A 60,660-nucleotide genomic window follows, 5' to 3' on the forward strand; every position below is an offset into this window, starting at 1 on the left:
AGAGGGTGCTGCCAGCTGGTCCTGGAGTCTCTGAAGAGGGGTGAGGGGAATGAGGCTCGTTGTGGAAGTGCTGGGAAAATGGCAAATGCAACTACTGGAACCAGCTGTTGCTCTCAGGGTGAAGAGCAGTTGCCAGGGGGCAGCTGGCAGGAAGTCAGCCCACAAGGTGCCTCTCCCCTCCTTGGTCCTCCCATCAGTCTGTCCTATTGGCCAACAGGGAGCAGCTGGCAAAGAAGATGAGTGACCCCAGACCACAAAGCAGAGATTAGAAGGGTGGGCTGGAAGCTGAGAAATCATGGCTAATAACCAGCACCCAGAGCTCTGGAGTTGTTTACTTTTAGAGTATTAGTTTTGAATTTAGTTAGTTTAGGAATTGTTGTGATTTTATTTTAACTTTTCACTGGATGTGGGATCTAGTTAAGTTTTTGGTCCCCTGATATGTTTCTGAAATGGAGTGGGAACTTCTTTCTTAAATACCTGAGGGATTGTCTCCCATGCGACTCAAGAAAATCACTCTAGAATTGAAGAAAACAAAAACAAGCATCACACTTTGTCATAAAGAAGCCCTTGACTTAATGGCCAGAAAAGGGCAGAGACTAAAGGACAGACTATTGGGAAAGGCTCTTCACAATTGTCCAGCACTGTGTTCTTTGCAACTTTTCAGAAAGTTATGTTGTAGAGCTACTCTCTTGTGCCCCTTTCCTAATGACAAAGTATCTTTCTTGGTGGAATGTGTTTCAAATTTGTAGTCTACAATAGTATTTGCACACTAAAATAAAGTTCTTCCCAAACCTATAGAAAATCTTATTTCCTTCTGCTTGCATTATTTTCCAACCTATATTGTTCCATTTTGGCCTTAAGAATATTTGTTTGTTTGTTCATTCTACTCAATACCTATTTCCTGAGCCCCCCTGTCCTCAAGAAGGTGTTGGCATCAGGAGAGACCAGGGAGGTATGAAGATGAGTGTGAAGCTCTCCGTGCAGTTGAGGGAGACAGATGTGGAAACAGATCATCACAACACAGTGTGACAAATCCTGTGGGGCATGGAACCCTGCCGCTGACTTCCTGATGTAGTCAGGGATGGACTGACATCTGAGCTGGGTCTCCTGGAGCAAACATTTTCTCCAGGTGGAAGAGAGCGACATTCTGGTCGTGCACAGGCACGGAGGCACGAAGAAGTGATGCATGGCAGGGAAATGCATTGGCAGAGGCCACAGGGCCACAGGGTTCAGAAAGCCCCTGGTGCTTGGCAGGTAGGACCTCATTTGGTCCTCACAGCCAGTCTGCAAGAGAGTAGAAAGCGACATCAGGAGTCAATGCTCTTCCTGATCTTAGGGTTCCAGCCACAGCTTACGAAGTCCTCTGACTTGTCAATCCTGAAATTCTTCAGCTCATCCCTGGCTTCATCCTTGGTCCATTCACTCCTTCCCACTTACTCTTGGTGGTGAGTTGCTCCCTCCGTTGTCTTTTGATTCCTGCTGCTTATATCTAACCATCTGAGGGGAAGGAGGAGGGTGATGCCAGCTGCAGAGGAGGCAGAGAGGAGCAGAGCAGAGTCTCTGTGGGGTCTCTTAGGGGAGTTCTGCAGACCGGCACAGTGAGAACCGAGCTCTTGTTGGACCAACCGTAGCCTGCGACTGCATTCAGCACCCCTCGAACATGCCTCCCCAAAGTGGGGGACCTGCTTCAGATCCAGCCCAAGCTTGTGAATCAGCCCAAGCATTTAAAGCACACAGAGCCCTTTACGATGTTAACAGCACTGGACACGTCTACCAAGTCAAAAGAAAGTACAGTCCTTCATGATCTATGATGGCATATTTTCATACTTTAAAAAATTTTTTTTATGTTTATTTTTTATTTTTGAAAGAAAGACAGAGTACAAGGAGGGGAGGGGCAGAGACAGAGAGAGACACAGAATCCAAAGCAGGCTCCAGGCTCTAAGCTCTCTGCATAGAGCTCGACATGGGGTCCAAACCCACAGACCATGAGATCATGACCTGAGCCAAAGTCGGTTGCTTAACCGACTAAGCCACCCAGGTGCCCCTGTTTTCACACCTTTTTTATAGAACACATACATACAGTCAGTCTTGAATATGTTTCTCAGCACACTTCTCTGCTTTGGTCTCTCCAGTTGTCTTACTAATCACCATATACGTTTCTCAGTGAGACCATGTAAGTACTGGAGCTGGACAGAAGAAACTTCTGGATTCTGACTGCTCGAATAGTCAGAAAACACATTACTTTGATCCTCTTAGATACTTGACCATTCACTAGCCCACTACAGCAACAGCCCAAAACTCTCCCAATCCTTTGGGCCCCAATCATTTTCTGTATTTACAAAAACAGCCACACTCGCTGTTGCCGGCAGACTGAATGCCCAGACCTCCCAGGCCTCACATGAGGAGCCTCTCCACAAATCTTGCATCACAGGTGGGCGACCAGAGAAGTGCCAGACATCGTTGCTGATGCTGCCCCAGGTGCTCCATGGTAGCCGGCTGTGACTTTCCACCCTGGCTTCTTTGCCTAAGCCCCACACAGCTGCTCTGGTTATCCGTGTCCTCGGAGAGAAACAAGAAAAAAAGTGGCTCTTGTGTGAGTGAAACTTATGTCATCTTTCTATTTGAGTCAATGGAAAAGAATTCAAAACCATCAGATAAAATCTTGTATCCATCTTCCACTAGTTATTTAAGTCATCTGTAGCTTTATAGTGTTGCCTGTTGCCCACTAGAGGGGTGCATTTCAGCATGTTGCTGAGGAGCCAGAAGGCTGTAGCCCTGGAGGAGAGAACCCTGGCTGAAGCAGTTCACTAAAAGCAGCCCTGAGTCTGTGAAATCTGGCTGAAGTCTGAGTCCGAACTAATCACCAGTTGTGTCTTATCAACTTATCAAATAATTAGCCAAGTTAGAGATCCTCTAAACCAGTATTTCCCAGAGTGTATTTTGCAAACTAGGCAGAAGAGTGTAAGAGTTCAACGAGTTAATCCCACAATAAAAAAAACACGTTTTTTAAAAGTAGGTTTCACGCCTAGCACAGATTCTAAATGCGGGGCCTTAACTCATGATCCTGAGATCAAGACCTGAGCTGAGATCAAGAGTCGGCCACCCAGCTGGCCAAGCCACTCAGGTGCCCTGAAAAAAATTTTGTCTAACATATTTAAAAAATACTACATATTCTATTTCTCATTTGGCTGACATGAGTTAGTGAATGAAAGGAACTTAGAACTCTTTCATGAAGGAAGTCTGTATATTTCTGTTAAACTCCTGACTTCCTGGGGCACCTGGCCTGGCTCAGTTGGTAGAACATGTGACTCATGATCTCAGCTTCAGGAGTTCAAGCCCTGCATTGGCCATGGAGCCTACTTAAAAGCAGAAAAGGAGAAACGCTGCATGATTTTCCAAACTTAGTTGACCACAGAATCCTTCTCTGTGGAATATAACTTACAGAATATTTACATCTCATGAAACAGTGTGGTTTGTGTGTGTAGGCTGCTCTGCTCTACACAGTCATTTTGTGTCCCACGTTCCTTCCTTCTGATTTTTCCTTGGGAACCTAGCTGAGAGGCTGTTGCCCAACCACAGCTTTTTTTTTTAATGTTTATTTATTTTGAGAGAGAGAGAGGATGAGAGCAGGGGAGGGACAGCAAAAAAGGGAGAGGAAGAATCCCAAACATAGCCTGACACGGGACCGGAACTCATGAACGATGAGATCATGACCTAAGCTGAGATTGAGTCAGATGCTTAACCAATTGAGTCATCCAGGTGCCCTCCAACTACAGCTTTGACAACTTTGTGTCACTGTCACTTAGCCAGCCTAAAGCAAAGCAAAATCCATGTTGTCTAACTCCTAGGCTAGGATTCTATTACTACACTAGCTTTTGCTTACTCAGATGACATGTTTCAAATGCCTCTACTGTTCCAGGTTTACTATCAGATGAGAATAGAAAATGCAGCTTCACCAGTTCTCTATAAAATATTTGTAAATGCTAATCTGGTAGCATTCTTTATGTATAGATAAACTTTCAAAAATGGCTATTAAAGTAGCAAAAATTAGAGGTTTATATCATAGTATTTTAACTTACCAGAGAACACATACTATGGGAATGAACAAACAGAGGAACAGAGTAGAGTATCTTGAAATGAACCCAAAGACATCTCAGAATTTAAAGCATGAAAAAAGGCATTTCAAATTAGTTCTGAACAAAGACAATGAATTATGTGTGAAAGTGGTGCTGGGACCACTGAATAGCAATATGGAGTTGGGGGTGGGGAGGATAAGCTCTTAAAATTTTTTTAATGTTTTTTATTTATTTTTGAGAGACAGAGAGAGACAGTGTGGACAGGGGAGGGTCAGAGAGGGAGGGAGACACAGAATCTGAAGCAGGTTCCAGGCTCTGAGCTAGCTTTCAGCACACGAACCATGAGATCATGACCTGAGCCGAAGTCAGATGCTTAACTGACTGAGCCACCCAGGCACCCCGAGGATAAGCTCTTAAAATTTTTCATGTTCAATTATGTGACTTAAGGAAATCATGCAAGTCAAAACATTTAAAAATTATTTTGAATAGAGTAAAACTTTTCTAGGCAAAAACGAAAACAAGAATCTACAAAAGAAAACCTTGACAATTCAGACTACATAGGAGGTAAAAACAAACATAGAAAAAAGGAACAATTAATTCAAAACTTAAACACATTTTCAAAAGATAGGTACAAAACTAATTTTCCATAATATATAAAGAGCTTTTATAAATCAATAAAAATAATAGAAAAAATGGGCAAAGGACATAAATATACATAGAAGAAGAAATTCAAGGGGCACCTGGGAGGCTCAGTTGATTAAGCATCTGACTCTTGATTTGGGCTCAGGTCATGATCTCATAGATTGTTCATTTGAGCCCCACGTCAGGCTCTGTGCTGACAGCCAGAGCCTGCCTGGGATTTTCTTTCTCCCTCTCTCTGCCCCTCCTCCCACCAAAATAAATAAATACACTTTTAAAAAGATTCAAAATCCAACAAATATTCATTTTTCATTACCAGACATGTAATTAAATGTCCAACATTTAAAACTCTGGTAATACTCAGTGTTGGAGAAAATACAAGAAAACCAGTACCTTCAGACTGTTGGTAAAAGTATAAATTAGTACAAGCTTTTTAGAAGACAATTTGTAATAGCTTTCAACATTTAAAAATATGTATATGACTTGACCTAGCAATTCCACTTCTAGGAATTCATTTTAATGATATAGTCCTACAAATGAACAAGTTGTTCAGGTGTGTTCATTTTAACAGGAAAACAAGTAGTGAGAGATGGGGAACACCCTAAATGTCTGTGATAGTGTTAAAATTTATCCCTAAATTGGTACTCCTCTCTTCAAAGACCAGAGCCAAATTACCCTCCCTTTGAGTGTGGGCTGTACTAGGGACCGTAATAAATAGAATGTGGTGGAAGTGATGGTAATTGATTTCCAAGACTGGGTGATAAAAAGCATTTTGGCTTCTTCCTCATTCTCTCTTTTGGATTGCTCACTGTGGAAGAAGCAAGCTACCATATTGAGAGGACAGTGAAGCAGCTCTAGAGAGACCCATGTGGCAGGGACTGAAGCCTCCTGCCAACAGTCACAAGCCACCTTGGAATTAGATCCTCCAGCCCCAGTCAAGCCTTTAGATAACTTTAGCTCCAGCTGATGTCTTGACTAAAACTTCATGAAAGACCCAGAGCCAGAAGAACTCAGCTAAGCTGCTCTTGAATTCATTACCAGAGGATTATGAGACAATGGATGTTTTTTTAAACTGCTAAATTTTGGGGCATAGTTTGCAAAGCAAAAAGAGATAACAAATATGTAATAAAGATCTCGTTAATAAGCATTATAATGGCATACAATTAAACTCTGTGCAGTTTCTAAAAATAGTATTTTCTGCTTGAGGTGTAGGAAACTAGAAAGAGCACCATCCTCATACTTATAAGATCAAAAAATCTAGAAAATATGCAAATTCACTTTTCTTGGACCCATGAAAGAGCTCAGTGCATAGAGCAACCCTGTAACCTGAAATCTAAGAAAAGGCACCCACAAAGGGAGACGGGACTTCAGCTCTTGCTTACCTGAGCAGGCACTGCTATATACTAGCAGGGAGAATTTAGTTAATGGGCTTTCCAGAGAAAATGGAAACCCTGCAGGCCACAGATATCGTGGATATTTGCATCCACTTGCAGACTTTTTCCAGTAACCCCACTGGGCACTCACAAAAATGATTAGTAAAAGTCCTAAGCAACCCTCCTGTCACAGACCAGGAGAAGGGAATATCAGTTGTTGTAGAAAAGGCATGAAATTATGCTCAGATCCTATTTCCTTATCTTCCTATAGAACAAAACAGAACCAAGTGCTGAAAGAAGGGCAATAAACAGCCTTAGAAGTCTGGTAAATTCAACTGGAACTGAGGAAAGACAACAGAATAAAAACCAAATCCCTGATCCTGGGGGAGAGACAGGAATAGGTACCAGGTCCAGAACTGCTGGTGGGGGGAGGAGAGAAACTTTGAAGGTCACACACAGCCTCCCACCCCAAGACCTGGGGGCCTAATGCCTGCATGACTGAGACTCAGAACTGAGCACTCACCCTCCAAACATCGGCTCACAAGCAACAGAGGGAGACTGCGGGAAGAGCCCCAGGTGCCTGCTGAGAGAGGCTCCCTGACTGACCCCAGGGAAGACCCACACTGAGGGTGGAGCGGACATGTCCATACCCTTAGCACAGGTAATGCCTGAGGAACTGGAAGTAACTACAGCAACAGCAGACCAGGGATCTGCACAGAGGAATGAAGAATGTGAGAAATCATAATCACGTGAGTAAGTACAAAAGCTTTTTCCCTCTATTATTTATGTCTCTTTAAATGATGATTGATGGTTTAAATTAAAAATAACTATATGTTGAGTTTAGAATAAATGCAGAATTAAAATGTATGACAACAATAAAACTGAGGCCAGGAGGGAAGAAATTGAAGTATACTGTTGTAAGTTTCCTATATAATATGTGAAGTGTTATAGAATCATTTGAAGATAACATTGTGATAATTAAAGATATATACAATAAGCTCTAAAGCAAACACTAAAAAACATTCGAGTTATAACAATCCAACAAATGAGAGAAAATGGAATTTAAAATATGCAACTAATACAAGAGTTGATAGAGAAAGAAGAGAAATGAAACCGGGAACAGGTAGGAAAAATAGAAAACAATGCCCAAGGTGGTATATATAAACATGACCATATCAATAATCATATGGTATTAATACCTCATTGAAAAAGGAGTAATTACCAGGCATCTGGGTTGCTCAGTGGGGTGAGGGTCTAACTCTTGATTTCGGTTCAGATTATGACCCCAGGGTCTTGGGATCATGCCCCACATCAGGCTCCATGCTGAGCTGGAGAGATTCTCTCATTCTCTCTCAAGGAAATAAATAAATAGATAAATAAATAAGTAAATAGTTTTTTTAAAAAAGGAGTCTTGTCAAATGGATATTAAAAAAAAAAACACCGTCCTTGTGGCCTGCTTAAAGAAACCCACTTTCAGTATTGTTAGAGTAATTAAACAAGGAGGCTATTAGACTGAAGTGGCTTTAATGTCTTAGTAGCAGAGACAGGCAAACCAAACCTATGCCTATAATGCCTCAAGGTTAGGAAGCTGAAACCAAAGCACAACCAATCACAAACAGCCAACCAGATTTTCTCAAGTAATGCAACCAATTAGGCTGTAGCCAATCAAATAATTTCTTTGCTTCCACCTCTTCTCTAACCATCTTTGTGCTAGTTCCTGAGAGTGAGCACTCCTAATCACTTCTGCTTTGTCACTGCCCTATTTGAGTAGATTTTTGCTCAAATAAATAAAAATTTTAATATGCCTCAGTTTATCTGTTAGCAGTATAAAGACACAAATAGATTAAAAGTAAAAGAATGGAAAAAGTGTTAGCACTAATCCAAAAAAAAAAAAAAAAAAAAGAATGACCATGTTAATCCAAAACAAAGTGGGTCTCAGAATAAAGAATATGACCAAAATAAAGAAGATCATTAAAAAATGTTAAGGTGGTTAATCCTTCCAGAGGATATAGCAATCCTAAATGTTTACACAACAGTGACAGAGCTTTAGAATACACAAAGCAAAAACAGAATTACAAAGAGAAATAAACAAATTCATAATTTCAGATATTTCAACTCCTCTTTTGCGAGAATTGATAAAATGAAATTAAAAATAAAATCAGGAAGACTATAGAATATTTGAATAACACTATCAACCAACTTAACCTAATTAACATTTACAGAACATTAAATACAACAACAGAAGAATAGACACATTGCTCCTAAGTGTACACAGAACATTTAAGAAGGCAGACCAGGGGCACCTGGGTGGCTCAGTCGGTTAAGCCTCCAACTTTGGCTCAGGTCAGATCTCATGTTCGTGGGTTCGAGCCCCGCATCAGGCTATGTGCTGACAGCTAGCTCAGAGCCTGGAGCCTGCTTCTGGTTCTGTGTCTCCTTCTCTCTCTGACCTTCCCCCTCTCATACTCTGTCTCTCTCTGTATCAAAAATAAATAAAACATTAAAAAAAATATTTTTTAAAAAAGAAAAAAAAAAAAGAAGGCAGACCACCCTTATGGGCTGAATTGTGTGTTCCCTCCCCCACCCGTGTTGTGTTGGCCTTAGCCTAGAAATGCCTGCGGCACTCACCTGGACTGCATTGCTCATAGAGAGGCCCCACAGATGTTTCTCCCTACAGGGGCTGATATTGGGGCTGGACAGGCCCCTGTGGTTCTTACTATGACTCCAGGATGCACTTCAGTAAGAAACCATCAGGAACTTTGAGGATTTATTACAAGTTGTGAAAGGTACAAGGGATACCTGAGAGCCACAAAGTGAGATCATGGATAGAGAGAGAGAGAGCTCTGCTTAGATTAGGGTCCGAGGCTGGAATGTCTAGATTCACTCTTATTTGCTAATTTTCCAATAGCTTCTGTTACACCTAGCTGTGGCATCTCTTCTCTAGTTAAAGCCAGGAATGCTGAAAAACAGTTCCAAGACTCTGACCCTCTGATCTGCTCTGGAGATTGGTTCCAGACATTCTCCAGGAAATGTTGACTGGATTAACAGTTGAGCCTTCTCCCCCAGAAGCCACAGAGCTTTTACCATGGTCAGGCTAACTAACCATGAACAAGTTCTTCAAAATGTTCAGTGGCCCCCATGACCTCTTGGCTGGAGGCTGAACTCCTCAGTCCAGCTTTTTGGTCTTTCCAAAATGACACTAACTTGATGATCCAGCCATATTCCCCACTGTTCCCAGTACCCTCCAGTCAGGCTCATAACCACTCAGGAGGTTTTGCTTCTGGTGTGCCAGGAAAAAGGGCACAGACTTCAGGGCTAGACAGGCATGATGCAAATCTTAACCTATTGTATGATGCTGGGTGTTTCAGTTTCCACATCAGTGCCAGACATAGTAGAGGGTCCTTATATAGAAATAAATAATAAGAATATAATACTTATTATTATATCATTTGTGCTATTAATAATAATAATATAAGTGTTTTATTATTGGTATTCTCCAATAATCCACATCCTCTATGACTTTTAAGTCTCTCCAAGGTCCAACAACTGCCAGGTCATCTCTTGTAGGGAGCTGCTGAGTTCAGCCGCCTCAGGCAAGGATATGTCACTCTCTATGGGGTCCGGCCAAAAAAATAAGATTAATATCTAGAGGCCAGGAGAGCGCATTTCCTGATCCAGGCATTGGAGACGGCCAGACTGGGCCAGACGGGAGAAACCAAATTGAACAAAAGATCAACCGCATTCGGGCTTATGCAGTGTCAAGCACCCCTGCCCAGTGTTGCAGACCACAAGTCTGGGCTCTCCTTTTGATGCTGTGCTTGGAGTTTCAGTTTCATTTTCTCCTTTTTCTAATAACCATTTGACTCCTTTACCTGGCAACCAACCTGGGTCAGTTTCCCCACCCCAAACCCTATAAAGGTGTGGAATTTTTCTTAATAAATTGGGCTTGATCAGAAATCGCTTGTCTTGCCTCACTCTCTGTGTGCCCCTTCCTGCCCTACTCTCTCTCCCTCCCTCAGGAACAGACCTGATTTACCGCCCCGCCAGCCGGGGCAGGACCAGACAATCTCTGACTATTCTTTTCCTCATCTAGTGTAGCTCTAACCAGCAAACAATTGATCAGTCACTCTGGTTATTAGTGTATATTAATAAATATTATTTCTCAACTAGGCAATAAGCAACTTGAAAGTTCATATTATATTCTAGTCTGGAACACCTCTTCAGCAGTAGTACTAGTACAACATAGTGCTTAAAATCCTAGACTCTCAAGCCAAACTGGATTCACAACTCAACTTCTTCATTTATTACCTAAGTGACTTTGGTTAACCTCTCAGTGCTCAGTTTCCCCATCTGTGAAATGGGACAACAATGATAATTGTGCCCATATAGGGTGGCTGTAGGGCTTAAATGGAGTAAGAAGAGTGTCTGGCATATAGTATCTGCTTAATTGTTGTCTGTTGAATAAATTGACTGAAAGTCCAAAATATTAGTCCAAAGTTGCTAAAATTAGATCAACTGATACACATTAATCTTCACCTTCCACCATAAAAAATTCAATTTGGAAACACCTGATTTTCTTTGGTAAACTTGCTTGATTAGAGTGTTTAGAGCAACATAGTAAGATCAAATCATTGTAGCCAAAGTTGTTTTTCAGGAAATTATTTGAGACTAAGCTGAAAGCCCTAAGCCTAGTATTCAAGAGGGTATCCTAATATACTTCCTAAATGTGTATTCCTCACTGGGACTCACAGCCTTAGGATATTGTTTAGTCTAATTAGAAGAGGAAGGAGCTAGGACATGGGAAGGTTGCCTTTCCAAGATACTGAGTATTTCTTATGTCCCAGGTAAACCACCTGAGAATAGGCAATATCATGCCTGTTGTACAGCAGAAGAAACTGAGGCTCAAAGGCATTACCCAAGGTCATACCATTGGAGGTCAGATTCAAACGCAGCTCTCCCTGACTCTGAAAGTTGTACTTAGGGCACAGACTTATGGTCCCTAAAAGGTGAGGTGGCCAAGGGCATAGAGCAGAGTTACCTCAGACTTTTCATGAATGCACACAGAGGCAGTGCTCTAGCCACCGAGTTTGAAGACTCCTGCTCACCTTCATGACTGAGAGGTTGGTTTTCTCCTGGCCGAGGAGAGTCTTTGGGTTTACAGAAATGTACTTAAGATCTTAGAGAAAAATGGAAACCCAACTTACGAGAAAAGGAAGCTGGCACTGCCACAGGTCCTCCACCTCTTGTGGAGAAATGGTTTCAGATGCCCTTCACCTTGGCTGGAGTAGGGGAGAGGGCATGGTCCCCACCCCTCACAAACACTAAAGGCAGAGATGAAAGTGGCTGCTTTCACACAAGGGCCACTTCTGGTTTTCCTCCCCACTCAGCGTACCACTTGGTAGGGAGTTTCAGCTACTACTTCTCATAATGAAAGTGACGTTGGTTTCTCTGCCACAAATGAATGAGGGGCAAAGAGAGGTGTCTTCTTTGTTCCTGGAGCCTGCTCTGGAATTATCCTCGTACTATTCAGAGACTGAGAAGTGCGGAGTGTGGTGGCAGTGCGCAACAGAGCCAGCCCTCGGTGAGGCCGCAGCTCCTCTCTGGCTCCCAGTCATGCCCTGGCAGCTCTCTGCAGCAGTAGTGCTCTTCATGGCCCTGGCTGGTGAGTGACACCCATGGCTGTCCGCGGTGACCTGCTATCTCTGGTCCTATTAAATCCAAATGCATGCTAGTGCCACTGAAAGGTAAGACAGGATAGACTGGAGATAGCTGAATGGCTTTAGCAACTGTAGGTGTTTGGCATGGAATATCTCCTCAATGCATACAGCACGCTTTCATTTTTTTCCCCAAAAGCTTTCACACTTTTGGCTTGTTGTCAGTGAGTCTGGTAGAGTATGTATCAACTCCAGAAGACAGTGACACTCTACCTGGTTCCCAGATGGGTTCTGGGCACCTTATGAAGGGAAAGTTTGTAGTAATCAGAGTTAAGAGGTGGAGAATTGATCAGGGGCTTAGAGATGGGGCTCTTGCCATACTGTCCAGGAAAAGCACATTATGCTTTGCTTTTCCAGTTTATCTTAAACGGAAGTGCTGTGTTTATATATAAACAGTGAAGTGTGAAGGTGAATGAGATGTGGTCTGACAAATTATGCCATTTCAGAGAGTTGTAAGCCAAGGAGTCAAGAATTTTTTTTAAGTATTATTATAATTCAGATCAGAGAAGCTGTCTGGGAAACTGAGCTTTTTTTTTTTTTAAGTTTGTTTATTTATTCTGAGACAGAGAGAGTGAGTGGGGGGAGGGGTGGGGTGGGGCAGAAAGAGGGGAGAGAGAGTCCCAAGGAGGCTCAGTGCTGTCAGCATGGAGCCCTACTCTGAGCTCCATCTCACATCGTGTGACCTGAGCCAAAACCAAGAGTTGGATGCTTAACTGACTGAGCCACTCAGCACCCCCTGGGAAACTGAGCTCTTAATGATTCTTTTGTGTGCCCATCCTCTGCTATTATGAAGAGCTTTTTCTCCCTTGAACATTGAGTCTTCTTGTGTACTATTATCTAGGTGATGGTTAATCCACAATTTCTTCTAGAAGCACTGAGTTGAACACGTGAGGAAACCAACTCTGTCCATATGGCCCTGCTAACATGCTTACAGTGGGGTGCAGAGGCACTTGACTACAACATGAACTGTCAGAGAAGTTGGATGAAGAGTCAGGCCAGTGTCCTAATCCAGGCTGTTTTACTTCTGCCAGGTTTTCAGAAGTAGACTTTCACATTCTTCTGGAGGCAAAAGGCAAAATCTAAGCTAATAAAAAAGCAAAAGATCTCAGTCTAGCAGTAACCTTCCTTAACCTGTGTGTGAGCACCAGTTCAGACAGTGCTAGAAGGCTCGCAGGGGCATAAATGCAATGAGAGCTCAATAAATTCATGGGCATACACTGCCCTTTCCTCTCTGAGCTACAAATTCTCTAGGGTGAACTGAGTGAGTGAAGTATGTGGAGGGGCCACATGAGGCCAGATGAGGGTGCTGAGGCAGGTTAGGGAATTGCTCATGGTCACTCTGTTAGCAAGGGGCAGGCTGAGATTTGCATCCAAGAAGCCTGGTGTCAGGGTCCATGTTCTGTGCCCCTGCATCACACGGCCCTGTATGCATAGGTCAGCACATACTTGTTCAACTGGACACGAGCAAAAACCTTTGGACATTTTGGTAGGAGAGACCTAGCTCCAAGGTAAACTGGCTCTATGATCTTTATCCAGTCACTTTGCTTCCCTGGCAACAAATACTTCCCTCATAAAATGAGGGGATTTAAGTTTGTATCAGTTGCATTTAGATTCAGCTGTTCATGGTAGGCAAAAAAAAAAAAAAGCAAAATAAACAAGATAATGTTTCTCCTTCATGTGAAGACAAGTCCAAAAGAATTCACACCAGGTGTAGTGAGGGGCTCATTATTATGGCCCACCCTCCTACGTGTGATGTTCACCTGCAAGGTCTTTTCATGGTTCTGAGTGTCTGCTGCACCTCCAACCATCACATACAAGTTGCAGGCTGGTTTGAAAAGGAAAACAGAAAGGCAATAGCGAGGTCTCGAAGGTGACTGAGGTCCCTTTGAGCAGCCCTCCTGGAACCCCCACATAACCCTACCACTTCTATTGCTTTGGCTTAAATGCAGTCACACATTCCCACCCAGCAAAAAAAAAAAAAAAAAAAAAAAAATTTTGGAGGCAGGGTTCTCTATTCCAGGCATCAAGAACTCAGCTTGAATTTTCAGTTCTGTTACTAAGGAAAAGGGGGAGACTGGATTTGGGAGTAGTTAGCCAGCAGTCTATGCCACAGGACTGGAGCCCCTTCTTTATGAGGGTTCCTTTTGACTCTCAGGTCCCACAGGAGAGTAACAGAGAGAAGGTTTACATCTTTTGGCTACAGACTGAAGGTTAAATTGTGCTGGAAACAGTCATCCTGCTGCACCCAGCTGGGGCTGCTTCTGCTGCCTGGGGAGGTGCCAGAGAAAGTATCTGGGGACTAAATTCAGTTCCCTGCCCCTGAATATGGCCACAGGGCTCCATTTACTTCCCAACTGTGTTCCCAACTGCAGACAAAGGATAGCTTCCAAGATCTGCCAAGCCTGTTCCCTCCTGGCCCCTTACCTCACTTCCCTCCTTCTTATGTCCCCATGATACTTATCCCCTTGCTATTCTCCAGATATACCAGGCTCTGAAGACCCCGTGCCTTTCTTTGCATGTACTTTTCATCCTGTCTGGGATACCACTTACTTTCTTGTCTGACTAAAGAATTTTCCTGGTGTTGGATTCCCCACCACCCCCCATAGCACCCAGGACCTCCTTCTATAATAACTCTTCTAACATCATGGAGTGTGGTTCATTTATGTGTCTGCCTCACAAAGCTTTGAACTCCTGAGAACAAAGACTCCATGCCTGGCATGGAGCTTGGCTCCGGAGAAACTCCTCAGATCTGTTGAATTGGGTGTGGCTGGGAAACCAAACAAATGCTATCTGGGAAGGACCAGCCATCTGGAAAGTACCTAGAGAAAAAGCCCTTGCATGGTCACTGACTTTACCAGGGTTGGGCTGATGAGTCATCTCTCAGCTCCTGTGGGTTGTAGGGGATTCCAAACCTTCTCACACCTCCTCATGCACCTCATCATCTAGAGAAGTCCAGGTCTCAGTCCTGGGGTGCTTGTTGGCTGAGTCTCCTGAATCCTGGAGAGAAGATGCTGGGAGATTGGGGGTGTGGGCTTGACAAATCAGCCTATGAACTCCATAGCTGTGTTCTTTTGAGTAGAGGAAGAGTTGGGACAGATTCTGAGCTATGTCTTGCCCTCACTTCTGCCCACTGCCCTCTTCATGGGTCTCAGACAGACTGTTGAACTAAACTAAACCTTTACAGGGTCAAAGGTCCTGTTTAAGAACTGTGACCCAATTTTGACAAAGATTGGTCACATATGTGTGGTCATATACATAGATTTTACAAAACAGTATATTTGGCATAATATAATTTCTATTAAGTACCTAACAAACGTTTGAACTTTCTAGAATATTTTTTTTTAATGCACAGCATCCTACTCCTGTCAGTTATCCATCTAATTCTTGCCCATCTCTTATACTCCACAGTTCTACAGGGAGATGGAGGCGCGGGGGGAGAGGGGAGAAGCCACAGAGGGTAAGGAGAAGACTATTAGAACAACATGTCCCAGTTCTATCTGGGAACACAGTCTGGTTCAATCTGTAACACATTCTGACACTTTTGGTCCAGCCACCCGCCGGCCCAGCCTTCTGCCCACCACAAAGCCACACACCATACCAAGACATCATGGACTGCCATCACCTCCAGCCACCCCACAAATACTTCCTGTACACCAATCTCATCTTGATGGGTGCCATAAGTTATCTTGTCCTGTTTGGGATGCTGTGCATTCATGAATGACCAATGTGCTTTTCCCCCTTGTTTGAGTTCACTCATCACTACTGAGAGAGGACTTTTAATTACACTATGAGAAAGGCTCCCCCTTTTAAAGGGTGTGCTACTCAGTGCTAAAGATTTGCTTTAGCTCATAAGCATAAGCTGTGCACAGTGAGATTTTATCAAGGATCTACTGATCTCCCTAAGAGAACAAAAGGCAAATGGTTTCTAGTCTCCCAGAATTCTCTGAATCAATCTTTGCTTAACACTACAAGATATTCCTGGAAAGTACATCTGGAGTGAATTCTCTTTCTCCATAGTCATAGTATAAACTTATTGGGGTTTCTGTTGTGGTCATGACTGAGGAACCAGCAACTCAAGCTTAGCTCAGATAAACTGTGAAAGTAAATCTTCCACAACTGTCAACCTTCTTAACAGCCTGGAAAGGGAAAGTCTTGCTCCAAATTCTACAATGTAGGCATAAAAAATGAAGGTTGCAAAGTAAAGCTACAGCCCATAAAATCCACAACTCTCACGTATCATACATTTCAAATTATCTAAATGAACATTTTAGATACAAAAAAATCATTTAATAATAGTCTCACATAATGTCATTAATGAGCCTTTCTAGAAGGTCGTTCAAGGCAATCTTAAGTGTTACTTTTGTCTTTCTCATTTTTCACGCCAGCTGTATAGAAATATTTCATAAGTGGGCTTGAAGTTAGAACTTTTCTTCTGGAAAATTACCACTATTTTAGCATCTGAGCCTTTGAAAAACCTCACCACGGACCACCATTATGAGGGTTTGGTGAATTGGGATCACTGGAGAAATACCCTACTATTCTTCTCTTCTCTGTTTTTGTCTCTTTGCTCACCATTCTTCCTAGTGATGCACACCACATCCACACATCCCAAATCCAAGGGCAGGCTTTGGTTCAGACAGGAGCTCAAGTCTCACTTCCAGAATTTACTAGTTGTAAGATTATGGTCAAGTTGATGGGATTTTTCTAAACCTGAGTTTCATCCTCTGAAAAACAGATAAAGATAGAACCCATCAGAGGGTTTTTTGAGAGGAGTTGGTGAAAGATAACCCTTGATCTAAGGCCTGCCGTATCGTTAGTACCCAGTAACTTGGAAATTTTATTGCTATTATTATAAGAGAAGTGTCCACTTAGAAATGTAGTGAATGAAAACGGGAGATAGTAGAGGAGTTTATGGATGATTCTGATTAGACATGAGACACCAGCATAGAGTGATCCCCTTTCCAAGTCACTGGCCAGCACTGGGGAGCTCCAGCTCCAGCGAGTGTAAATACAGTGAGCAAATACAATGAAACCAGTGTGGAAGACACAAAGCCGCCTCTCAGTGAGCCTGATCATAAACTCTCAAGGAATGTCATCTGCATTTTTTTCCAGTTTTCTGATTTGCTGTGTGTGTGGGAGGAGCCAAGGATAGAACTATTAGGGTTGAAAAGAGCCAGAGGCCTTCTACCCTCCAGAGATGTCCAAAGAGACACTTATGATAAGTACTGAGTGCTGTATGTAAGTGATGAATCACTGAATTCTACTCCTGAAACCAATATTGCACTGTATGCTAACTAACTAAAATTTAAATTAAAAATACATATATAAAAAATAAAAAACAAAAGAGAGATGGTCCAGGAGAGAACCTGTGACAGTAACACACACTCCAGGTATGCTTAATGGTCTAGGAAGACTTCACTTAAACCAACTCGTTTGAGCCTTACAATAATCCTAGAAAGTCTACAATGCTATTCAGTCCTATTATCCTCATTTACCCATCCAGTCATCTACTCATCCAGTTCATATGAACACTTCCCATGCATAGGCACTGGTGGTGAAAAAAATACACCATTCCCACGTTGAAGTTACTTTTAATCTTGTGGGAGAGATGAACAGTCAATAAATAAACCAATAAATAAAATATAATCAGGGCAATCATAGTGCTGTTACACGCTGTCTGGCCAGGCTTACTATTAAATATGTCAGTACCATCCCCTTACATAATTACAAGTTGTGATTAGTGCAGTGCAGGCAATGAGTATAACATGGTGATGTGAAATTGTGGAGTGGGGAGCTAATTTAAGGATGACAGAGAAGACTCTCTGAAGAGCTGGCATTTAAACCAAACTATAAAGGATAGCCCACCAAATGTGTCAGAGCAATTAGGGCTTAATTAGGGCTTAATTTTCTTTCCTAGCTGAGGAAGGCTGAGCCATTCAAGAGGTTAAGCAAACATCAGGAACCAGACACAAACTGATCTGTATTTACAAAAACTGGCAGCAAGGGATGCTGGAGTTAAGTGCCCAAGTCTTGATTTCAGCTCAGGTCATGATCTTAACAGTTTGTGACTTTGAGCCTTGTGTGACGCCTCTCCACTGGTAGTATGAAACCTGCTGAGCCTGCTTGGGATTCTCTTTCCCCCCCACTCCCTCTCTCTGTTCCTCCATCCCCCAAAATAAATATACTTAAAAACCGGCAGCAAAATAAAATTGGAAAGGAAATGAATCTCCTACCATTGGAGATAATCATGCATACATTGGATGAACACATGACAAATATTCATAGGTACATCATATTAGGGTTTGGACTTTCAAACCTGGGGTTGTATGATTGTATGCAAAGTATAAAACTCTGTATAAGGGTTTATTACCACCCTTCATGCTGTCCAGCTCTATCAGGGCATCACAGCAGCACCCCACCCAGAAGCACTGTCTGCGACGAACTCTCTGGATTCACACTGAAAGATGGGGAATGAAGGAGCATCAGCACTTAGATATCTAGCTAAGCATGATCACTCTGTGGTGTTAGTACCGCACCTCATACAAAGGAGTTGGATGCAGAAGAATATGTGTGTGATCACGATTCTATAAAAAACATGGGTGCAAGTCGACCTTTGAAATTGTGGCTTCATGGTAGAATCTTTGGTGGTCTTCACTTCACTGTTATATCCTTGTAAATTTCCCCCAAATCTAAATATATGTGTGTTCCTTTTTAAAAGTAAATTGAGCATGTTTGGAAAAAATAAAATAAATCATATTTATCTTTAAAAGAATTCAGGGGCGCCTGAGTGGCTCAGTTGCTTAAGCATCCGACTTCGGCTCAGGTCATGATCTCACAGTTTGTGGGTTCGAGCCCCACATCGGGCTCTGTGCAGACATCTCAAAGCCTGAAGCTTGCTTCAGATTCTTGTTTCCCTCTCTCTCTGCCCCTCCCTCGTGTGCGCGTGCTAGCTCTCTCAAAAAATAAACATTAAAAAACTAAAAATAAATAAATAATAAACTTAAAGAAAGAAAATGACAAAATTTGAAGTAGAACTACCATGTGATCTAGCAGTCACATTTCTGAGTATATGTATATGAAGGCAACAAAGTCAGAGTCTCAAAGAGAAATGTAAATAAATAAATGCATGTTAATTTGTAGTGAAGCAACACTAAAATGGGGGTACAGGAGAGACTCACTAATGTGAGCTATGAGTGTGGTAACACTTTTGTTTCCTAATCTGCAGTGATTTTGCATTATGGCAGCCAAACAAGAGCAAAAGTGTTTCCAGAAACTGCGGAATATCAACCTACAACCGCAGCAACAGTGCAAGCCATAGCAAAACCTTTCCTGCAACCAACTCACCAAGTACCTCCCAAAACTTCAGCAGCAAGATCAACGGATGGTCATGTCACCTCTCAAAGAGCTGCCACAACCCCCAGCTCTGAGCCCCCAGTCACAATAAAAACTCTAGGAACAACTTCCTTGGTAACTATAAACAGTACCCCATCTACCAGCCCCAGGATTCACACCCTAGTCACAACCCTGGTCACACCCAGTAACTCAGACACAACTGCTCCAGGCACCGAGGCTTCCATTGGCTCCAGGGCACCGCCAGGTTCACTGCCACCCACCATCACCCCACCAGCCCACACAACAGGAAACTGCCCCACAGCTAGGAAAAGCACCCAACCCAGTAACCAGACCAACCTTCCAGCGACGTTGTCCCCCTCACCACCCACGCACACCCCACCTGCACACAATACCACCCAGACGGCCTCACCTGCCACCATGGCTCCTGGGCCCACTCTGGCACCTCAGCCTTCATCACCCAAGACCGGAATTTATCAAGTTCTAAATGGAAGCAGGCTCTGTATCAAAGCAGAGATGGGGATAGAGCTAACGGTTCAAGACACAGAGTCGGTAAGTCGGGGCCATAGAACTATCTTCAAAAAGTTTGAGTGCAGTGTGTCTTGCTAAGAATAAACATTCCCCTGCATCTTGTGTCATATTTTAATGAAACAAAGAGTTGCAAACTCCTCTTTCTCCAAGGTGCCCCATGAAAAGGTGAATCTGTTTGGGGGTGCCTGGATGGCTCAGTCGGTTGAGCGACTGACTCTTGATTTCCACCTGGGTTGTAATCTCACAGTTCGTGAATTCAAGCCTTGAGTTGGGCTCTGGGCTGGCTCTGCCCTCCCCCCACAAGCCCTCTCTCTTTCTCAAAATAAATGAATAAACTTTATATTTAAAAAATGGTGAATCTGTCTTAGGATACATATAAAACCAGAAAATGATAGTGACTAGATAGAGGAAGGCACGCACCCAAATTGTAACTGTGCACACCTCTTAGTTTTAGCCAATGTGGGCAGAGTGTTAGGGTGAGTTCAGTGTTGAGCCCAACCTGGCCTTATCCCTCCTGATAACTGCAAACTTCAGCAACTTTCCTGTGAAGTAAGAGATTTGGATTAGTCTCCATGGTTCTAGCCAGCTGTGACATTAGTATAAAAAAATCCATATTAAAAACAAGATTAGAAGGGGTGGGGGTAGGGCTGGGATTATTTGCTTTACTAAAGGCATCACCATAAAAGTAATACTTTCTTTTTTTGCACAGGCTTTATAAAACTTCCACATTCAGGTTTTCATTTGAAACTCAATACATTAGACAGCAAATGCTTTCCTGTAGTACCTTTTAACATGTTTTACTTAACAAAAATTAAATTGGGTGCAGTATATCAGGATAAGATTGGCTATAAATTATCTATCAAGGAACTGTTTCTGTGGGAGAACTCCTTTAAAAACTCTTTTGAATATAAATCAGTTTGGAAATGATAGGAGTTTTCTGGGGACTTTGAAACTTTCAAGGGAATGTTTCAGACTCACTTACTAGCCTTTGCTTCTGGTTCCCTAGCTATAGTTTTCTTCTACATCTCCTTGATCTGATCTGTTTCATTTGGCTTAGGTTTTTTCACCTCAGAGATACTTCAACATCGATCCCAACACAACACAAGCCTCTGGGAACTGTGGCTCTCCAAAATCCAACCTCCTCTTGAATTTCCAAGGCGGATTTGTGAATCTCACATTTACCAAGGTGAGAGCTGAGTTCCTTCACACCAACTGGCTCTAGCATTGCTTTCCCTTTCCTTCACCCTGGGGCTCAGTGGCGCAACCACACACTTCACTTTAAGTTCCAAAAGAAGTAGATCTCAGGACCTTTTGAGATATTCCCTGATAAGAATGAGGGGCAGGGAGATGGAGAAGAGGGAAGTGTCAACATCTTATGTTTGCCTCCTTCCCCCTTCAGCCTCCTCTGTGCAGCCCAAGAAGGGCTTCAGTGCCTCTTAGGGGAGGCATGGCTTTGGGGAATCCAGCCACAGGTGCCCTTTGCAAACCACCCAAAGGAGGAAGCTGTACAGATCAACAGACCCGTAGAAATTCCCAGTGGGCACACAGAAATGGGATTATTCTAAAACCACGATCAAATGCACCATGGGTTCTTTCCAACTGCAGCAGGCAAGATTTAGGGACTAACCCAGCACTGGGTTTCCCAGACCATATTATGAAAAAAGTAGACAACAGAGTGGAGTAGAAATACTATGGAAGTGAGGTCAGAGAGTTTTGGGTGCAAATTTGACACTGTCACTTGCTCGCCTTTGTGACATCAGGCAGGCAACCTAACTTGTCTGAACTTTAATATTTGAAAAATGAGGGAAAGAAATTAAAGATCACCTTTATAAAGAGCATTGCCCAATACTTGGAAAGTAGATGTTCAATAGCGAGTAGCTATGATTACAGTGACTGAAGTTAGAAAATGTCTTGGGGACATAATGCTGGTCATTACGCTCTCAAAGGAGAGACTTGCCCCTGCTTCTCCCAAAGTGTCATTCAAACAGGCCAAGTAAGAGCCGGGGAGGAGGGGCTGAGAGGACGCTGGCAGCTGAGACTTGCCGTGGGCCTCCCGCTTACCTGTCAATGTGACCCCTGAAATTAGAGGGGTCTTGGGTAGGAGATCTTGGGGACGAATGAGTGTAGACTTTGACCTGAAACAAGTCAAGATTGGCTCTCGGCCACATGATCTTGGACTAGTTGGGGCATGTTTTATCATCTATAAAATGGAAAAAACTACACCTCCTTAGTGGGACCCTTGGGAGAATCAGAAATGGTAATGTGTAAACTGTCTAGCACAGTGCTTGGTACATAACAAAGTTTGATAAGTGACTGTTGTTGATGTTAAGTTAGTGTCAAAGGCTTTGTCCTCCATTATCCTCCTTGTGCATACTTTTCTCCTTAAGGTAGCCATGCACATGAGAAGCCAGGGGTTTCCTTTCAGTACCGAATGGGGAAAACATTCTCTCACACCAGAAGAACATTCAGGGCAGAATGCGTGCTCTGCTCCTGGACAACTGAGGTTAAACCTTCAGAGGGGTCAGGAATGCTTTTAAAGTCCCCTCGGCAAAAAGGCAGAGGGCACAAGCCAAGCATTTATGCTTTAGCTCAAGGCTTGATTCCACCCAGATTACCATGTGTGTGAGTGACTGTCTGAGGGAAGGCATTAGAAGACTCCAGTGTTTGTCTGTAGCACCCAGCGGCCACTGCCTTGAGTCGGCCTGCGAGCAGGGGTTCTTTGGCACCTTGCAATGTCTCTTTTGCTCCTTTCCTCTGTCTCCTGATGCCCTCTATGCCTGCCTTTCTAATGCCGTGGGGCTGAACTCTGAGCAAACTCCACCCAAGTGTTGAACCCCCCCTTTCTGGAAATCTCTGTGCCTCCAGCGGTGTAGACAGGAAATGAGTATGGAGATAGAGCTGGGAGGACCAGCAGCACCTTCTGCCCTCCACCCACCTCTGGAAGGAGCAAGGAAAGCCACTATCCAAGGCCCCAAGTTTGCAATAGCTGCTTTGCCAGAGTCCCACCAACCAAATTCACTTTATTCATTTTATTCTCCAACACCCTTTCCTCAAGAAGACCTTAGCTCTACAACAAGAGGAAGGCAAAGGGGCCTGTGTAGAAAGTAAAGTTCCCACCAGCCTTAGTCCTTCAGGAGAATTTCTGCATTTTAAAAGAGAACTTGTTTAAGCCGCTTGCAGCCACAAATTCAAAGATCACAGGTGCTAAACATAGAACTTAACTAGAGAAGTAGGCAAGTAACCTTTTTTGTGTGTGAAAACAGGCAGTCTTTATTTCTTATGTTCTCACTTTTGACGAAGACTTCATTTACCCATGAAGTCTGCATAAGGAAAACATCGGAGTCAGGCGATGACACAGACAAGCCCTGGGAGGGAGGCCACAGGACGGAGGGGTAGAGAGTGCCCTCCGCTCCCGAGAGGCAGCCACTCGTCAGCTCTGCCTGGTGGTGCCAGTGACTGGGCTGGCATCTCTCCCTGGGGACTGTCACTGTCTTTCATGGTGGACAGTCGGGCCTGCATTCTGAGTGGCTGCTGTCCTGCTATACCAGTTGTTGAATAGTTTACATACCATTTCCCTCAGCATAATAAGAAACCAGTGTTGTCAGGTCTTCTGATTGTTCAAGACAAGGCAGAAATCCAGACACTTTCATTTTTAGTGTTGGCAGCACACTTTTTGAAAGCTTGAACACCGCTGGCCAAACAGAACACAGTTGTAAGCCAAATTTGGCCTGTGGATGATCTGTCCTAACATGTGGACTGTGTGAAATGCATTTAGGCAGGGAGACCATCTAGATTCTTCCACAAGAAAAACGGCCTCACCAGTGCTGTCGACCAGTCAAACATTGCTAGCCTCTAGACCAGTGCTTCTCAACAGCAACAGTATTAACATTTGGGGCCAGAGAAGTCTGTGGTGGGGGCTGTCCTGTGCCTTGCTGGGATACTGAACAGTCTTCCGGACTCTACCTACGGAATACCAGTAGCAACACCCAGCCCCATTTGTGATAATCCCAAATATCTCTAGACATTGCTAAATGTCCCCTGGGGGAAAAACCACCCTGGTCGAGAACCACTGCTCTAGAGAAAAAGAGAGCCTTGGAAAATAGTTTATGTTCATTATAACATAATAAATGTTATAAATGAGAACCAAGTTGTAGAATGGCAAATGGATGCTGGTGAGCAAGGCTGAATTAAGATTTTATTAATAGGAATTTACTGAGCACCTACTTTGTCCTGAGCACTGAGTCAGACATTATAGGAAAAAATAAAAGAAATACAGTCTATAGTTGCAGCTTTCAAAACATGTATGATAATTCATAAGTTTTTAAATTGAAGTACTGCCAATGACAGAAATGTAAAGAAAAATCTGCTTCCTGAACTGTCCCTTGATGGTGTTCAGTTGAGACTTAAAGCATCCAAGTCATTTCTATGTGACCATGAAGAAGCTGCTCGCTCTCTTTCCGAGCCTGTTCCTCCTCTGGAAGGTGGGGCTGACCAGTCCCTGTTTGGCTGGACTGCTGTGAAGGGGAGCGAGGCTAACATACGTGCCAGTGCTGAGAGTGGCATCTGGCTTCGAGTGGGGTAGGAGAGGTAGGTTTCCTTTCTCATTTCTCTCATTTCGTTTTTTAAAGAAATGAAAACCTTTCCATGTCAGTGTCTCATTTGATTAAGGTGACAAAGCCGAAAGTTGTTCAGACCCTTCAGGTGCAAGATAAATATACCTCCCTCCCCCCACTCCCCACAACTTCCTTCCTGTTAGGATAGTTTGTTTTAGAATATCTTTCAGTAACTTTGTGTAGAGTTTATGTTTCTGTGCTCAACACTGCCCCCTTCTCATCCTCCTGGTCGGCAGCGCAGCGCAAGGCTTCCAACCCTGACTTGGAAGCAGGGCATGAGAGAAATCAGTGGTCCGGGTGGTGGGGAGGCACACTGGTCAGGCAGTGTTTGGCCAGCCAAGGTCTGGAAAGCCAATGCTGCCCACCAACCTGGTGTTTATCCAGGAGCCCTATTAACTTACAGACTCCTGGGAACTGTTATCAGGGTTCAAATGCTAACACCCTCAAAGTGCACTATTTAGAACTTCCCAAGCATGCTGTACTATTTCATGCCCCGCTTTCCCTTATGCTTTTCCCTCTGCCTGGAATGCCCCTTCCATCCCTCAGGCCCTTTTGCACTCATGCTTTAAGATGGCTCAGTTATCTTCACCCTATGAAGTTTCCCCAGCCCCCAGCCCCCACCTCCATCCCATGCAAAACTGGGAGACTTTCTTCTTTTGGTTTCCTGACCCTCCATTGGTTGTTCCCTGACCTCCATTAATGCACTTACTGCGCATTTTGCTGTCTTGAAGGCATGTCTATGATTATTCACAGTACCCAGCCCTGACTTTGTACACATAGTATATCTTTAGCAAATGTTTGATGAGGAAATAAATCAATAAAGGAGTGAATCTAAATTTCCCAGAGACTCTGGGCCAAGCTGCCAAAAAGTAGATCAGCAGCATCAAAGAAATGGCCTCTTTGGCTTCCTTTTGCTATATACAGAGCAAAGGTTTTTTGATGTAGTCACAACAATGCTGAGCAAAAAAGTCCTGATCGATGTTGAAGACAAAATCCACATCTTGAATATCTGTAACTATGAAACTCCCACAATGCATTTTGCTGACCTTAAGGAGAGGATCCAGGGCCTCAAGGTCATTTGTATGTTGCCTTCCTGAGCAAGCTGATTGGCTGGCTTGCTCTGGACCTGGTCCTTTGCTAAGGAGGATGTTGAGGTCCCTTGAGGAATCAGGACCTCTCTGATGAGAGATTGCAGAGCTCTTAGACACTGGCAGTGAGGAGCCACTGCGTCAACATCCCATTTGTTGAATGGTGAAATGGGACTTTTGTAAGTGATCCATTCAAATGGACACACTGTAAGTGCTGAAGTACCCTGCTTAGCTGTTAGGAGTCCTTAGCCTCCTTTTGTCAATGCTGATGGGTACACAAAAGATTTTCACTTTGTTTTCAAGAATCTAACATGGTAGATATTTGTCACTCTACAGCCTGAACCCCAAATGCAAAACAACAACAGCAACAACAACAAAACCATCTGGCAGAGTCACTTTCTGGCCATCAAAAGAGAAAGTATATACTATAAAGTGTATGATGTTAGCATGTAATTTCCCCTGGAATTTGGGTTAAGTATGACATCTGCCTGAAGCCCCCAAGCCCTCCAGCCCCCCCTCTGTACCCACCTGACTTCCATCCCCCAGAGCTGAGGTTTCAGCTGTTTCTTTAATCAGTAGGACTGTTGAAGCTCAGCTCACTTGCTTGTTCTCTCTATCTATGGTAGATCTGAGCTCTAGGAAGTAGTCAAAAAATGATCATTGGAGCTCAATGAGAGAAGTTTACTAAGAAGGGGGAATTGAGTTTATTATTACTGTTTTGGATAACACTGGTTAAAATTTTTAAAAATGTTTATTTGGTAGGGGGGAGGAAGTGGGGGAGGGGGAGAGAGGGAGAGAGAATTCCAAGAAGGCTCTGCACTGCCAATGCAGAGCCTGACAGGGGGCTCGATCTCATGGATCATGAGATCACGACCTGAGCTGAAATCAAGAGTCGGACACTTAAGCGACTGAGCCACCTAGGTGCTCCTACACTGGTTAAAATTTGAGTGAACACTTCGTGATAAGTTTTTTACATGGATCCCTTCATTTAATCACATCAAACAGGTAAGTCCTGTTATAATTTTCCCCATCCTGCTGAATAAGGAAAAAATAAATAAATAAATTTGGAGGATGTTCACAAAGATTTGACAACTAAACTGGGCTACATGGGAACAAAAAATATTTTTTAATTAGTATTTTAAAATGATTAGCAAAACTCTGTTCTCGCAAATAGGAGGTTAACTACTCTCTTTGTAACATTTCATAACCAATTGATTAGTTCTGCAACCTTGTTTTTCATTGATGGTAGGCACCAGCAGTTGATATGCTATGGCTCCCAGACCAAATTCAGGCTGCCACCAAAACATTTATAGTCTCCAACCTAAGAATAGCTGTTACATTTTTAAATGGCCTGGGCAGGGGGAAGAGAATATTGCATGGCACATGAAAATCATGAAATTACAATTTCAGTGTCCATAATGAAGTTTTTTGGAACATGGCCACACTCACTTCTGTATGCGTTGTCTATGGCTGCTTCTGGGTTACAGTGGTGGGATTTAGTGTCAGTTACACAGAACCATGAAGCCTAAAATATTTACTGACTGGCTCTTTGCATTATAAAAAACAAACAAACTTGCCAGCCCCTTATATAAAATAAATTTTAGGGGTACCTGAGTGGCTCAGTCGGTTAAGCACTAGACTTCAGCTCAGATCATGATCTCATGGTTCATGGGTTCAAGCCCCACATCAGGCTCTGTGCTGACAGCTCAGAACCTGAAGCCTGCATCAGATTCTGTGTCTCCCTCTCTCTCTACCCCTCCCCCACTAGCACTCTGTCTCTGTCTCCAAAATAAATAAACATTAAAAAAATTTTTAAATAAAATAAAATAAACTTCAGGGCATCTGGGTAGCTCAGTCAGTTAAGCATCCTACTTCAGCTTAGGTCCATGGGTTCAAGCCCCATGTTGGGCTCTGTGCTGACAGCTCAGAGTCTGGAGGCTGCTTCAGATTCTGTGTCTTCCTCTCTCATTGCCCCTTCCTGACTCGTGCTCTTTCTCTCAAAAATAAATAAACATTAAAAAAAAAACTTTAACAAACTTCAGCCCCACTGCCATTCAAATTATGCTAAATTCTGAACTTCTGAGTCTAAAAATAAGTGCTTAGCTCTAGTTTAAATAAAAGACAGTTTGGGGGCACATGGCTGGCTCGGTAGTGTACATGACTCTTGATCTTGAGGTCATGAGTTCGAGCCATGCGTTGGATGTAGAGATTACTTAAAAAAAGAGAGACAATTTTATTTCCCTTAAGAACTTCCTGTGGCACCACAACTGTACAGAAAAGTGGGCACAATTTTCTAGGTAAGACTCATTTGGTATCAGTAGCATAAATTATATAAAACTAGGAATCTCAAAGATACTAAACATCCTCTGCCCATTTGTTTACATGAGTTCACCTAACAAATGCTTTTCCTTTATCATAACAATAGACATTAGCTCAGGCCTAGGAAACATTTGGCTAATTTTGACTCAGTCAGAATGGAAATGGATACCAGCTCCAGACTGTCCTGTAACACCATTAAGGTGAACTTAACAGTGAGTGTGAGTACTCTGCCATGTGCTTTGGAAGGCCACGTTTGGCATTAGCCCTCTGGAGCCCTGGTTCCTGGGGAGCAGGAATGGTCCTTACTATCAGGGCTGGCTTCATGAGCATGTGACCTGTGCAGTCGGCTGGGCCCATGCTTGGCTTAAAATTTGCTGTCACCCCCTGAAATTCTTAAATCATTTTTGAACAAGAGATCCTACATTTCCATTTTGTACTAGGCCCAACAAATTGTGTAGCCCAGTAGATGGCTAAGTATGGACACCTGCATTTTACGGAATGTAAAAAAAAAATTCTCGTACAACAAATTTTTTTGTCTAAACCCACATATCTCACAGAGGAAAATGTAGAGCAGGATCCTGAAGACCAGATTCTGTTTTGTCTTGCCTACAAAGAATGTGAACTCAGGGTAGAGATGCTTAACTCCTCTGAGTCTCTTTGTTCTCAGCTGCCAAATGGATTGATAATATTTATTCTATCTCAGGAGGAGGGGAGTGTTGTGAGGCTCAAAGGAGGCAATGTAGGTGAAAGCATGCACTTAGTAAACTGTGAAGCTCTTATAGAAATACAGAGCTCTTCCTAATGCGAGACTAGATCAGGGAGATGCCACAGGATGGGAACATTCCAGGATGACTCCTATGGACCTCAGAGCTGGCCTCACCACTGCTCTCTTGCAGTTCCTTAAAGCAACCTCACACTGCAGCCCAAGCAATTTTAATAAACAAAGTCGTGCTCATGTCATTTTTCTGCTTAATTTCCTTCAAAGGATCCCCTCTGCTCTTAGCATAGGGAAGGAAGAGTCTTATAACTGTGACTTTGAGCCCTGAAGTACAGGTCTTTTTTATGCTAAAAAGGACCCCAGATAAAGAATAACCTGAATAAGTGGTTTGCGAAAGTGATCCAAGAAGGGCATGAGTCACAGATGTTTCTCTCTAAAACAAATGGATGGTCCAAGCATGTTGTTTACCTTGCCTTTGAGACCTAAGACTGAGCATGTAGGAACGTAGAAGGAAGGAGCCAGGTCTTCTTCTGGAACCTAGAACAGTGCCTGGTCTGGAGTGGATATAAGAGGAGCTAAACACTAGACTTGGTGACAAGAAGCTTGGGTTCATATCTTCCCCTGGCACCCTTTAGGGCTGTGACCTTGAGCAAATCAGTGAGCCTGTATTTCTTCTCATAGTTGTGAGGATTAAATACGGCATAGCATGGAAGTGTCTGCTCCAGTGCCTGGCGTAAGGTAAGAAGCCATACGTGGTAGGTGCTGTTTGATGAATTACAGGATCTAGAGTTGAGTGTATCAATAGCAGCTAGCTTACCTTACTAAAACAGTTTGTATTTCTGGAACCCTTATATTGTATAGGAAATCACCATTTAATCTACAAATTATACACAAATGGACTATAATGTAGTGAAGATTATTATTATTACTAAATTTCTTTAATAGCTAGACTTGGAACTTCTAAAGGTAATTCCATTTCAGATTCTGATTTTGGTTGCTCACTCTTACTTATGGATAGTTTTCTAATGAATGTTTACAAATAATAACTAAACCACCTACTTTACATCCCCCCCATTAAAAAAATTAAAAATAAAAAAACTGAAAACCTCCTTTTTCAACTTACCCTTTCATATCTCAATTCAATTCCCTTTAATGTTTCACACTGTTAGTCTCTCAGGAGGTTATAGGGCTGTTTTGTAATGGTTCATTTTGTTTTTCCAAAAGAACAATTCCTAAATACAATGTGGGACACTGACTTACATTTCTGAACACAATCACTTGGGGTCTTTTTCTAGAGAACATCCACTGTTCTCAGAGGAAATCCTTTTTTTTCCCCAGAGTCCCTCATAGTGGCCCTATCTAGCCATTTTGGAGACATGAACCCCTTAATCTATTTAAAGCAGTTGATACCCTCCCCAGGAAAATGTATGTAAAGTTTTGCACACCCAAATAGTTTATAAGCCCCATGAAGTCTACCAATGGTGGCCTTAAAGATGAGTGGTCTTAGTTTGAATCTCCTTACCCTAAGATATTAATTACTAGCCAAAGCTTAATGTATACCCTTCAACTTCTCCATCTTCCCGATGTATATGCATTCTAACAGGAAGAAACTTGGTCCAACTAAAGGGACTCTGGGCTGGTGGAATTTGAATTTTAGGCTATACAACAAGTATGCAGTACAGAAATTTGGGGCCAGGGATAAGTCATTACTTATTACTTATTTATTTATTTTGTGGTATATTTACTTTTTTTGAAGTTTTCAAACATAATTATGGCTCCATACCAACACACCCCCCAAGTCCCCATATCAAGAATTTAATAGTTAAAATAAACAAAGTTTGTAAACCAGGATCACAAACATAGAAACAAGTTGCCCAAAGGTTAACACACTGCTGTTTTACAGGATGAAAACTCATATTATATCAGTGAAGTGAGAGCGTATTTGACAGTCTCAAATCCAGGTAAGCAGTCAGAGAAGGCTATTCCACCAGCTCTAGTGCTGTGCTGCTGGCTAGCTCACTTTTCAGTCCATTGAATTTACTAATCTTTGATGCTGCTTTGGTGAAACAGACTGACAAGTAACGGGAGAACGTACGACATCTTTGTTTGCTTCAGTTTGCTCATTTCCTCATGAAGGAGGCTGGACTATATTATGTCAGATATCATTAAAGCAGAGATCATTAAAGCAACAATAAAGAGTTTAGTGACTTTTGGAAAGATTTGCTATTGGTAGTGCAGTTTACTCTATAAATCATGAATTCATTTTACAAAAATATAGTTAGTGCCAAGTAGGTGCCAAGCCCTCTAATAGACAGTAGAAATCCACATTATCCAAATATACAGTCCCTGCTGTCATGGAGCTTACATTCTAGAAGTGAGGAAAGGACCATAAACAGATACATTAAATTATAATAGCCAGTTAAGTAGCATTAAGTTCTATGAGCAAACACAAGCAGGTCCTGGTGGAGAGGACTGGATAGATATTTTAAGTGGGGCCTTTGGGAAGCCCTCTGAAGAGGAAGTTCTCTCTCAAGAGGTGAGATCTGAGTAGAGAGATATCCCCATTGGGAGAATCTGGGCCTGGGGAAGCTTTTTTCAGGTGGCAGGAACAACAGATACACAGTCCTAAGGAATGAAGTTGCTCATGTGTTCAAGGGCCAGCAAGAGAATGAGCAAAGCAGCAGAGAAGATCCAAGGGGCATCAGGTCAGAGCATGTAGGGTTTGTGAGTAAGGTAAAGCAAGGACCTTGAATCTTAGCCTAAAGTGTGAAAGGATGTCATTGGAGAGTTTGGTATAGGGAAATGGCATATCAGATTTACATTTATAAAGATTCAGTTCAGACTGCCCACAGTGGGGCCATTTGAGAGAACTCCTACAATGTTCATGTTTAAGAAAGGTAATGTTCCCAGTTGAGTTGGGGGAATTTCTCAGAGGGCTCAAATGTTTCTCTGGAAAGGCCAGACTTAGATAACAAAGCACTGTTGAGTACCTCTTATGTGCCAGGTACTGTACAAAGAGTTTTCATGTCTGTTTTCTCCTTTTTAAACTTCTATCTTTTGAATGGCTTAAACTTATCTTATTAAGGAACCTATACTAAAGAAACTTGCCAGGAAATTAAAATATGAAGAAATGTTTATCTAAAATATTAGATATATGATACTGATATTGTTCAAGAGGATGTTGCCAATAATTATTGGTTAAAGGTAAGAAGATGTCAAGTTGACAACTCATTTTCATATATAATAACTCATGTAGACAAGTACATGTGTAATGAAGGCCATTTAGCTGAATATGGGCCACTGAATGCTGGAACTCATTGGATATATGCCAAGATTCTGATGTATCTATATCTATATTTCATTGTGTTTTCAGAGAAAATTTATCAAGGAATGAAAAGTGCCATGAAGATGTTTGAGACCATGGTTGGGCATTCCTTCAAGTGTGTGAGTGAGCAGAGCGTCCAGCTGTCAACCCACCTTCTACTAAAAACAATGAATGTTCAGTTTCAAGCTTTTGATTTCGAAGACGACCACTTTGGAAATGGTAAGTTAAATCTTCATCATGTCACAAACATAAACTTCAGAGACCCAGGGATAGTGTCAAGTTGTTTGTTTGTGTGTGAAATTATCAAAGGGACAAGAATCACATGAACTTCCTAGAACAGTATGATTCCACAAGACTTTTAGGGCCAACTTCCCCTCCTGCCATTCCTCTGAGTCAACCAACCTCAAAATCAGATGTCTTTCCCCACCCACCTCCTCCCACAGCAGGATATGTTCTCCGTGTATGACGAAAACATGTATTCTGTCTCCTCCAAACACACACACACACACACACACGCATGCACTTACTCACTGAATCAAAAAGTCAGAAAATACCACCTTCCCCTTTACAAGCTAGTAAACTCAGGTATATTGGGAAACTTTAAAGATCCTGAGTATTAGTAATATCTAAAATTCAAGATTTCAGAATAGATTCTTTCCCCCTTGCAGAGGGAAAAGAGAAAGATGCAATAATTCAAGATAGAAATATACACTGTTGGTCACGCTCTTTTCAATTATGAGCTCAATTCTGACTCAAGCTTCTTGTAGCTGGTCTTAGTTTCCATGCAACTTCTGCTTTGAGTTTTAACCATCACAGAGGGACGCAGGTCCTAGGAGGAAGGCCAGGAACAGACCAGGCTGACTTTCTGAAGTAGCTCTGTTTTCTCCGCTGGGAAAATGGGTTACAGGGATTTCTACATATGTGCAGGAATTGAATTGCAGTTTCCAAAACATTCCTCTCATAATAACTAATGACATTTTGACTACTTCTCAATTTTCATAAATAGATTTAGCTGGAAGATTAGCTGTAACTTAAATTTCTGTAATGTGAATCCAACTTCTCTTTGAGTTCCATTATAAAGTTGAAGATGTGCCTACAATCTTCAACTGATATACTTTCTGGGAAGCACTGAGCTGAGGAAGGAATAAAGTGTGGGTTGCCTTGGATCCCCTGATTTCTGTAGGGTTTATCTGAGTCTTAAAATCTCTGCCTCCATTTTGGACCTTTACCACAGCACCAAGATAAAAAATATTAAAATTTCTTAGTAGGTTGGCTCCACTCTGTCATCTTATCTCAAAACTTCCAATTTGGGGAAACTTAAGAATTCATGATGAAGATTTCAAAACCTCTGTAATTAATTATGTGATCTTAAAAAATGAGGTACCCACTTGCTCTTCCTCCCGCTCAGAACCTCTGTGAAGCAGGCAGTGAGCAAGTGTGTGAAACCTGGTAGTGGCAGAGGTGAGAAATAAAACCTTTCAGCAACGTACACCCGGCCTCCATTGGCAGTGCCCAAAGGGAAACGTAGAAAAACCTCTCTTTTCTTTTTTCCCCCCTCCCTCTGTCACCCTCTCATCCAATTCTCAACCTCCCACATTCTTAACCCATTTTAGGGAGCCAAAATCCCAGAGCCTGAAAATGGTTTCTCCAGCCCCAGACTCTTCAGCAGCCCTTGTAAGAAGCCAGATTTGACTAGAAAATTTTGGCCATGCAATTTGGCACAGGTTCCTGTTTGCAGAGTTGGGAAACATGACCCCAGAACTTACCCTAGCTTACAGTTCTGATCCTTACTCTCTAGACTAAACCAGTGTTTCCCAAAGTTGGATCTGCCCCCCAGCTGCATCAGAATCCCCTGGACCTCACCTCCAACCCATCAAATCATAATTTCCTGGGTGTGAGGACTAGGTTATCTGCAGTTTAATATAGTCCGTTAGTGATCACAAGCACTGCGCATTTCAGATCATTGCAGTGACCCTCTCTCCTCGTTTTCACCTATCTGTGTGTGTGAGGCAGCAGGTGGGAAGCCTACCAGCTCCGTCTCTGCCAGGGTTTCCGTCTCTGCCAGGCTGAGGCGGGCAGGGGCAGTTATTACTTTCCAGCATGTGGCCAGCCTGTAACACCTGTTACTCTGACTTCAATTGCAGCGGATGAATGCTTCAGTGACAGAAACAGGAGAGAAATCCCTGTGGCCGTGGGCCTGAGTATCACAGGACTGCTTGTCATTTTGCTAACAGCATACCTGGTGGCCAGAAAGAGGCCCAGTAGAGGATATGAACGCATGTAAAACCTCACCTTCTTCAAATTGTGCAAGGCTAAGGCCTGGGTTCACATTCATCCTGAAGTGAAGGGATCAGTTCTTCTGGTAGCCTATCCCACCCTCCTAATATGATTAGGAAACCCGGCTTTCCACCAGGGCTCATCTGAAGGCTAATTAAAATGTAGCCACCAATTTTTCCTGTTGGCATAAGGAGGCTGTGCCATATGGGCCTGAATTCCATCTTCCACACCTGGTAACAGAGGGCTGGCTTTGAGAATTAGGGATAAGAAGGAGGGATATGCTTGGGAGAGGGAGAGAGCAAATACCCAAAGGGAGAATTATAGGAAGGACATTTTCAAACTGCACTGATTTTTCTTACACATTTTGAAGTGTCTCAATATAAAGTTAAAATGTATACATTACTTCTTAAAAAAAATAATCCATTTCAAAATAGATTCTAAAGTCATTTTAAACTCCTGGATTTTGCCCAATTCCTGATTTACTTGAATTACAGGATGGTGTTAATAGACTTATTTTTAAAAAGATAGTCTATGCTATTATATTATTAGTAAAAAAAAAACTAGATAACTTCCCAACATTTCAGTTTTTTTTAAATGTGTATTTTTGAGAGAGAGCGTGCAAACAGAGAAGATATGAGGAGGGCGGGTGGTGGCAGAGTATCCAAAGCTGGCTCTGGACCGATAGCACAGAGCCTGAGGCAGGGCTCAAACTCATGAACCTTGAGATCATGACCTGAGCCAAAGCAGATGCTCAACTGATTGAGCCACTGAAATGCCCCCCAACATTTCCTCTTTTAAAAATGTAAAGCACATATCAAAAATCTTGCCAAACAAAAGAGGCTCCAAATTCTTCACCTTCATTTGTTGTCTGCCTTCTTAACACTTTTTTTTTCTCTGCTTTGTCTTTGTTTTCTTTGATTCTAGTCTATACTTGTAAATTTGTTAATTTGGGCCATAGTCTGGAGGGGATACAGGGTAAGCATCAAAAACAATCAGGAATGGCAAGCAGAACAGGTAGATCTACCCCCAGATTATCACCCACATTCCTATAAGCAAACCTTTACCAAAAAAATCATAAACCAAGAGGTTTATGACTGGAAGTGATTGATATGGGGAAGAAAAATTCTACCAAATATGGCTTAGAATGTTATTCGTGGCTTTCTATCACATTGTTTAAATAGGAGAATTGAGGTTTTTATTTCAGAGAAAAGGGGGAGTATTGGGCTTCTGGATGTTTTCAACTGCTTTTACTAACAGTTTTGTTTTTCTGTATTTGCCAGAGGTGTTATTCATTGTTTTGAACAGGAATTATATGAAAGTTGGCAACAGCTGTATAACCCTGCTTACCTAGGGCATGTACTGGCTTTCCCTGGAAGAATTTTAGCTTTCTCCACTTTCTCAGAAGTGAGGGTGGGGAGGGCACACAGAGGTTCAAGAGAGCTTCAAGAGCCCCTGAGGACGTTTTCAGTGTAAGGACATTTCTGTTTCCTTCTTGTAACAATTGATGTTGATGAAAATCTAGGATGCGAGGACCTGGTGTTTCCCAGGGTAACTCTGGTTACCAGCAAGGGCTTGCCTTTGGAGAAATACCATCACCCTCCATCCCCCCGCAGGTCCCTCCAGCAGGCATCAAGTACCCCGCTCCCCTACTCTAAACGTTCCACACCGCAAAGCACAAGCTGCCTATTCACCATGCTCCTCGCCATCCTGTAGAATGACTAAAGGAAGGTTCCTCTTCTCGTGGGTGGACATTTCTCCCACAGCACAGGGAAATAAGTGGAATTAAAATCAAGGAGAGGGGGATAAGACAGTTCACTGAAGTTTAACTTTCCCCTCTACCATCTTCGGTGAGTTCTTTGGAGTGGCTGCTGCTTAGAGTCCTGTTATCTACCCCCTCAGACACACACCCCGCCAATTATCTTTTAAATTACCCTGAATTAACATTTTAGTAAGCAAAAAAAATAAAAATAATAAAAAAAAGAGAGCGCGCGCGCGCGAGAGAGAGAGCGAGAGCGAGAGCGAGAGCGAGAGCGAGAGCGAGAGCGAGAGCGAGACCGAGAACAAAGCTGTTCTTTGAAAGACCGGTAATTGAAGCCCGGATGCGTTCCTGCCGCTCAGTTCTGCACTTTCCGCGGTGACTTCCGGGGAGGGTCTCGCGTTGCGCCTGTCGGGAAGCGGCCCCTCCGCCCCTGGATTCCTCTGGTGCAGCCTCCTAGTCCGCTCTTACCGCGGCAGCTCGAGGGTCACAGGCTTCCTGCAGAGCCGGGCTTGTGGCATTCTGGCGTCCCGGCAGGAGGGCTGCTGTGGCACTCAGGAAAACCCTGCGGGGGTGAGGGTTGTGGAGGGCGGCAGGTGTTTGACCTTTGCCTTTAGTGAGTGCGCCTGTTGCTTGCCTGTCCGGCGAGTTTCAACTCCATTTTCTCTTCTGCTGAGGATACAGCGTCCTGAATTTACCCCTCCCTCTGCAACCCACCTAGAGATAATAGAAACCTTCACTAATGCGGACCTGGTGAGATAACCTATCCATTGTTCATACTGATGTATTTCCCTCTCATGAGTATTGTTTTGCTAACTAGAAGCATACAGAGTAACAATTTGGAATCCTTTGTTACGTATGCATCATAAGTATTTCTCTCTGCTATTAAATTTGCAAAGTATTATTATTATGGCTGCTATCATGAATATGCTATCAACATGATATAATAATTTACTTAATTGTGTTGTTTAGAATTTTTATTGTTTTTAGTTTTTCACAAATATGTGATTAAAGAATTACATAGGAATTTCAAAACAGACAAGACATTGATTAACACATGTGTATAAATGTGTGCCTGAATTTTGGTTTTGTCCCATAGATTACACTGATTAAAATGGTTATGATTTAGTCTGTAGTACTGATTCTTAATTTTTAAGAAAAAATAGAAACAAAAGATATATGTAGATGGTTTAAAACTTGAATACTTAAACAAGATTTAAGTTAAATTCTGTAACACTTAAATTTTAAGTTTTACAAACTATATAAAATGAAAAGGTAGAGTTAACATGGTAACTGGAATTTCCCCCCACAGAATTTTCCTTCCTAATTATCTAGTAGATGGGTGGGAGGGGAAAGGGTGTTTAAAAGTCACCAGCAGAAGTTGAGATATAATCTAATGCAATAAACTTTTAAAACTGGTGAACAAAAAAGAAACAAGACTCAGAGGAAGAGTTGAGAGGACAGCAGAGCTGGGCTTTGGGCATCTACTTCCCCAACACACACACCAAGAAGCCATATATGAAAGGAAAAGACTCCTGTGAGCACTTACTATCATTCCTAAAACTGAAGAGAAAAAGACTGGTCATTTTATCTCTTCTTATCTAGGAGCAGTGAAAATGGCTCCTGGGAAAAGGAGGCAGAGTAAACACAGAGACTGATAGAAGTGAATTGGGGAGCCAACCCCAAATCCCAGGGTACCCCCAGACTGTAGCTAATTTCCAAGGTACAGAAGAGAGAATCCAAATAGGAATTCTCAATGGGAAACATTAACTGATCTCACAATTGGAAGAAGTGTACTTATTTACTCAAATGATATTAAAGGAAAATCAGTGTCATGGATGACATGCCCAAGCATGAAAAAGATAAAACAAGGTACATGACCACTATGCAAAATTATTGCAGCAGAAGAATAATATAATATTACATTAAAATAATGCTCCAGAATTTTAGTTTTGCAAGATGAAAAATGTTCTGGAAATGGATAGTAGTGATGGTTGCACAAATTGTGAATGTACTTAATGTCACTGAAGTGTACACTTGAAAACATTGAAGGGGCACCTGGATGGCTCAGTTGGTTAAGCATCCCACTTCGGTTAAGGTCATGATCTCACAGTTAGTGGGTTCAAGATCTGCTTTGGGCTCTGTGCTGACAGCTCAGAGCCTGGAGCCTGCTTTGGATAATGTGTTTCCCTCTCTCTCTGACCTCCCCGACACATGTGTGCCCTCTCTCTCTCTCTCTCTCTCTCTCTCTCTCAAAAATAAATAAAATATTTTTAAAAGCAGTTAAAATGGTAATTTTATGTTATGTATATTTTACCACAATTAAAGGAAGGAGTGTTAGAAAGGAATATAGTTGATAAAATACAAAGAAAACATAACTCAAGAAACAGAGAAATTCCTGACAATTGGTTTTTGCTGTGAATCACTTAATGAGAGTATGAGAGTATGATAGGGCAGCTGCTGGGTATGGGAGATAATTCAGATCATCTAAAATAAGGATAATTGGTGCCTCTGAAGTAGAGAGTTCAAAAATAGAAAGATGACAAATTTGATGGTTTCAGAGATTTTGCTTAACATGAAAATTATTGAAGTTGCAGATTGAAAGAGCACAGTGTATCCCAGGAAAAAATTGACACAGAAAGCTTAACATTGGGGCACCTGGGTGGCTCAGTCACCTCTTGATTTCTGCTCAGGTCATGGTCTCACAGTTGGGATTGAGACCTGCATTGGGCTCTGTGCTGACGGTGAGGAGCCTGCTTGGGATTTCCTCTTTCCCTGTCTCTGCTCCTTCCCCACTTGTGTGTGCATTCACATAGAGCACGCATGTGCACGCGTGCCCCTGCTCTCTCTCTCTCAAAATAAATGAACATTTTTTTTAAAAAAAGCTTAACATTAAGATACATCCAAACTGAGCTATAGAACTTTAAAGATAAAGAATTCTTTAGACACGCTAATTCTCCCTCCCCCTTAAAATAGCAAATCACCAAAGCCAGCAAGCAATGTCTACAAAATCCTAAGGGAAAGAGTGACCCCAAAATATTATTTACCAAGATAATAGGCAGGTATCCTCAGACGTGAAGTAATTCAAGGGAGATAACACCAAGGAGCTCTTCTTAAAGATAGTGCTTGACAATGAAATTTGGTAAGATCAGAGAGAAGCCATGTTACAAATAAGGAAATGAGCAAATATCTCTCAGGAATAAAGAAACCACAATTAGAGGGAAAAATCATTTTATCTATTTAGTTAAATGGAAAAGGCATTTAACAACTATGGGTCTGAAAATGTATCATACAGATACACTTCTATGTGAAATCGTATATATATGTATATATACATGGTTTTTCATTACAACATTATTTGTAAGAGTAAAAGTTTGAAAATGAGTGAAGTGTCCATCAGTCTACGACAGGTACATCCCACACAGAATATAGTTATAAAAAAGAATAAGAACATACATTTTATGTATGTATAGGAAACTTACCCAAAATATACTATTAAATGAAAAAAGCATAATGCATAATAGTGAGAAATGAAGGAAATAAAAATATTTTCATTTTTGCTTATACCTGAAACATTGGAAATGTATATAGAAAGTCAGTAGTTAAGACAGGGGTATCAAAAAAGATGGGAGAAGGGTGAAAATGGAACTTCTCAACGTATAGCATTTTGTATTATTTTGAGGGAATCAGGAATGTGTTATATATTTGAAATAAATTTTTTTAAACTATAGGAATGATAGTTATCAAATAGAATTGAAGTGGTATAAACCAGAACAATTATTTAAAAAATAATGTATCTATTCAGGAGCACCTCAGTGGCTCAGTCGGTGTTAAGCGTCCGGCTTCAGCTCAGGTCATGATCTCACAGTTTGTGGGTTCGAGCCCCGCGTCGGGCTCTGTGCTGACACCTCAGAGCCTGGAGCCTGCTTCATATTCTGTGTCTCCCACTCTCTTTGCCCCTCCCCCATTTGTGTTCTCTCTCTGTCTCTCTGCCTCTCTCTCTCAAAAATAAATAAACATTTAAAACTTTGTAAAAAGAATAATATATTCAAAATTTGAGTTGGGAATAAGAGAGAGAGAAGGGAATCTGCTAGTGCTAATCTTTCAAAACACTATCGATAATGTCTAGATTGGAAACACACAGTTTAGAAAATGCATAATGTCTCTCATTTGTTTCATAACCTCTTAATGCACTTCATAAGCCTTTAGTGTGGTTTATAGTCTCTTTTTTGAATCTTAAAGAGACCTTTTCTGAAACAATACTTCCTGTGACAAAGATACATTTATTTGAAGTTCGGTAGTTTTCCCAGTTTTGTTTTAGCTTTTCTATGAAATCAAGTTAAATTAAAATAAGCAATTTTGGTAAAATAGCATTTGTATGATTCTAATTTAATAAAAGTATGTGTATATATTTTTCTACCCATATGTCCTTATAGTTGTAAAGAAAGATGCCTGAAATTATATTTGTTTATGTTTTAGCAAGGATAATTTCTGCGTGGGTGATTTTCAGGTGATTGGTTTCATAAGGGGTGCAGGGGAGGCTGGCGGAAAATGTACCACAACATGATATTATGATATTGATTATTTTGAGTCAAAGCTACTTGGGAAACAGCCCAGTGCAAGGATACTCAGACCCTCCTTGGTCACCCTGAAAACAGGAAATTGCATATAAAAGGTATCTCCTGGGACACCTGTGTGGCTCAGGTCATGATCTCGCGGTCTGTGAGTTCAAGCCCCTGTCAGGCTCCGTGCTGACAGCTCAGAGCCTGGAGCCTGCTTCGGATTCTGTGTCTCCCTCTCTGTCTGACCCTCACCCGCTCATGCTCTGTCTCTCTCTGTCTCTCAAAAATGAATAAATGTTAAAAAAAAAAAAAGAGAGAAAAGAAAGAAAACTTAAAAAAAAAAAGGCATTCTCCCTGTACTAAGGAGTAAAAAACACATCCTTATCAGCAGAGAGAGAAATGTTAAAGCCAAGAAAGCTGTAGAAACAAACCTGTAACTTTGCATTAATCTGCTATCTTAGCCCAGACTCTACTTAGAATTCCTTACTAATTAAAGCTCCCAAATATCTGTTCTCCTTATCCTGTCAATTCCTCACAAATGTAATATCTCTTTGTTTAAAACTACCTGCGTTGGTCATTTCTCTGGGTATCAATTTCATTATTGGCCCTCTGTGCACATGTAATAAAACTTAGGTTTTCTATTAATCTGTAATTCTTAAACCAGCTGGAAGAATCTTGGAGGAAAGAAAAAATTTCTTCCTCTAGTACAGTTTCTACTTTTTTATTTGTGCTTTTCTCATTATTTGTAATGAGAAGAATGTCATTTTTTGAAAATTGAATGACGTTTTGTCAGGTGTACACGCAAGCACACACATACTCCTCTGTGTACAGAAGCAACTGCCTTCTAAGGTTTGCAGTGATTCACTGAAATGGAAGAACTGTGGTGATTAGATATTGTTTCCTTTGTGTACTTTTCTGCATATTATTATTATTACTACAATTATTATTGTATTTTACTTTAGAGAGGTACAGCACATGTGTGTGCATGTGAACTGGGAAGGGGCAGAGGGAGAGGGAATCTCAAGCAGCCTCCACAGTCAGCATGGAGTCTGATAGGGGCTCAGTCCCATGACCTTGGGGTCATGATGTAAGCAGAAATCTAGAGTTGGTCACTCACCCGAGTCACCCAGGCGCCCCACTTGTCTGCATTTTAACAACATTTAAGCTATGTGATACTAAGTTGTAAAGTTGTGTGCAAAGTGAAGGTTGCCGTGTACTCCCATCCCAGCCCTACCCCAGCATCTTCTCTATCTTTTCATTTCCGGCACACGTGCAGTTTTGTTTGGGTTCATGCAATGCTCCATGATCTTAGGGAACTTCTCTGTCAGCACACTGAGATCCACCACATTCTTTTCAGTGGTCACACTATCTTCTATTGTAAAGATATACCATTTAAATTTTTTGATGGATATATAGATTGTCCATTTTGCTCTCATAAAATGAAATTATTGTAACATATCTTTGTGTACTTACATGAATAGATCTTTATAATACCCTATGGTAGAATTATTTTAACATATGTGTTTCACATTTTGGTCAATAGGTAGGTGCTTTGCATTTTGTTTTAACATTTTTGTATCTTTTCCCACATCATTTTAATCAAATTAACTTCTTAATTTGGCAACATTCTTGTTTATCTGAGAAATACATATTGATTAATATATCTGTAAATAAAATTGTGTACTCCAAAAGGGCTTATCATGAAAAGCAACATTTCCCTGTCCTTCCTTTAAGAGACAAAGTACTTTTAACTGATTTAAATAATTTCTTATGGTAGCTATCTCAATAATTCCTTTTTAAAATATTTTTAACATTTATTCATTTTTTGAGAGACATAGACAGCATGAGCAGGGGAGGGACAGAGAGATAGGGAGATGCAGAATCTGAAGCAGGCTCCAGGCTCTGAGGTGCCAGCACAGAGCCTGACGCAGGGCTCAAACTCACGAACTATGAGATCATGACCTGAGCCTAAGTTGGATGTTTAACTGACTGAGCCACCCAGGCTCCCCTCTCAATAATTCTTTTAAAAAATGTTAAAAAGCTTTCCTATATCTCGGTTTATTAGCTTTAAACTTCTTGTTATGGCAGATAAGGATTTCATACTCAACATCCCTTTTATGGTTATATCACTGTGTTTTGTTAAATCAATAAAATATATATTATATAATTACGTAAATATTGTCCACTGCCAGATGACATCGTGTAGCACAGTGCCTGCCTGTACAGACTCTAGAGACTCTATCGCTCCCTCTGCCCTGGTCCCTCCTGATCCTTTGTTCTTGCTCTTCTTCCATCCCCTTCTCCCCTTAGCCATCTATAGGCCATTACTTTTATTGGTTTATCATGCATTTACCCCTCCAGGTTTTCTTTAAGTAAATGCAAGCAAATATATCTTCATTTCTTCTTTACCTACACAAAGCATTGTAGTGCTCTATGCATTTTTCCGTGTGTTGCTTTTTTCCCCTTAACATATGCTGGAGCTTTTTCTTCTTCTTTACTTTTTTTTTAAATTTGAGTACAGTTGACACACAGTGTTACATTAGTTTCAGGTGGACAACATAGTGATTCAACTTCTCTGTAGGTTACGTTATGTTCACCACAAGTGTAGCTACACCTGTCACCATGCACCGCTATTATATCATTGACTGCATTCCCTGTGCTGTTCTTTTCATCCCTGTGATTTATTCGTTCCATAACTGGGAGCCTGTGTCTCCTACTCCTCTTCACTCCTTTTACCCAGTCCCCCACTCCCCTTCCCTCTGGCAACCATCAGTTTGTTTTCTGTATGTGTAGGCCTGAATCTGCTTTTTGTTTGTTTATTCATGTGTTTTGGTTTTTTAGATTCCATGTATGAGTTAAAATGATATGGTATTTGTCTTTCTCAATCTGACTTATTTTACTGAGCATAATACTCTCTAGGTCCATCCAGGTTGTTGCAAATAGCAAGATCTCATCCTTTTTATGACTGCATAATATTTCGGTTGTGTGTGTGCATGCATATACATGTACATATACATATGTCACATCTTCTTTATCCATTCATCTATTGCCTCTTCTCTATCCTTGAATAAGATACAGTTCTCTACTTATTTGTATTCAGTCAAATTCCCTTTTATGATCAGGGCTCTCCATCTTTCTATAGTTGAGACTGACTACATTTTAAACAAACTGAATAAATACTCTCTAATGAAATAACAAAAAAAGTTTTTATTTTCAAAGTTTATTCATTTATTTTGAGACAGAGAGAATGTGCGTTTGTGAAAAAGCAGGGGAGGGGCAGAAAGAGAGAGGAAGAGAGAGAAACCTAAGAAGTCTCTGCACTGACAGCTTGAACCCATAGACCATGAGATTATGACCTGAGCCGAAACCAAGAGTCAGACACCTAACTGACTGAACCACCCAGATGCCCCTAAAGAAAAAAGTTTTGACAAATTTGCAAATGTTAATTTTTAAGCTCTCATAAGTAATTAGAACTTTAAGTGTAGCAAAATTTTTTTTACAAAGCAGGTAAACATCACATGTTTTCAAGAGATCATGTATAATCTAAAACTCTCTTTTATGTACACACATTCTACTTTGCAGAGAACACACCTGGAAGAAAACAGGTCTAGTGATTATTAAATATCTATTAATTGCTGGGGGTGCCTGGGTGGCTCAGTCGGTTAGGGTCGTACTCTTGATCCCAACTCAGTTCCTGATCTCGAGATTCTGAGTTCGAGCCCTGCATTAGGCATGGAGCCTTAAAAAGAATTTATTAATTGCTGCGAAGATAAGGTTATCTTGTTTAACCAAGAATCTTTTACATTATTTGCTTCATAAATGAGGAAATTGCAAGTTTCAATAACTCATCCAAGTTTACACAGTTAATGGTGGAATTGAAAGTCAAGCCCGGTTGCATATCAACTATAATATTTAAAAAAAATGCCAAGCTTGGATTTGACTCCAAAGTTCATATCCTTCCCACTATAGTCTGCTTTCTGGTCTGTCCTCACCAAACCTGACCTGCTATATTGTATTTTTTTTCTTTCTCTCTCTTAGTTGACGAGTGTTCATCTGACTACACAGTTGTGCTTCCTGTGATTGGGGCCATTGTGCTTGGTCTCTGCGCTGTGGGTTTGATTGTCTATGGAATCCGCCTAAGACGGGAATCATCTGGATACCAGAGAATCTAATTGGTGCCCAGAGGAAAAGAAAATAATGGAGTTTAGAGAATTCTTTCTTCATTTCCAGGATGTTGGGGGCTTCCCTTAGAGTGAGTCCTTCCAACAATGTAAACCACCATCTTTCACAAAAACCAAGTCGTTTCTGATTTAAATTCAAGCAGCAAATCAATTTCTACATATTTTTTGTTTATTTTATGAAAGTTCTAGTGAGCTGCTTGAGTATTTTCCAATTTCCTTCAAAATATTTTAACCATTCAAATCAACATTTGAGATATGTTAAATTAACATAATGCATATAAAGTGGTATATGCTCCCAAATCATAAACTAAAATGTCAGTTGTAACTAATGCTACCTGTGCACATTGGGATTTTATTTTATCCTTCGTCTTTCCCAATTAAAAAAATGCCTCTGCTTTGTCTATAAAATGGACTTCCAGCACTTTGCCTATTCATGTTTTATATGATATATATGTGTGTGTCTGATGATCTGCTTACCTCCTTTTCCACTTTAATTTTTTTAATCATCTAAAAACCCACTATATCACAGTTTGTCTACATTTGATGTGATGCCAACAAGACAAACAAATCAGCTGATACTTTTCATCTTGCTGACTACTCCTGCAGAATCACTAGGTGGCTACAAACAACAGAATTAAATAATAAGCAAGAAACATTACCCTTAATATTTGAACAAATTTATGCCAGACACTTGGCTAAGTTTAGATACATCCCATTTAATTCCCCCAAGTTATAGATGAGTAAATTCAGAATTAAGGGAATTCATCACCTCAGTGTCACCCAGCTAACAAATGGCAGAGCCAGAATTTGACTGCCGTTTGGTCTAGTGCCAAGGTCTCTGGACTTCGCTACATCAACTTGGCTACAAGAACAGTGACACTGAATGCTGACCGAAGCCTCACACCAGCACATGCTCTTTTTTTCACAGAGAAAAGGAATTTCTCCAGAATCATAAGAGATAAAGGGACACGGAAGGGACTTGATGGATAATGAAATAGCAGATCTTTAATAAAGTAGACTGAGGGGCTCTGTAAAACATCAATTTCTCTTTTTTATGGGGCTGTGCAGCTGTGGATCTAAAGATAAAGGAATGGAGTAAACATCTCAAGTCATTTTTTATTTCTTTGAAAATAGAGAAATCTTCTAACCTCTAACCAACTTTTCTTTCTTGAATGTAGATCTCCCCCTTGTGGTAACTTGCTTCTTCTGCTCTGTTAGAACCACATTTTCTATTCTAGTACCCTTTATTCTGTAGAGCAGCCTGCCAAGAATTGTAATCACTGCTTGTTTTTAAAACTAAAAAAGGGAACTAAGCATACTAAAAAAAATACTACATACCCGTAGGATTCTTTGGAAAAAGAATAATTCAGGTCACCCCAGAGTACCTATTGGCTCTCCTGACTTGTTCCCTTACGAGTCAGTTGGCTTGGCAAGGTCCTCAGTTTAGTCTTAATGGAACATTGAATTGTATTAAAAGGTTTTGTAATAAAAATTGTTTTGGAGGTTAATTTATATCATTCATTTCTGATAATTCAATTTTTATGCTATAAAAACTTTTGTTTACTATCATCTTTCTAAAAGATGTTAAGTCATCTTTCTATAATTCATTTTGTTCTATTCTCTACTACCACTTTATTACTAGGTAGGAAGACCTATTGGAAAGGATATGAATTTTTGAGAAGTGAACCATATTAGGTTATAGGTTAAATCTCTCAACGCTTAGACCAGACTAACAGACCGGATTACCGGTTTACTTAAATGCTGCCACAAATTTATCTATCCATTTATTCACTCATTCAGCCAACACCGATTAAGGACTTACTAAATACTAGATACTCTCGTGGGGATTGAGATAAATAAGTCCTGTATTGGGCGTGTTAGTCCTGTGAATCTATGTAACAAGTTAACCCAAAACTTAGCAGCTTAAAACAACAAACATTTATTATCTCACAGTTTCTGAGGGGCAGAAATCTGAGAGCAGCTTAGCTGGGTGGTTCTGGCTTGGGGTGTCTTACCAGGTGGCATTTAAACTATTGACCAGAGCTTCGTCATCCGAAAGTTCAACTGGGGCTGAAGTATCTGCTTCCAAGTTCACACCAGGTGGCATAGCTATAGGAATGCTCCCATCATGACAGCTGACTTTCCCCAGGGGAGTGATTCAAGAGAGAGACATTGACCACCTGTTTCCAAAAGTTACATACCGTCATCTGTGCTGCATTCTATTGGTCACACCAACCATCCCTGGTACAATGCGGGAGTAAAGATCAGGAGAGGTGGAAATCAATGGGGACCATCTTGGATGCTGGCTACTCCAGGTCCATTTTCAAGGTTCAATTACTGGTTTACTTTTCGGGGGGCGGGGGTTCAGGTAAATAAATTGCAGTATATACACTAATAAAAGTGGCTTAATAGTAAGCTATACAAAGGGTAAGGAGGGCATGGCCTTTTCCAGCCACTACCAGCTCCACCCCACTCTCTTCTTAGGAGAGCAGCCTCTAAGTCTCTGGTACTAATAGTCTACAGACCACCTGCTGCTCAAGCAGATTTGTCTTTTCACAAAGGCTGTTAGTTGGCCCATTGCTCTACAGTATTAACTGATAGCTTTGCCTCAGGGATGTGTTAACGCTCTGTCATAATATAATTCAAAGAGACCTGGACCACACAGCTATCCCACAGGACATCACACTGAACCATTACTTTGAGGACATTATGCTAATTAGACAAGCACAGAGCGATTGTTATGGTGGAAGTCTTGATAAGAAATATGTATTCCAGGAAGCAGGAGACAAACCCTATGAGGACTCAGGGACTGACTAGTTCATTGAAAATTTTAGGGACCCAGGAGGTCAGGGCCATGCCACATATCCCCTTCAAAATAAAATACAGATGTTTTGCATGTTGCATCCTTTATACAGAGGAGAAACCATAGAACCAGGTAGGCCTTTTTAGGTTCTGGAGGCAACATTCCACAGCTTGGAAAAGTTGTCTGCTCATTTACCAGGTGACATAGAAAGCTATCAGTTTTGAGTGGGGCCAGAGCAGGAGAGAGCAGTACAGCAACTCCAGGCTGTAATGCAATCATCTCTACTACTTGAGCTCTACAATTAGGCTGACCTCAGGGTGTTGGAGATACCAGTGGTGAAAAAGGTACAGTATGGAATTTTTGGCAAACTCCAGTGGGAGAATCATAACACAGGCCCTGGATGTTCTGGAGTAAGGCCGAGGCCATGCTATTTACTGCAGAGAAACAGATGCCCTTGAAGAGGCAGCTCTTGGCATGTTACTGGGTCCTGGAACACTTGACTTTGGGACACCAAGTTACTCTATATCCAGAATAACCCATTTTGAGTTGGATTCTGTCATGCCCATTAACCAATAAAGTCAAATGGATCTAGTGGGTCTAGCAGTAGTCAATTATAAAATGGGTAATAGGACAGAGATCAGTAAACTACAGCTCATGGTTTGGCCATCCATTTTTGTAAATAAAGTTTTGTGGAGTATAGCCATCCATGCCCATTTGTTTATGTATTGCCTTTGGCTACTTTACAACAGCAGAGTTGAATAGTTGTAATAGAAACTGGTCCACAAAACCTATGCGGGCCTGGATCTCTCAAACTGGGAGATCATGACCTGAGCTGAAACCAAGAGTGGAGGCTTAACTACTGAACTACCCTGATGCCCCTCATTGTGGCTTTGACTTGCATTTCCCTGGTGATTAGCAGTGTTGAGCACCTTTTCACATAGGTATTGGTTATTTTTGTATGTCTTCTTTGGAAAAGTTTCTATTCCAATCCTTTGATCATTTTTAAGTTAGATTATTTGCTTTTTTGCTATTGAATTGAATGAATTATTTGTATGTTGTAGATACACAATCTATCTATTCTACAAGTAATATATAAATAACTTCCACAAATAAATAAGAAAAGAGAACTATAATGCAATAGAAAGTTGTCAAGGAATATGAGAAGACCAATGAAACAGAATAGGAAGCCCAGAAATAAACCCATGCAGATATATGATCAACTAGTCCTCTACTATTCTACAAGAATCTATCTATTCCTGTCGTAGATACACTATCCTATTAAATTATGACCCTCCTGGGAGCTTCCCAGGTATAATCTAAAATTAGCCCCCATAAAAGGAGGGCAGGAAAAGACCAAAAGAAGGGGCAGGTCACTTTAGGTTGGTAAGGTGGCAGTTTTAATAAGCAAGGAGAACTTACATATGAAGCTTGTCTTGGACAGGAGCAGGACAATTGGATCCCCACACCTGCCTGCTAGATCTTAAAAGTTTATAAAGAGGCCCTAATTGAACTCAGTCACATATACCCTCCAGTCATTTTCAGTACCTCATCCCCATCTCAAGGCTGTGTCCGTAGGCAGCTTCTGCAAGCAGAACCCACATTCTAAGGATAGGGGAGGGAGTGAGGAACCTCTGAGTCCAGCTCAAGGGTTGTCAGTCACATATTTTTTGATGACGTTCCCAACAAAACCTCTTATCAGATACAGGGTTTGCAATTATTGTATCCCATCCATAAGTTGCCTTTTCATTTGTTGACTGGCTGTGCTGAAGCTTTTTAGATTGATGTAGTCCCAACTTGTATACCTTTGCTTTTGTTGCCTTTGCTTTTGGTGTCATATCTAAAAAAATCTTTGCCAAGACCAATGCCAAGGAGCTTTTTCCCTATGTTTTCTTTTAGTGGTATAAGACAGAGGTCCAATTTCATTGTTTTGCATGTGGATATCCCGTTTTCTCAGCACCATTTACTACATAGAAACCATCCTGTCCCCATTATGTGTATCTGGCACTCTTGTCAAAGACTAGTTGATCATATATATGCATGGGTTTATTTCTGGGCTTTCTATTCTGTTTCATTGGTCTTCTCATATTCTTTGATAATTTTCTATCGCATTACAGTTCTCTTTTCTTATTTATTTGTGGGAGTTATTTATATATTGAGAAAAGTAGCCCTTCATCTGTGATAAGAGTTAAAAAATTATTCCCAGTTTACTGTTGGTTTTTTTTCTATGTATGTTTTGCTGTGCATATTTTCAAAAAATTATATAGTTGAATTTATTAATTCTTTTTCTGTTATAGTTTGAGTATTGTGTAATGCTTAGAAAAACCTTCACTCTTTTAAAGTCTCCCATAGTGTCTTCTAGTTCTTTTATGCTTCCATCTTTCACATTTAATGCAAGTGTGCATTTTCCTCCCTTTACTTCGGATTATTTAGCTATGTTATTAATTTCTAACCTCTGGATTTATCTTAGTTCATTAATTTCTTCTTTTATAATTACTAATTTCCTATGTTTATTTTCATATTTTAACCCTTAAATTGGACAGTTAATTTACTTCCACTATGAATTTGCTTATGAGCCAGCTTTAACTATGTCCAAAGAAGCATCTGTATGTAGTGTTTTTAGTGTTTTGATTTTCTAGATATTCTGCAATTTCGGTTTGACTTCTTTTCCCAAGCCAACTAAAGCACTTTTGTGAAAGCTCAAGTAGTTTTAACTTTTTAATTTTAGTTTTATTTTTCCCCCTTTTTTGAGAACACTAGAAAGTTATGTATCTTGCTCCTTACTACATTTGAGTTTTCCCTCAGGCCTCCTCTTTCTCCACTTTCTCGTGCCTTTAATAGTAAAGATCAAGAGGAACGTTCTCCTTAGAGCCTGACGAGAACGAGGGAACCCTGCCGGCCAGTAGTAGAAACAGCAATCCAGGACCCAGGAGTCCTAAAGTGAATGAGAGGCAACCCCTTGTTAAGTAGACGCTGCGCCAAGGGGCGGAAGCAGGGACCACACCTCCGCGGCTTGTGGCCGATTGGCCAATCGTCGCCTCCGAAGTCCTGCTCTGTTCTTTGATTGGTTTTGACGGAGAAGCCCACCACGCTAGACAGGCCTAGTGCTCGACTGGGACCTGGACGGTGGCCCGTGAAGGACAATAGGCTTGCTGAGCGGAGGAAAGGTTTTGCTGGGAGTGGGAAGCAGCTGCTGTACCCAGGAGTCGGAGAGCGACGGGTTGTGGGGCCATGGCGGCAGCCTCTGCGGTGTCCTTGCTGCTTTTGGCGGCAGAGAAGAACCGGTGGCTGCGAGTCCCGAGCCTGCTGCTGCCGCCGAGGTAACGTGAGGTGGAGCAGCGTGGATCAGCGTCCGGGGCCCGGGGTTAGGGGTGGTGTAAACGGATTCCTGCACGCCGAGAGAGGGGCGTAGGGACCAGCGGTCGAGCGGGAGGAGGGGAGAGCATTAGGAAAACCCTAGCCCTTTTCAGGGTGTTCTGCTTTCAGTCTTGGCATCGGGAGAGTCATGGCATCACACCCAGCCTTTCCTTTTCTTCACCTTTCCCCCCGTGTCCACTCGGCATCCTCTGTTTGCCTCTATTTTTTCCTTCTCGAGGGGTGGGGGAGGGGTAGAGCTGGGCCTGCCACATCCCTGCTCCCCTCGCTACTGGGGCAAAAGAGACGCTTATACAGCTGCTAACAGTTAACATTATGCTTTCACTGCATTCCCCGAGTGGGGAATGTTGATAATCCCGGTTCTGGTGAAGCTCAGAGGGAGGGGTCGACGACTTGCCCAAGTTTACACAAGTAGTAAGAAATGGAGCCAGGACGCCCTCAAGCCGTTTTCTGTTCAGCAATCTCCAGTCAGGTGTCCAGTTCAGAGACTCCGGGAGTTCCTTCTCGTTGTTGAACTGGATCAAGTTGACAAAAGTAAACGTACCTTCCAGAGGTCTGAGAGGTGGTTTTGTTAAAGCTCTCGGAGGCAAGTTTGAACAAAGTATCAGACTCTAAATAACCTGGCTCCAGATCAGTTTCAAATTTTGAACTGTAAGCTTGAATGACAGTAAATTTGGCAGTGAAGACACCCTCAGATCTCCTGGTAGCAGGCTTCTTTATCTTGCTTTGTTTCTTCACCCCCCTCTTCACCTCCTCCTCCATTCTGGAAAGACAGCATAGCTTAGTGCTGAAGGGCACAGACTGTGCTGTCAGAAGCCATGATTTTCAGCTTTGCTACTCACTAGCTGGGTGCCCAACCTTGGGTAGATTATTTAATGTCTCTGTGGTTGAATTTCCTGATTTAGGAGGAGGAGGTGATTATAACTATTCCTAGAGGAGATAATATTAGTACCTAGCATTGTGTGAATTAAATGAATTAGTGCATGGAAAGAGACTCAAACAGAATCTGGTGCATATGAATCAATCCATAAATACAGTCTTTGGTTCAAGTTTTTTGTTTGCTTTTATTTTCCACCGATTCCTGGAGAGGTATTTAGATTTGAGTTACTTAATTGTTGGACTAGCCCCAGAGGAAAATAAGACAGTTGGTGAAAGTAATGTTAATGCTCTGCTCTTTCTCTTGATTTTTCTTTTCTTAGGTTTCCAGGGCTCTTCAGGATATTGCACAGGCCCATTTTCTCTCTCTTCCCTCTCCCTCTCAAATCTTCCCTCCTGTGTGTAAACTGTTGTCAGGTAGCTGTCATCCTGGAGAATATTAAAGTTGTTAATGGCATTAAGGAATTACAAATCTTATCATTATAAAGGGTGTTTACATGTCTTCTATGTCATGATTCTCTAGTACCTCAGAGAAGTCTAATGGTGGAATTTTAGAAATGAGAGTATGCTGGTATAGAATTTATGTTGAATCTCATGGAAGCAACTTCTTAATTTTGTTTTTTTAAAACATCATTTTAAGCTATAGCTTAGTCAATGGTGAAAAATGGAATAGACCTTTCAAAATATCATTGAGTATTATGTTAAGTGGTATGTATGTATGTGATTGTCTGTTTTCACTAGAAAATGGCAGAAGAAAACTTTAGTTCAGCAATGACCTTGAAACTTAATAAGAATCTTAAGCTGGAGTTACCAAGAAGCAGCCATTTTATAGATAAATCTGTCCAGGACAGATCTTATAAAAAAAACTTATCTGAAGAATGTGATGAGATGATGCTGTGAACTAGAAGATACCTTTTAAAGATAAGGGAAAACAATCTTTCTCCTTGAAGATTAAGAGAGTGAGGTCAGTAGAATTGGAAAGAAGTGGGAAAGCAATAGCCTCCTGAGAAGGCAGTCTTGTGGGACTCAAGAGCCAAAGCTGTGGGTCTTCCTCCAGCCCTTCATGGATGTCAGTGGCTGAGTTTGCATCAGAGGACAATGACCATCTGACCTCTGTCATACTCCCACCTCCTGCGCCCCTGCCCCAGTGAAATGCTAGTCCTGTTCAGTTCCCTAGCTATCTGCATAGTATATACATTCTGCACATACGTAGTTGCTTAATATCTAATGTACATTGTGCTTTTTATCACCTGCTGTGTACATGATCTAAAATGATTAGTTCTTTATAGCCATAGTTTGACCAAATCATCCAGGTATGGGTGGAAAAGACTAAGGTTGAATTCCTTCAGCAATTTGTTATTTTCTCAGTGTATTCTTTTTAGCTGACACCTGGTAGGCATTATACTTTTTTGTTCCCAAAGTAAATGTGGCCTGTTTTCTGTTACCTCTTGGTTAAAGTTTTGTTACTTGCTCTATCGGTAAGTATAATAGAACTTAAAAACTGTTTTAGACCTTAATAAACTTCTACCTGGTTAAGATACCTCAAACAAGTCATTTAGCCTCCCTGGTTCTCCACTTCTTATTAATACAAGGACTCAGCTTAAATTGTCTGCTTTGCAAATTGAGAAGTGTCTTCAAGAGCACCTCTTGGCATCTCCTGTCCTGTGTGAGGACACTGCCGTCTGAGTTGTAAAGTGAAAATTGGGTCCTGAGGAGAGCGAAAAAAAATCTTAGATGTTACCATAGTTACTATACCCTCCAAGGCTCAATCCCCCCCCCCCTACAAAATCTTAGTATTTATGTTTTTGCATTAGGGGGCCATAATGAAAAAAGACTGGAGAAACACTGATGTAAAATGACTTGCCTGGTGTCCGCAGTGGCTGCTCAGTGGTAGGTCCCCTGGCCCCACAGCCAGCAGTCTTTCTGCTGCCCTTGATCAGCTCCTTCTCTTGACTTCTCTCGGCTTAATTGTTCAAACCCCTCTTATCAGGGGTTGAATAAGATTGGTATTTTTCAAACTGTTATTTGACCAGCATATTTTATTTAATAAAATGGAATAGAACAGAAAGTAACAAAACGCAGAGAGAATCTTCTGTCATGAAACTTAAGTTTTGTGTGTGTACCAACTTGTGAAGTCAAATATAATTTTTACTTCGAGTTGAGTCGAAAGAGTTTGAAAAAGCTGAAATGTATGATCTTGAAGTACCTTGGCTTTCTAATTGTGACTCTGGCCTTATGCCAGCCTTTGGAGCAAGCAGGTTAGGTGATCCACTCAAGGACATACAGTGCCAGAGGGAACAACCAAAACTGTAACTTCCGGTGTCTAGAGTAATTTCTTTCCCTCCAAGAAAGTCTTATTAAGTCACTTTGTAGGCTTCAGGGTTAACTAAAGTCATATCTAGACTCATTTTGAATTAATAAATCATATAATGACTGAAGGGCACCTGGGTGGTTCAGTTGATTAAGCTCCAGCTTCATCTCAGGTCATGATTTCATGACTGGTGAGTTCAAGCCCCATGTTGGACTCTGTGCTGTCAACTCAGAGCCTGGAGCCTGCTTTGGATTCGATGTCTCCCTCTCTCTCTGCCCTTCCTCCATGCACTCTGACACACACATTCTCTCTCTCTCAAAAATAAACATTAAAAAAAAAAAACTTTAGGGGCACCTGGGTGGCTCAGTCAGTTGAACGTCTGTCTTCAGCACAGGTCATGATCTTACAGTTCGTGGATTCAAGCCCCATGTCAGGCTTGGGCTGACAGCTAGCTCAGAGCCTGGAGCCTGTCTTCCAATTCTGTGTTCCTCTTTCTCTGACCCTCCGCTGCTCACTCTCTCTCTCTCTCTCTCAAAAATAAGGAAAACATTAAAAAATTTTTTTTAAACTTTAAAAAATTTAGATTCTTTTGAAACAACAATGACTGATTTTGAATATCCTGTTTAATTATAATTCCATTTGGATTCATTTGCTAGGAGATGGACTTGGAAGCAGAGATCCATGAAGTATTCAACAACCACAGGTATAGTATTGGTTTGCTTTGGTTTTGCTATATGTGCTAGGATATGTTTAATGCTTTAATTTGTATATATAGAATTAGTGCTCATATATTTTCAAAATCTGGGATTTTCATGATCATTTTCTTAGTAAGTATTGAGCCATGGTTTCACCTCTTCTAAGTCAGATCTCCCCTGTTAAGTCTACAATATATACAGAGATAATTGGAAACATTTACATTTATGTTGTTCCTTCTGTCTGTTTGTTCCCGTTTAGTGCAGTGAATTGGAAATGCGTAACTATGATGGTCTAAATCAGTGCTTTAAAACCATTCTGATAAGTGGCAGACATTTTTTCAAATACAATTTTACATGGAATTCCCAACTATAAAACATATAAACGTATAATCATGGTTGATTGGGTGCAACTTCTTCCCCACGACACACACATGCATACTTCATCCCAGCAGCTCCTGTGACCTGTCACAACTCAGGCTCCAAAGATCCCCATAGAAAAATATGTTTTAAGTTATAGAAAACCTTATTTGTTTTAGAAAAATAACTATTATAAACTGCCAAGGAACATTTATTTCATGTATGATGATGGGAGTGCATTTTACACATTAATATGATGACGTGTCCTGTGGCAGTGACACCAGTGTCCTGGTGCGGGCCTCACTGTGAGTGCAAGAGAACCGCACATCCCTGTGTGTGCGTCCGGAGGGACCGGGAGTACAGGTTCTGGGGTGAACCTGACCTGGGTTCAAATCCCGGATCCACCGCTTCTTTTAGCCAGTATAATTTCAGGACAAAATGAGTATAATTTCAGGACAGTAGTATCTCTTTTCATTGGAATTTCTTTATCTTTAAAATTGATATAATAATAATAGTGTTTATTTCATAGGATTATTGTGAGGAATTAAATCCAGATTGAGTCTTTAGCACAGGACCCGAGGCATAAAAAGTACTTATTAAAGATTAATTATTATTAACTATGAAGGGGTTTTTGGGGGCTATTGTAATTTGACCTTTGGCATATCAAAACATCTTTTCATTTTAAAATAGAAAACGCTGAATAACATAAGAGTTTATGTTAAGAGGATCTTGGATCTCAGGGGCACTTGGGTAGCTTAGTCGGTTAAGCGTCTGGCTCCTGATTTTGGCTCAGGTCATGATGTCACAGTTTGTGAATTTGAGCTCTGCACTGGGCTCTGTGCTGACAGCATGGAGCCTGCTTGGAATTCTCTCTCTGTCTCTCTCTCTCTCTCTGTCTCTCTCTCAAAATAAATAGACATTTTTTTTTAGAAAAGGGTATCTTGAATTCCAGTGAAAAGAAATGCACGAATATTAATGGAAATGGTTATTCGAGACTGTTATGCTAATTTTACCAAAACAGATGTTTATCAGCCGGTTAATATAATGGAGTCTTTATTTTGCTTTCTCATTCCTTGTTCTCCAATAACATTTGTATATAATTTTCATGGTGTTTTAAACAGGACAAAACATTGCCAAGGTCCTCATTGCAAACAGAGGAGAAATTGCTTGCAGGGTGATACGAACAGCCAAAAAAATGGGAATACAGTCCGTGGCTGTTTACAGTGAGGCCGACAAGAATTCCATGCATGTAGACATGGTATGTTGTTAAAAACCGAAAGTCAGATTTTGTGATTGAACTGTGTGTTTGGTTGTGTTTAGTTGACTTACAGGCAGGGTCCTGCTCCTCGAGGATTGGGTAAAACAGTTCACAGAATGTGGCTGCAGATCGTGCTTTGAGTGCCATGCATCCAAATCCCTGGTGTACAAGAAGGATCCAGACCAGTCTTAGCAACTATCACTTACTGGCCAGGGGAGCTTTGACAAGTCACCTGATGTTTCTGAACCTTGGCTTAACTATAAAATTATAATGAAAAGGGTCCTACTTCCCTGAGGTTTGTAAGTGTTACCAGTTATTACTAGCTGCTATTCACCAGACAGAGCCAACCATGGATGAATTCACCTATGGGCCTTCCTCATGCCCGCAGCAGGACTGAGCAGCAACAAGTTCATGGCAGCCAGCCTCAGCTGGGTTTTCAGCACTCATGGCAGGCCCATGCTCTCTGGGCACTTTTCTTTTCTCGTTCTGTGTGGTGACCATCTCAGACCTGCTCTGTGCCGTTCCAGCCTCTGACTCTCCCTCGACCTGTCTGTTCTCAACAGATGATGTGGATTCACGAAGGAAATAGAACTGCGCTTCCTGCCGCAGCATCTGTTCAGTGCACCTGCATCTGCCCACATGCTGTCCAAGCCCAGTTGTCTTCCTGGAGTTCTCCTCTTAACCTTTTCAAGAATCTTCCATCTTTTCTCACTGTATTCTATCACTCTAGATTACTTCATCTACCCTTATGGCTTTGCTAACCACTTTCAAATTTCCATTTCTGTTTCTAGCCCAGACTTTACTTTGAGTGTGATACAGATATATCCAGCCGCCCGCTCTACATCTCCACGGGCATCCTGTGGATGTGTGACAAGTACCAAACTAATGTCCCTGATGTGGAATTCGTGACTTTGATCTGCAGTGAAGCTGCTTCTCCTGCAGACTTCTCTCACTCAGCAGATGGCAGCACCATTGCACCTAAAAACCAAAATGCCAGAGATCTGGGAGTCTTTGAACATCTTCTGTCTTCCTGCCACTCTAGCTCCTTCCCCTTCCCCATTTAGACAGTCACCAAGTGCTGTTTATTCTGTTTTCCAAACACTTCTTTCCATTCCACTTCTTTCTGCCCATTACCACCAGTACCTCAAGTCATAGCCACTGTCACCGTCACTGGCCCGATGCTGTGGCCTCCTAAGTGGTCTCCCTACTTCCCTCTTTGACCTCTCCCACGGTATGTTCTGCGTTTCAGCCAGACCGATAGCCTGAAATCAGAATTTTTCATGTTACTTGTTGGGAGCCATTCTGAGCTCACAAGTTGAGAATACTCCTTGTGAGGTTAAGGCAGGTTTACAAGGCCCCCCTGCCATCAGAGGATGACTGATATCTACCCCCACCCAGTTGTTTTTGCTTGAGCACTGACCCCCAGGGCACCTTGTTGATTGGTTTCTGAGTGACTTGTCCCTTATTTTGGCCCTAATATATGCTGATTGCACCTTGTCCAGGAACTTATTATAGGAACTTCTTTTGTGACTATGGGAGCAAACATTCCATTTCCTGAGAATCCTATTTTTCTTATACTTCCCCTCAAGCAAACAGGTATTGACCCCTGCTCACAAAAAACTAACTTTTGCCTTTGCTATGCTAAAAACATTGTCATGTATTGAATACCTTCCTTCCCCATATGATAAGCATCTAAATCACCTACATCAGTCACTATTGATAAAGATTATGCATGAGTCTTCTACAAATCTATGTTCTGGGAAATTTTTACATATCAAAGAAATGTATCATCAGAAATCATTGTTTAAAACAAATGTCACTTTGTGCTGTTCCCCATACACTTAACTATAAATAAAGCTGAGTCTCAATCAGTGCAGAGATGTCTGCCTGGTGATCAGAAAGAATATCTTGGCTCTCTCATCCCTCCCTTTGGCCAACACCATCCATCCTTCAGGGAGCCATAGGCCTGCTGGAGCTGGACTCTGGCAGTTACTCCTCTGCTTTAAATGCCTAGGCCTTTTTATCATCTACCGAATTAGCAAGAATTTAAAAGATGGATAATATTCAGTGTTAGTTAATGTAATTAGAAATTAGTACATTGGGGGCACTTAGGTGGTTCAGTTGGTTAAGCCTGTGCTGATAGTTCAGAGCCTGGAGCCTGCTTCAAATTCTGTGTCTCCCTCTCTCTCAACCTCCCCTACTCACACTAGGTCTCAATCTCTGTCTCTCAAAAATGAATGAACATTAAAAAAAAAAAAGAAAGAAATTCATACGTTGATGGAAATGTATGTTGGTGACACCATTTCAAGGGATGATTAACCAGGAGCTATTAAAATGTTATATCCTTCACCCAGCCTTGCAAACATACCTCCAGATCTCTGTCCAGAGACACATTCACACATATGTGCAAGAAGAGGCATGTACAACAATACTGCCAGCATCCAGTTTTTTGCCATTATCACCTAAATGTCTGTTCAGAGGTACGTGATTAAATGAACTTTGGTACCTCCATGCTGTGAAATGTACCACTATTATTAAAAAAAAAAGATGTAGAGGGGAGGAGGAGCCAAGATGGCAGAGAGGAAGGGAGCTCTGTAAACTTCGTCTGCCCCATTGATCGAACTGAGAAGGATATTACTCTCATCTGCAAGAGCGGAAGGAGAAAATACGAACTCCAGAAGGAAGAGAACCTGAAGGATACCTGAGTGAGTGAGTGCGAACTGGAGAGATTGGAAAACGGGCCAGCCCGAGACGGGCAGGGGAGGTGGCAGCCCCAGCCCAATGCGGGGCAAGCACACCGAGCCCGAGAGACAAAGGGAAGAGACAGAGAGACTGAACACACTCATAGTACTGTCTCTGGGGAAGAGGTAAAGAATGCTTAACTGCGCTTGGAGAGAGAAGCTCACTCCATAGATAACCGCTGGGTAGCCTTAATCCTGAACCCAGGTGGCACAAGGGAAGGAACAGCTTCCAGCCCAGCGCCATCTTGGCAAGGAGTCGCGACCGCTGCAGCAGCGGTGTCAGGGGTGCTCACTTCGACCTCGGTTTTGGGAGTGGGAGCACGCACACATCTCGTTTCCATGGCGCATCTCGCCTCCAGCATTGGCCGCGCTAACCCTGAATCCCAGGTGCCAACAGGGAAAAAATAGCCCCCACCTCTGCGTGATCCCGACAGAGAGTTGGCAGCGGTGGAGACCTGGGTGCGCACGCAGGCTGCAGGAGCTCCCAGCTCATTTCTAGCAGCTCCCTGCGCCGCCTCCGGCAACAGCTATGCCCTCATTCCTCCCCCAACACTAACGCGATCCCCGCTGGGGGTTGGGTCTGTGACAGTGCGCACATACTTCACCTCCTGCTGCGCATCTCGCCTCAGGCAGGGGTAGCCGAAATCCCAGCCTGAGCCAAGACAAACCAATTCCTCCCCCTAAGAAGCCAGCAACCAAAACAAAAACATCTCATCTGTGGTAGCATAAAAAGTGCATGGACTGGAACGTTGAACTGAGGCAGGCCTGGAAAATACAATTCAACCGTGCTCAACCGCGGCAAAAGGAGATCGGACTCATTAGAGTGGCCTACAGTTCATAGTTCAGCAGAACTTGGCGTGCCGCCTATCTAATCTCTGCAGACACCAAGGCAGAGCCTCTGAGAGCAGCCTCCGAGACCTATCACATCAAACCTTGCCTATCCACGAGGGGGAGCTGCTGTTTTGTTTTTGTTGTTGCTGTGTTTTTTTGCTTTTATTATAATTTTTTCTTTTTCTTCATTTTCTTTTCGCCTTTTTCTGTACGTATTTTTTATTATTATTACTTTTTTTTTACTTAAACTTTTAAAAAATTTTACTCCTCATTTTCCTTTCTCCTTTCTCCCCCTTTTTTTTTTCCTTTTTTTCTTCTTTACCTTCTTGCAATCCAGATATATTCTCCTATATCTCATCCCTACCTCTCCCCTCAACTGGTCATACACTTGTAGACTGTCCACTGTCCTTTGTTGTCTCTGACCCCCTTTATTTATTTTTTTCTTTCTTTTTCTTTTTCTTTTCTTCTCCTCTTTTCATCTCTTTCCTCTCCATTCTCTTTATTTTCTTTCCCCCGTTAATGTGTTTGTTTGTTTGATTTGTCTGTGCGTTTGTGTTTTACTGTTCCCTCTGTGTGTGTCTGTCTGTTTTTCTTCTTAGGGCTACACCAAGAAACAAGCCAAAGTGTGCATGACAGCAAGTCCCAAATATTGCTGAGTAGGGAAATAAAATATTCAAAGGCAAAACAAGAGAAACTGAGAGACACCATTAAAAGAATATTTCCTGAAACGACAGGCCCTGGACAGTCAATAAGCCTCCTTTAACAGAGAAATATTAATAGGTGCACAGAGCACAACGAGCTTTCTAAAGGTGACAAGAGACAGAAAACTAGCAAAAATAACAAAACGAAGGAACTCTCCCCTGAAGAATCTCCAAGAGGAAATCACAGCCACAG

The 60,660-nt window shown here is 41.7% G+C and overlaps 2 protein-coding genes across 3 annotated transcripts in view; both read left to right on the forward strand.

Annotated features, from left to right (window-relative positions):
* Positions 1 to 11,522: 11,522 nt before the first annotated feature.
* On the forward strand, positions 11,523 to 46,034 carry LAMP3 (lysosomal associated membrane protein 3). Of its 2 annotated transcripts, none has more exons than XM_029939808.1 (6): positions 11,523 to 11,750; positions 19,028 to 19,704; positions 20,741 to 20,869; positions 30,325 to 30,382; positions 31,795 to 31,965; positions 33,891 to 34,759. In XM_029939808.1, the coding sequence occupies exons 1-6, from the start codon at positions 11,546 to 11,548 to the stop codon at positions 34,028 to 34,030; spliced, it is 1,380 nt and encodes a 459-aa protein (XP_029795668.1). In that variant the 5' UTR covers positions 11,523 to 11,545; the 3' UTR covers positions 34,031 to 34,759. The 2 variants fall into 2 exon arrangements, with proteins under 2 accessions (XP_029795668.1, XP_029795669.1); XM_029939809.1 differs by lacking the exon at positions 33,891 to 34,759 and adding an exon at positions 44,380 to 46,034 and having other exon boundaries at positions 11,525 to 11,750.
* Positions 46,035 to 50,410: 4,376 nt separating this feature from the next.
* MCCC1 (methylcrotonoyl-CoA carboxylase 1) overlaps positions 50,411 to 60,660 on the forward strand; it is a 62,474-nt gene continuing 52,224 nt past the window's right edge. The window contains exons 1-3 of the mRNA XM_029939807.1: positions 50,411 to 50,642; positions 54,541 to 54,587; positions 56,058 to 56,194. Of these exons, the coding sequence (XP_029795667.1) occupies positions 50,554 to 50,642; positions 54,541 to 54,587; positions 56,058 to 56,194 (273 nt within the window). The 5' untranslated portion in view covers positions 50,411 to 50,553. The remainder of the gene's footprint in view (positions 50,643 to 54,540; positions 54,588 to 56,057; positions 56,195 to 60,660) is intronic.

This window comes from Suricata suricatta, chromosome 5 (assembly GCF_006229205.1).
Source record: "Suricata suricatta isolate VVHF042 chromosome 5, meerkat_22Aug2017_6uvM2_HiC, whole genome shotgun sequence".
Lineage (NCBI taxonomy): Eukaryota > Metazoa > Chordata > Mammalia > Carnivora > Herpestidae > Suricata > Suricata suricatta.

Coding starts and splice junctions, on each gene's coding strand:
- LAMP3 (XM_029939808.1), top strand. CDS start 11,546: ATGAATGAGGGGCAAAGAGAGGTGTCTTCTTTGTTCCTGGAGCCTGCT. Junction 30,383..31,794: donor TTTGACAGTCTCAAATCCAG/GTAAGCAGTCAG, acceptor TTGTGTTTTCAG/AGAAAATTTATCAAGGAATG. Junction 31,966..33,890: donor AGACGACCACTTTGGAAATG/GTAAGTTAAATC, acceptor CTTCAATTGCAG/CGGATGAATGCTTCAGTGAC.